The 59663-nt window shown below is 49.4% G+C and overlaps 4 protein-coding genes and 1 long non-coding RNA gene across 6 annotated transcripts in view; 2 read left to right on the plus strand and 3 right to left on the minus strand.

Moving 5' to 3' along the window:
* The window catches only part of LRRC25 (leucine rich repeat containing 25), a 13510-nt gene extending 11505 nt beyond the window's left edge, over window positions 1-2005 (plus strand). The window contains exon 3 of the mRNA XM_080989151.1: window positions 1648-2005. Within this exon, the coding sequence (XP_080845277.1) occupies window positions 1648-1792 (145 nt within the window). The 3' untranslated portion in view covers window positions 1793-2005. The remainder of the gene's footprint in view (window positions 1-1647) is intronic.
* Window positions 2006-2267: 262 nt separating this feature from the next.
* Window positions 2268-4402, minus strand: LOC308467559. Its single transcript, XR_013981215.1, has 2 exons — window positions 3478-4402; window positions 2268-3435 (listed from the first exon to the last, which is right to left on the minus strand). It is a non-coding gene; the product is annotated as an uncharacterized lncRNA (long non-coding RNA).
* A 13995-nt stretch (window positions 4403-18397) lies between these two features.
* GDF15 (growth differentiation factor 15) lies at window positions 18398-25914 on the minus strand. Its single transcript, XM_080989127.1, has 3 exons — window positions 25883-25914; window positions 21239-21655; window positions 18398-19949 (listed from the first exon to the last, which is right to left on the minus strand). Exons 2-3 carry the CDS (start codon window positions 21534-21536, stop codon window positions 19171-19173), a joined length of 1077 nt encoding a protein of 358 aa, XP_080845253.1. The 5' UTR covers window positions 21537-21655; window positions 25883-25914; the 3' UTR covers window positions 18398-19170.
* PCSK4 (proprotein convertase subtilisin/kexin type 4) lies at window positions 25393-48946 on the plus strand. Of its 2 annotated transcripts, XM_080988865.1 has the most exons (14): window positions 25403-25767; window positions 29388-29492; window positions 30254-30349; window positions 31708-31836; window positions 34016-34092; window positions 36049-36137; window positions 37052-37224; window positions 38218-38430; window positions 40160-40260; window positions 41995-42098; window positions 42765-42882; window positions 44189-44374; window positions 46411-46655; window positions 48338-48946. In XM_080988865.1, the coding sequence occupies exons 1-14, from the start codon at window positions 25591-25593 to the stop codon at window positions 48817-48819; spliced, it is 2295 nt and encodes a 764-aa protein (XP_080844991.1). In that variant the 5' UTR covers window positions 25403-25590; the 3' UTR covers window positions 48820-48946. The 2 variants fall into 2 exon arrangements, with proteins under 2 accessions (XP_080844992.1, XP_080844991.1); XM_080988866.1 differs by lacking the exon at window positions 44189-44374 and having other exon boundaries at window positions 25393-25767.
* Window positions 48947-49233: 287 nt separating this feature from the next.
* LOC308467385 (uncharacterized protein) lies at window positions 49234-59429 on the minus strand. Its single transcript, XM_080989091.1, has 4 exons — window positions 59393-59429; window positions 56916-57755; window positions 52395-52608; window positions 49234-50786 (listed from the first exon to the last, which is right to left on the minus strand). Exons 2-4 carry the CDS (start codon window positions 57718-57720, stop codon window positions 50585-50587), a joined length of 1221 nt encoding a protein of 406 aa, XP_080845217.1. The 5' UTR covers window positions 57721-57755; window positions 59393-59429; the 3' UTR covers window positions 49234-50584.
* Window positions 59430-59663: the final 234 nt, after the last annotated feature.

The raw sequence follows: 59663 nt of genomic DNA on the forward strand, positions 1-59663 counted from the left end.
ACCTTTGAAGGTGACCCGGAAACTGCAATTAATCCAGAATGCGGCAGCTAGACAGGTGACTGGGAGTGGCCGCCGAGACCACATAACACCGGTCCTGAAAGACCTACATTGGATCCCAGTATGTTTCCAAGCACAATTCAAAGTGTTGGTGCTGACCTTCAAAGCCCTAAACGGCCTCGGTCCAGAATACCTGAAGGAGCGTCTCCACCCCCATCATCCAGCCCAGACACTGAGATCCAGTGCTGAGGGCCTTCTGGCGGTTCCCTCGCTGTGAGAAGTGAGGTTACAGGGAACCAGGCAGAGGGCCTTTTCGGTAATGGCGCCCACCCTGTGGAATGCTCCCCTTTCAGATGTGAAGGAAATAAGTAGCTATCTTATCTTTAAAAGACATCTGAAGGCAGCCCTGTTTAGGGAAGTTTTTAATAAACCACAGAGCCTAGGACTTGCCAATCAGAAGGTCGGCAGTTCGAATCCCCGTGACGGGTTGAGCTCCCATTGCTCGGTCCCTGCTACTGCCCACCTAGCAGTTCAAAAGCACGTCAAAGTGCAAGTAGATAAATAGGTACCACTCCGGTGGGAAGGTAAACGGTGTTTCCGTGTGCTGCTCTGGTTCGCCAGAAGCGGCTTAGTCCTGCTGGCCACATGACCCGGAAGCTGTACGCTGGCTCCCTCGGCCAATAAAGCGAGATGAGCGCCGCAACGCCAGAGTCGGTCACGACTGGACCTAATGGTCAGGGGTTCCTTTACCTTTACCTTTAACCTCTTCCCAACAATGTCTGGGAAACTGAACTGGGGAAACTGAACCAGGTACCGGAGCGGTCCCTATTTATCCACTTGCACTTTGACGTGCTTTCGAACTGCTAGGTTGGCAGGAGCAGGGACCGAGCAATGGGAGCTGACCCCGTCGCGGGGATTCGAACCACCGACCTTCTGATCGGCAAGTCCTAGGCTCTGTGGTTTAACCCACAGCGCCACCCGCGTCCCGCTGGGAAGAGGTTGCCCAAAACCCCCAAAAACCTGGAGAGCTGCTGTCAGTCAGTGTGGACAGCTAGATAGGGCAAGGTGAGCCAGTCTTTCTGATTGTGGTTGTGTCGAGAAGCGACAGAGCACACCGCCTGGGCGTGAAGTCAAACTGCTGCATTGGCAGTGTCGGTGACCTTCTTGGGGTGCAAGCCTGGGCAGTGCGCATGGAGGTCCTGGGCTGCCCAGATGACAAGACCCCCCTCTCGGTCTCAAAGATGGGGTCCGGATGAAAGCAGAGCAAGACGTTTGGCACCCGCTTGGCTGCAGAAGTTGCCGGAAGGAGGCGTACAAGGCGCCATCCAACCGTCTTAGGGACTCCGCTCCAAATTTGTCTAGGACCACAGATATGGCCCCCCCAAGCACATTTTGGAGAAATGCCGTCCCAGAAATTGCGGCCAACTCCTTTGCAGAATTTCAGTTTCCCATGGACCCCCTTGTCTTTCTATGGCTCCTTTGCTTGCTTGGGAGCCAAGGGAAGTTGGAACTCGCTCTGCAGCAAAGGACCATGCAATTCATTTAAAAACAAACGCTTGAAGTAGAAGAAAGGAAGGTGGTGGCTTAGGGAGGGAGGCACAAAAACAAAAACAAAACCCCACTCCTTTAATTTCTTCCTTTTGTCCACAGGATGAGCCCCGGGGGCCCCGATCCGGACGTCCCCCACGACGACCAGCCCGTCTATGCCAACACTCAGGATCTGTATTACAACTACACCGGGGGACCCCCCTCGGGAAACGCTGAGGAAGACATTTATATTGTTCCTGATCAGTGACCCACATAAAACCCCACACCGGCTGGCTCCCCACCCCATTGCATCTGATGGTTTTATGGCAAGTGGTGTATTCAATGCTTCTCTGGTGGAACACGCCCCCCCTTCAATTCCTTCCTTCCTTCCTTCCTTCCTTCCTTCCTTCCTTCCTTCCTCTTCCCTCCCTCCCCCACCCCTCTCCTTCCTTCCTCCTCTCTCCCTCCCTCCCCCCTCCCTCCTTCCTTCCTTCCTTCCTTCCTTCCTTCCTTCCTTCCTTCCTTCTTCCCTTCCTTCCTTCCTTCCTTCCTTCCTTCCTTCCTTCCTTCCTTCCCTCCTTCCTTCCTTCCTCCCTTCCTTCCTTTCTTCCCTCCCTCCCTCCCTCTCCCCTCCCTCCCTCCCCCTTCCTTCCTCCTCCCTCCCTCCCTCCCACCCACCTTACTTCCTTCTCCCTCCCCCCTCTCCCCTCCCTTCCTTCATCCTCCTCCTCCTCCCTCCCTCCCTTTCTTTCTTTCTTTCTTCCCACCTTTAAACAGAACCTTGGAATGGCAGAGTTGTAAGGGGACCCCCAGAGTCCTCTAGCCCACCCCCCTGCAATGCAGGTCTCCCTGACGGTTGGCCATGCAACCTCTTTTTTTGAAAACCTCCAAGGAAAGAGCCCACAACCCCCAGGAAGTGCTTTCTAACGCTTAAATCGGGATTCCTTCTCAAATCCGTTGCTTTGCATCTTGTGTGCTCAGTTCCCCTCTTTGGCCCACAGGGGGCAGCCTTCCCACGCTATCATGGGACCATCTCCGACATTGGAGGTGTAGATCTCTGTAAGCGAAGTGTCACGGAATTCCTCGGATTGGGACCCCGAGGGCGATGTAGCGCAACCCTGTGCGGTGCTGCACGAAGCGCAACTCTGCACTCGCGCATTTCATGACGCATTTGTGCTAGCGCATGGGCATCATTATTGAGGGGAAATGCGTGGAACAGGTCTCGGTGTTTCGATTTCTGGGAATGGAGTTGAGAGACGACCTAACCTGGGGAGAAAACAGCAAAGACCCGATGAAGAGAGCACAGCACAGTTATATTTTCCGGAAAAATAATCTCTCAAAGGACCTGTTGATGGCATTTTACCATTGTACTGTGGAGAGTGTATTAACTTATGTTCTGTGTGTGTGGTTTGGGAGCTGCACGGCCAGGGAAAAGACAATGCTATCCAGGGTTGTAAAGACTGCGGAGAGAATAACTGGGTGCACTCTTCCCACCTTGGATCAAATCTATGCTTCCAGGTGCCATAAGAAAGCTGCAGAGATAGCGCTGGATAGTGCGCACCCCGGAAATGATCTCTTTCAGCTTCTGCCTTCTGGAAGAAGGTGCAGGGTTATAAAAACTAGGACTAGCCGTCTGAGAAACAGTTTCTATCCAAATGCAATTTTGGTTTTAAACGCAGGGTAAGGTAGTCTCTATGGGAGTATATTTAATTACGGGGTATCATAGCTTTTAGGGGGCTAACCAGGCTGGGATAGCTGGGATTAGCAGGCTTGTCGGTTTTTGAATGTCTGATGTAGATTTTTTCAATTCCGTTGTTCTGTATGGGACAATGACAATAAAGATTATCGTGTCATATTGTATCGATGCTCACGAGCTCTGCAATAGAAGCACACACAAACACACAAACACCACTGTTCACACACACACACACACACACACACACACACAAACACCACTGTTCCCCAATGATGTGTTTTTCTTGTTGTTGTTGTTTAGTTGTGTCCGACTCTTCCTGACCCCCTGGACCAGAGCACGCCAGGCACTCCTGTCTTCCACTGCCTCCCGCAGTTTGGTCAAACTCATGCTGGTAGCTTCAAGAACACTGTCCCACCATCTCGTCCTCTGTCGTCCCCTTCTCCTTGTGCCCTCCATCTTTCCCAACATCAGGGTCTTTTCCAGGGAGTCTTCTCTTCTCCTGAGGTGGCCAAAGTCTTGGAGCCTCAGCTTCAGGATCTGTCCTTCCAGTGAGCACTCAGGGCTGATTTCCTTCAGAATGGAGAGGTTTGATCTTCTTGCAGTCCATGGGACTCTCCAGAGTCTCCTCCAGCACCAGAATTCAAAAGCATTAATTCTTCAGCGATCAGCCTTCTTCATGGTCCAGTTTTTCTTACTAGGGACCTAAAAGACTTGAGGGACCTGTTTCTCATGCAAAAGGCTGTAAATTTAGGCCAATTTTGGGGGTGGGTTTGACTTCACCCCTGGAGGTGTACTCCATTGTCTCTCGAGACAAACAGAGGCCGATCAAAGCAGCTCTGTGTTGCTTGCCCAGCAAAATTCTCCTGCCCCACAACTCTGATGTCCCTGCAAAACTTGGGGAGCTTAAAGCAAAAAAAAAAAAAAAAAAAAAAAAAGACAGTATAAACAGTACAACGAGAATGATTGGAAGGCTCGTTTCGTCAGAAGTCTTTTTTATTTAAGTGTTTAATTAAGTATTAATTAGGAAGATTAAGTGTTTTTTTACGTACGTAAATTTGCTTTATTTTCATTCTTTTTTCTGTATTTTCTTCTTAATTCTTTTTTCTTTAGTTTTCTTTTTGCAGTATGAGATTGTGAATTCTTTGCATAAGTGTGTAATTTAAATGGATAAAGATTATTTTAAGAAAATAAATAAATAAAGCGAAAGATGAGAAATCCCACACTCCTGACAACAGCTCTGCAGGCTGGGTTACACTTTGCAAGAGATGAGCTGCTAAGCAGGAAGCCTTTGCAAGAGGTCAGCTGTTCCAGGATCTTTCTTTCTTTCTCACTCTCTTTTAGGGACGCGGGTGGCGCTGTGGGTTAAACCACAGAGCCTAGGACTTGCCGATCAGACGGTTGGCGGTTCGAATTCCCGCAACGGGGTGAGCTCCCGTTGCTCGGTCCCTGCTCCTGCCCACCTAGCAGTTCGAAACCACGTCCAAGTGCAAGTAGATAAATAGGTACCGCTCCGGCGGGAGGGTAAACGGCGTTTCCGTGCGCTGCTCTGGTTCGCCAGAAGTGGCTTAGTCATGCTGGCCACATGACCCGGAAGCTGTACGCCGGCTCCTTCGGCCAGTAAAGCGAGATGAGCGCTGCAACCCCAGAGTCGTCCACGACTGGACCTTCTGATCGGCAAGCCCTAGGCTCTGTGGTTTAACCCACAGTGCCACCCGCGTCCCTTAGACGGGCTCTTAGATACTCCATAAGGGAAAGGGAGCAGTGTTTTTCTTATAATAAAACAAAGCAGGAATGCTCTCTCAAATGCACATGGTCAAAACAAGACTCAGCGGAATGGCACCTGAGGAATAGGGTGTGTGCGGCGGGGCTCACACAACAGGTGTCTCTCACCTGGCCTGCCGGAGGCAACATTCCACCCCTTCCCCAAATATGAGAAGCAGTCAGACACGGCCCCTATTTATCTTCCCATCACAGGCTCAGTTCCTAGAAATCCAGGGTGCCTACAGGGTGTTTGTTTCTGCAGAAACACCCTCCAGCGATCTCTGCCCTGCTGAACCTTATAATTTCTTGCAGGTGGGGCAGAGGGCATTCTTCCCCGTCCCTTGAGCGGTTTGGAGAAAAACAAACCGGGGCGATGGGTTCGGAGTGTCCGTTTTTCCCCGAGACCCCTCGGAAAGGCAGGGCTGTGTGGCGCAGTGGTTAGAGCAACTGCTTTGCAGGCAGGCAGACCACCCCGAGATAGCAACTCTGGGTCAGGTCGCTGCTGCCAGTCCGTGCTAGGTAGGCCAGTCTCTTCCCACATTGCGATTTAAATCGGGTTCATGAGGACTAGGATTCTGATTTATCGTTTGGCGAAGAAGGGCCAACTAAATCCGTAGGAGAGGCCCGTTTCCCCACTGCTGGTCTGTCGGCGGAGGAGATCCCACTTCTGCCACCATCTCTCTTGGGATGATGCAGCTATAGGGTCTCACGTGCCCACCAGCTCTGACCACTAGGCATGCTGGCCGGGGCTGATGGTAGTTGTGGTCCACAACATCGAGAGAGCACCAGGTCACTGACGCTGCGAACTCTATGCAAGGGCTTTCTTAAAGACACCGGGTTGGTCTATGCCATTTGGAGGGGCCCAGATGCGAATCCTGCTGGCAGGGCAGCCCTCCCCAGGGCGGGGAAGAGTTCCCTTTGCCCCCAAATGACAACAGGATAACCTGCCATTTGGCCTCCTCCTCGTGGTTAAAAAGAGGCAGTGCCGTGCAGTGGTTAGAGCGCCGGACTAGAACCTGGGAGATTGGGTTCGGATATCATGACGCTCACTGGGCGACCTTGGGGGGGGCCGTCGATCACTCCCCACTTGACCTTCTTTGCAGGGTCGTCCTGAGGATACGTGGGGGTGAGGAGAACAGTGGACACCTCCCTTGAGCTCCATAAGAAAATAATATAAAAGCAATACAGTGGTACCTTAGTTCTCAAACGCCTTGGTACTCAAACGACTGGGAAGCCAAACACTGCAAACCCGGAAGTAAGTGTTCCGGTTTGCGAACTTTTTTTGGAATCCGAACGTGCTCGGTTTTGAGTGCAACGCTTCCGTTTTGAGTGTTACCCTGAGGTCTGTCTGTTTTTGCTGTTTATTTTGCGTTTTTGCTTTCGCGGCTCTTTTGTTTTTGTGACTGCGCGGAACCCGGTTCAGCTACTGATGGATCGATTGTGTGACTGCAGTACACTTGTTTATTGCTTTCGTTTTATGGTTCAATGGTCTCGTTTAGATAGTAAAATTCAAGTCAAGCTGCTGTTTTAGGGGCTGTTTTTAAAAGTCTGGAACGGATTAATCCGTTTTGCGTTACTTTCTACGGGACGGCGCGCCTTGGCTTTGGAACGCTTTGGTTTTGGAACGGACTTCCGGAACGGATTAAGTTTGAGAACCAAGGTACCGCTGCAATTACAGTGGTAGCTTGGGTTAAGAACTTCATTCGTTCTGGAGGTCCGTTCTGTTAACAGAGAAATCTGAGGGCTCCCTTGGACAAAAAACAAGGACACCAGCCAGGAATACCAGAGCGAAACAGCAGCCAGTAGGCTTGGTCTCTATTGAAGACTGTCGCGACAGGACTCCCACCTGTGGAACAAGATGGAAGCCCCAAACAAAAGAGCCCCCAAACTTTTATTAGCTGCTCATCCCCATGTTACCCCCCCAAACTACATCACTAATACATCACGGTTACATCATGAAAGGGGAGCTCTGGTGGCAGGAATCTGAGCATCCGGGACCCTGCCCCATGGTTCCCCTTGCCCTCCACCAAACACCCATCAAGTGAAACAAAAGAGATATTTACATTTCCCTGTTTCCCAGCCAAGTAAATCACACCCTTTTGTCTTCATCTGGGTTTGTTATTTCTGGAATGGCTACCTGTCTGGCACTTGGGTATCAGGATGCCAGGGATTATCACTCAGGCAGAGGGGCTGCTGAGGAGCTGAGCTCACATGTCTATATGAATTTCTGAAGTTTTCCCAGTTACAGATAGGTAGCCGTGTTGGTCTGCCATAGTCAAAAAAAAATAAAAAAAAAATCCTTTCCCAGTGAGCCAGTACATAGATACATTGATCAGTGAATTCTTACATTTGGTATTGTGCAGCAGAGGCCCTTTGAATAGATAGGAAGAAACTGTGATGAAGTGTTTTGTGGGGACAAATCGCAAAGGCCACAAAAGTGGTTGTGCTGGTTTTGGTAGTGGGTTGCATGTGCGTGATATCTGCCAGAGGGGCAACCCCCCCCAACCTATACATAAATTCCTGCAACAGTTCTTAACCTGAAACTGTTCTTAACCTGAGTTACCACTTTACCTAATGGGGCTTCCCACTGCCACCGGTGCACAATTTCTGTTCTCATCCTGAAGCAAAGTTCTTAACCCGAGGTACCATTTCTGGGTTAGCGGAGTCTGTAACCTGAAGCGTCTGTAACCTGAAGCACTTGTAACCTGAGGAAAAGGTAAAGGGACCTCTGACCATTAGGTCCAGTCGTGACCGACTCTGGGGTTGCGATGCTCATCTCGCTTTACTGGCCGAGGGAGCCGGTGTACAGCTTCCGGGTCATGTGGCCAGCAGGACTAAGCCGCTTCTGGCGAACCAGAGCAACGCATGGAAACGCCGTTTACCTTCCCGCCAGAGTGGTACCTATTTATCTACTTGCACTTTGAGGTGCTTTCGAACTGCTAGGTGGGCAGGAGCAGGGACCGAGCAATGGAAGCTCACCCTGTCACGGGGATTCGAACCGCCGACCTTCTGATCGGCAAGCCCTAGGCTCTGTGGTTTAACCCACAGCACCACCCGCGCCCCTGTAACCCGAGGTACCACTGTACATAAGGGAAATGGCCATTGAGAGTCGGCATTTTCCCACGGCTGATAAACTCCACCTTTCACCTTCTGTTTTCGGAACGTGCTCAGGCGTTCCTTGAAGAGGCCTTTTGAAACGACCGCCTCGCCCCTCCTGGAAATCTCCCGGGTGTCTTCCTTTTTCACAACTCTCTGACCCAAGTCTTGACCCCTGCTTTGTCCCTCCCCGCCCCACGGAGGCAGGAGATTGTTTGGGCCTCCATATGGGCTAGCAGCTTGTGTTGCCTAACCTGCAGCTGGTCAGCTGGAGTCAATTCGAAGCACGTGAGCCGGCCCATTTTTGGTGTCAACCTGCTGCTCAGGGTTTCGGAAATAATTCTCCTTAGAAGAACGGTTGAACTAAATAGATCCAGGCGAGCCATTTCCATGAATTAAAAAAACAAAAACCGTAGAGTTCGAAGGGACCCCAGGGTTCATCTAGCCAACCCCTGCCAAATCAGCTAAAGAGATTTAATTTTAATCCAGTTCCACATGTCTGCTCTAACATGGGATACAGACCTTGTTGTTCGGAAGTTTAATTTATCTTTTTTATATATATATAAGATATTTGTTAAGGTTTTCAAAATATTACAATATAGAAAAAGAAAAAAGAAAAATGCAAAAATAAAAATAGTTAAAAACACTTCATTCTTTCCATTACTTATCCTTCATTTGCTTATTTCCCGGACCTCCTCACGCCTCCCTTTTTTGTATTCCAGTTCAGTTTGTTAGTTCAGCAAATCCCTCCCCTCTTTGTATACCCTAGTCGTTAATCGTAAAGTATTATAATTTTAAATTTTTACCTATTAATAATCCATTTTTTCATATTCTCTTATAACATTTCAGCTAAAGACCACTTAGTTTCAATCCAACATCATTCTAACATTCATTAATTTTACAATATTTCTGTAAATAATCTTTAAACTTTTCCCAATCTTCTTCCATCGACTCTTCTCCCTGGTCTCGGATTCTGCCAGTCATTTCCGCCAATTCCATATAGTCCATCACCTTCATCTGCCATTCTTCCAAGGTGGGTAGATCTTGTGTCTTCCAATACTTTGCAATGAGTATTCTTGCTGCTGTTGTGGCCGGAAGTTTAATTTATCAATCGCTTGTCACATGTGGGCTTGAGTATTACGTTAGTCCAGCTCATAATATATTCCTGGCATCTGTTTGTCTTGAGAGACAATGGAGTGTGCTTCTGGGGGTGAACTCTGGCGGCAGTTGTTTGTTCTGGATCTTAGGAAGTAAACCCGAAAATTGCGTTTTTGGAGTGGTACTTTGTCCAAAAAGTTCAATGACTTTGGGGTTTTTCTATGAAAAGCTCAATAACTTTCAGGTCTTCTATAAGAAAGCTCAACAATTTCAGTGGTTTCCCCCCAAAAAAAGTTCAACAATTTTGGAATTTTAAAATTATTTTATTTATGATTTTCAGTTTTATACATTTCAGTAATTTCAATATCCTTTTCACATCTCAAAACCCGACTTCCTTCCCCCTCTTCCTGCAGTTCCTTAAATTTGATTTTTATATTTTCTGCACATTCCAAATCAACTTAATATACTCGTTTATTCATCTAATTTAAATATATACTCTTCTAAAACTGCAGGTCACTACAATAATCCTGCCAACGTTCTTATCTGCTTACAGTTTGTAAATATTCAATAAACCATTTCCATTCTTTTATATATATATAAAAATTGTTATCTTGATTTCTTATTTTCCCCAGTAAGATGTTGGGTCTTCCTAAAAAGAAAAAAAGCTTTTGGGGCGTCCTGGATTTTACTTTTTGAAATATGGCAGCCCTACTGGTTTCATCTCAGGATGCAGGTGGCGCTGTGGTCTAAACCACAGAGCCTAGGGCTTGCCGATCAGAAGGTCGGCGGTTCGAATCCCCAGGACGGGGTGAGATCCCGTTGCTCAGTCCCTGCTCCCTCCAACCTAGCAGTTCGAAAGCACATCAAAGTGCAAGTAGATATCGTATTTTTTGCTCTATAAGACTCACTCTTTCCCTCCTAAAAAGTAAGGGGAAATGTGTGTGTGTCTTATGGAGCGAATGCAGGCTGCGCAGCTATCCCAGAAGCCCGAAAGCAAGAGGGATTGCTGCTTTCACTGCGCAGCGATCCCTCTTGATGTTCTGGCTTCTGAGATTCAGAATATTTTTTGTCTTGTTTTCCTCCTCCAAAAACTAGGTGCGTCTTGTGGTCTGGTGCATCTTATAGAGCGAAAAATACGGTAAGTAGGTACAGCTCCGGTGGGAAGGAAGGTAAACGGCGTTTCCGTGCGCTGCTCTGGTTCGCCAGAAGTGGCTTAGTCCTGCTGGCCACATGACCCGGAAGCTGAACGCCGGCTCCCTCGGCCAATAAAGCGAGATGAGCCCCAGAGTTGGCCACGACTGGACCTAATGGTCAGGGGTCCCTTAACTTTACCTTATATAATAGAATAATGATACCATTCAAATTGTAGGAAGAAGCCAATCTCCCCTGGTTTCCTATCTCCCCCTACTGCAGCCCAATTGCTTGCCTGTTCACGCAAAACCATGGTTTGGCTAGCATTTTGTGTGTGCCACGGCTGCACTTTGCCTATAGCACGCAATGTAATTCAAACTCAACTTCTTTAAAGGAGGGAAGGTGTTTTTTCAGGTAATAAAGGCATCTTTTAAGTCAGGCTTTGTCAGCCGGTGAAATGGAAATTTTCAGTTGCTTAACCAGTTTTCTGGCTTCCTCAAAGTGCAACTGAGGAGGTTTCTGGTCTTCGAAGAACCTCTCCAAGGTTATCAGTTGCTTGACGTTGAAAGATTCCTCAGGTAAATATCTCTGCTTTGGCTGTTGAGGTACAAGCTACCACAGTTCCCTAACACAGAGGTTCAAGCCAGGTTCAAACACTTTATGTTGCAAAACTGCACTGTGGTCTTTGGACAAAAAGTGACGTGCCAATTTAATTCGCTCACAAACAAACAAATTCTGGCTCCGACGAGCGGCTCCTCTAGACCAGCACCTTGTTCTCTCAATAGCCAACTGGGTAGCCCCAAGGGGAAACTGCCTCCATATGGACTAGGAACTTGAGTGCACCAAAACACTGCCAGTCACCAGGGTTCGGCGTGGGATGATCTCCAGAGATGATCCCTGATCCCTTCCAACTAAACATCCCAGCTGGCTGTTTCACTGAGTCAGAGACCAAGGAGCGTCTTCAGAAATACCACCTTTGGCCTTCCCCTCCTGAGCCCCAGTCAGCTTCCGGGCACAATTTTCTCGCCTGCTGAGCTCAAGGGGTCAGGAAACCTGAGGTTAGGAGGAAGGTTCAGGGAAAGCAAAGGTGTTTTTGCAAGAGCGAACCTGGGGATTATAGCATCTAGATCAAGGGAAGTAATAGTGCCACTGTATTCTGCTCTGGTCAGACCTCACCTGGAGTACTGTGTCCAGTTCTGGGGACCACAGTTCAAGAAGGACACTGACAAACTGGAACGTGTCCAGAGGAGGGCAACCAAAATGGTCAAAGGCCTGGAAACGATGCCTTATGAGGAACGGCTAAGGGAGCTGGGCATGTTTAGCCTGGAGAAGAGGAGGTTAAGGGGTGATATGATAGCCATGTTCAAATATATAAAAGGATGTCACATAGAGGAGGGAGAAAGGTTGTTTTCTGCTGCTCCAGAGAAGCGGACACGGAGCAATGGATCCAAACTACAAGAAAGAAGATTCCACCTAAACATTAGGAAGAACTTCCTGACAGTAAGAGCTGTTCGACAGTGGAATTTGCTGCCAAGGAGTGTGGTGGAGTCTCCTTCTTTGGAGGTCTTTAAGCAGAGGCTTGACAACCATATGTCAGGAGTGCTCTGATGGTGTTTCCTGCTTGGCAGGGGGTTGGACTCGATGGCCCTTGTGGTCTCTTCCAACTCTATGATTCTATGATTGATGGAGAGGCATGGGAACTGTTTATGATAAGGTGACTAGCAAGGGCAGCGGTCAGCAAACTTACCGCGCCTCAGGCCGGTGTCTCCAGCGTCGATCGCGCGGTGGGCCAGAGGGCGGGAGAGCATGTGCCCATACGCGTGGGCACACGCTATTTCCGGCGCACTTCCGGGTCAGAGGAGCACCGGAAATAGCTTGTGCGCATGTGCACGGACCTCCTCCGACCCAGATGTGCACCGGAAATAACGCTTGCGCATGCGCTCAAGCTATTTCCGGTGCTTCTCCGGCCCGGAAGTGGGCATCCGCGCAGCGCAGCGCCAGTAAGAACGGGTGGCGGCAATGGGCGGTGGCGGTCGCCGCAGGCTGGATAAACGAGTCCCTCGGGCCTTATCCAGCCCGCAGACCTTAGTTTGGGGACCCCTGAGCAAGGGCATAGCGCAGGGGGACATGGAGGCAACGGCCCCACCCCTCAAGTAAATAAATAAAAATACTTAACTAAAATCAGAAATAATCAGCGTACCCGTCAATATTTCTCGGATGAAAACAGTAAAGGTAAAGGGACCCCTGACTGTTAGGTCCAGTCTACTATTATCTCTACTAACTATTAGCCTACGCGTTTTGTTTGTATAGTTGTGAGAGGGGAGATAGGGGATATTTTGGTCTTCCTCTGGTCACTGGTGTCATCGAAACCAGACATTTTCTCAACTGATTGGCAGTTTTTATTACATCCATGGGTAAAAATGAAAACGAGAGGAGGTCTCCCCTCACATTGTGAAACTTTCCGGCTCACTGTCTATCGACTTTATACAAATAGGAGTTCTGTTTTTTTGGCAAAGGTGTTTTGTTTTGTTTTTAAAATTCATTTTGCAGAGAGGAACCGTTGCGACAACAGATGGACATTAAAAGGTGGAAAACAAAACTATAAAACACTGTGGGAGTCTCCATTGCACCGGGGTTAAAATAACAAAGTCCAAGACTATCGGCGTTATCTGATTATCAAGTTCAATTCCAGATTCGCCAGGCGTAGGTGGCCTTGAGAATGATGCCTCTGCTGTGTTGTGTACGAAATAAAGCGCGTCTGAAGATTCTAGTCCTCAGCCAAATCTCAAATTATGTGTCATTTTCTTCATATTCCTGATACCAAGTGCCCAGCGTCGGATTCTGGGCTGTTTTCCGCTGAGCGGCAATTCCTACTTGAGTTGCCAAGGTCATATATAAGACCAAAACCTTGTGATATTCGGTTGCTAATTTGTTTGTACAGTCATACCTTGGGTTACAGACGCTTCAGGTTGTGTTTTTTCGGGTTAGGGACCACCGAAACCCGGAAGTACCAGAACAAGTTACTTCCGGGTTTCGGAGGCCGCGCATGCGCAGAAGGGCTAGATCGCACTTTGTGCATGTGCCGAAGCACCGATTCACAACCTGCATGTGTGCAGACGCGCCGCTGTGGTTTGCGAACACTGCGGGTTGCGAACGTGCATCCCCCATGGATCACGTTCGCAACCCGAGCGTCCACTGTATTGCCTAAATACTGGCTTTTGGGATAGGGTTGGATATTTCATGATTTATCTGTATGATGTTATATTAAAAACACACACAGAGCGAGCGAGAGAGAAAGAGAGAGAGAGAGAGAGAGAGAGAGAGAGGGAGCGTGAGAGCGCAAAGCCTTGCTGGCTCAGACCTGAGACCCCAGAAGCATTACCTGGAAAAACCCAGACATCATCGGACTGGGCGCCACTCCATCGCCGGGGCCACATTTGCCATCACAGGACTGGGGAGCTCTGTCGAGAAAGAAAGGATAGCGGGTGGGTCAGAGCGACAAGTCACAAAATGTGCCACGATCTGTCCTGTGAACCTGCAGGGTTGGACTAGATGACCCACCGGGTCCCTTTTAACCCTTGTGATTCTACTGTTCTGTTCTACGATTCCAATAATCCAGATTCGGAGAAAACAACATGGACCATAAATCCCGGGCCTGAGGGAGCCAGTTCTGGTATCTGAGGGGGTCTCAGAGATGAGGGTGGGCAACAGAGATGCTGATTTTATTTATTTCGCAAATGTATACACTGCTCAAGTGTGCAAAAACACACAAACACAACACCCTGAAAACAGTTAACAAAAAAAGAATATAAAATAAGAGAGAGAGAGAGAGAGAGGGATGAGAATGGGGAAGAACTACGTATGCCATCTCAAGCTCCTTGGGGAATAGATAGCCATGGGCTTAGAACAACAGACTTAGAACCATAGAATTGCAGAGTTGGAAGGGTCCCCCTGCAACACACAGATCTTTCACCCTGTTAACGGAGAAATCGGAGGGCTCCCTTGGACAAAAAACAAGGACACCAGCCAGGAATACCAGAGCAAAACAGTAGCTAGTAGGCATGGTCTTTATTGAAGACGGTCGCGACAGGACTCCCACCTGCCACAAGGTGGAACAAGATGGAAGCCCTGTACAAAAGAGAACCCAAACTTTTATTAGCTGCTAATCCCCATGTTACACCCCCCCAAACTACATCACTCATACATCACGGTTACATCATGAAAGGGGAGGTCTGGTGGCAGTAATCTGAGCATCCGGGACCCTGCCCCATGGTTCCCCTTGCCCTCCACCAAACACCCATCAAGTGAAACAAAAGAGATATTTACATTTCACTGTTTCCCAGCCAAGTTCATCACACCCTTTTGTCTTCATCTGGGTTTGTTATTTCTGGAATGGCTACCTGTCTGGCACTCAGGTATCAGGATGCCAGGGATTATCACTCAGGCAGAGGGGCTGCTGAGGAGCTGAGCTCACATGTCTATATGAATTTCTGAAGTTTTCCCAGTGAGCCAGTACATAGATACATTGATCAGTGAATTCTTACATTTGGTATCGTGCAGCAGAGACCCTTTGAATAGATAGGAAAAAACTGTGATGAAGTGTTTTTGTGGGGACAAATCGCAAAGGCCACAAAAGCGATTGTGCTGATTTTGGTAGTGGGTTGCATGTGCGCGATATCTGCTGGAGGGGCAACCCCCCCCCACCTTTACATAAATTCCTGCAACAACGCAACGTGGGGCTCGAACCCACAAACCTGAGATTAAGCTTCACTGCTTAGCTGCTCCAGGAGCAGTCAGATGGCATCCCTCCATCTCCGACACAGGGCACTGCTCATTTACTTTCCCTTTTTGTTTCGTCGGCCAACCTTGCAAGGACGTTGTGCCGGGTGGATTAAATGGGAAAGAACCATGTACAGCAAATTCAAGCTACTTCGGAGTGGGGGGGGAGTGGGGTGTATAACGCAACAAATAAGAGATAAACTAAAATGAGAATTTTTTTGTGTGCAGTTGCTAAGTGAGATGGGGAGAACGCGGGGAGAAACTGGTTCCTCGTAACAGCCTGGCAACTCAGCTCTGGAAAGGAAATCGGAGGGGGAAAGCTCCCGTTTGAAGGTGCAGGATGAGGCCTTTTGCCTTCTGGGCTGGCATTCCGGCAGACTGCAGCTTCTTTGCCGGGCTGGCTGGAAGCCCAGAGTTTATGCCCGTAGCTGATAGCCTCAAGGCCAGGGAAAGACACAGCGAGCTTATTCCAAGGCCGCCAACGAGGCAAAGGCTTCGGAGAACCCTCTGCAGAGGATGAGCAAATGAACTTGGAACCGTAGAAATGGAGAGCTGGAAGGGAACCCAGGGGTCATCTAGACCAACCCTTCCCCGCTGCAATGTTGACGCTGCTATTCCTCCCGGCCAGCAGAGGGAGGTTGGCCCAGGGGGAAAAGGCACCCAGATTTCCAGAAGTCAGGCCGGGAGAAGCGTTTGGGTGAGGATGAACTAGGGGCAGAGGGGTGTAGAGGGTCTCCGCTAGGGCCAGGGCCTTTTCAGTACTGGCCCCGACTTGGTGGAACACTCTTTCACAAGAGACCAGGGCCCTGAGGAACTTGACATCTTTCCACAGGGCCTGCAAGACAGAGCTGTTCCGCCTGGCCTTTGGTTTGGACTCAGTCTGACCCTTATGTTTCCCTCCCCTTATGGTTTTGATCTATGGGCTACTTTTAAAATGAGGCTGCATTTTAAATTGCATTTTAAAGTGTATTTTAAATTGTTCTTTATTCCTATTATGTTTTTACTGTAATTTTACTGGTGTTAGCTGCCCTGAACCCGGCTCTGGCTGGGGAGGGTGGGGTATAAAAATGATGATGATGATGATGATGATGATGATGATGATGAGAAAGGGCAAGGCATGGAAACCCAGCCAACACATTTCCCTTGGCAATACGCTCCCTTTATTCATCGCCTTGAGGACTAACACCTTATATTGCAGGGGAAGGTGAGCAGCTCAGCAGCAAGTTCAATCCATGGCATTGAAACCTCAGAGAGCCAATGCCTTAGCTCAGTATACCTGAAAGAGCGTCTCCACCCCCATCGTCCAGCCCGGACACCGAATTCCAGCTCCGAGGGCCTTCTGGCGGTTCCCTCCCTGTGAGAAGTGAGGTTGCAGGGAACCAGGCAGAGGGCCTTCTCGGTGGTGGCGCCCTCCCTGTGGAACGCCCTCCTGCCAGATGTCAAGGAAACAAACAACTATCTGACTTTTAGAAGACATCTGAAGGCAGCCCTGTTGAGGGAAGTTTTTAATGTTTGGTGTTTTGTTGTGTTTTTAATATCCTGTTGGAAGCTGCCCAGAGTGGCTGGGGATATTATTATTATTATTATTATTATTATTATTATTATTCCTAAGTGAGATGGACCAATGTGCTGAGTTGGTTTAAGGTGGCTCCCAAACCAGATCCAGTAATTACAATTATAAGGGACCCTTAAGGCAACAGGCTGTTGATCGGGGAATGCTTTGCAGGCAGAATGTCCCAGGATTCGAATTCGGGGCCTCCAGAACGAAAATATGTCTAGGAAAACAGAACCACTGCTATCCAGAGGAGCAAAAACACTGGCTGCATGGATCAATGGTCTTACTCGGGGTAAAAGGAAAGGACCCCTGGATGGTTAAGTCCAGTCCAAGGCGACTATGGGGTTGCGGCGCTCATCTCGCTTTCAGGTCAAGGGAACCGGTGTTGTCCGCAGACGGCTTTCCGGGTCGTGTGTACCAATCTGTCAACTCCAGTTTCTCTCTGCCTCCCTTCATAAGTGTATGCATATATTTATACAGTGGTACCTCGGGTTACGTACTTAATTCGTTCTGGAGGTCCGTTCTTAACCTGAAACTGTTCTTAACCTGAAGCACCACTTTAGCTAATGGGGCCTCCTGCTGCTGCCGTGCCACCGGAGCACGATTTCTATTCTCATCCTGAAGCAAAGTTCTTAACCTGAAGCACTATTTCTGGGTTAGAAGAGTCTGTAACCTGAAGCGTATGTAACCCGAGGTACCACTGTATATGGAATTGCTTTTACGTTAACACTAATCGTTTCGAACCGTTTCCTTATTCCAGATGTTTTCACTGCGAAAGTCCTTTGAGATATTCCAGTGGGGAGAGATTCGCAATAAATAAACCGTTCTGGTGTGGGCAGTCGTAATTCCTCCTGACTGAGATAGCTCAGTCGGCACACGGTGAGACTTTTAATCTCGGGTCGCGAGTTCGAGTCCCGCGTTGGGCAAAACGCTCCTACATTGCAGGGGGTGGGACCACAATTCTAGGATACTTCCAAGATTCCCCAGGATTTTATAGAAGGTATTCGGAACAGCTGGATGAAACATTAGAAATCTCCAATGGATTTGGGGACAGATTTGGGTTGGGTGTTCTCTGTGTTGGGTAAAAGATGGTGGAGAGGCTGTTTGCAGCCCTTAAACTTTACCTGTGGAATGAAGAACATAGACAAGACCTATTTGGAGAATTTTTTATTGCTCTTTTCATTACTCCCCACCCATCTCCAGATAAATCTTATATAAATAATACAAACCAACAGCACGTCCAAAACACTGGTGACACAAACGAGAATAAGTTAACAATAAATAAGAGGACTGGGTTTTAAAAAAACACACACATATTTAGAACCACAAAACAGGTTGGGGTTTTTTGACAGGTGTTCAGAGAACAGGGGGACATGATCAAACTCATCTCTCTCTCACACACACCGCCCGCAAGACCCTGCTTTTGACATATACGCCCTCAAAGAACCCCAGAATTACTAGTTATCCTCTACATTTAATACCACCCACTTATAAATAAAGCTCTTTGTTTCCTGCATTAAAGTGCTTGTAACCTGTAATGGTGTTTCGCTGAGACTGCAATGCCCCATTGGTTGGGTTTTTAGGGGACCAACCCTGATTGGTTGGGACGGACTTTTGAGATAAGAGGTACCGTATTTTTCGCTCTATAAGATGCACCAGACCACAAGACGCACCTAGTTTTGGAGAAGGAAAACAAGAAAAAAATTATTCTGAATCTCAGAAGCCAGAACAGCAAGAGGGATCGCTGGGCAGTGAAAGCAGCAATCCCTCTTGCTGTTCTGGCTTCTGGGATAGCTGCGCAGCCTGCATTCGCTCCATAAGACGCACACACATTTCCCCTTACTTTTTAGGAGGGAAAAAGTGAGTCTTATAGAGCAAAAAATACGGTATTTGGTTGGGACAGGGTTTTGTGAAAAGAGACCCCAGTTGGGATGGGCTTTTGATAAAAGTGGTCCCTGGTTTCCTAGGACAGACTTTCGAGAAAAGATGGCCTAGATAAGATAGGTCCTTGATCCCAGATTGGTTGGGAAGGGCTTTCGGGAAAATAGGTCCCTGACTGGTTGCGATGGTCTTTTAGGAAATGAGGTCCCTGGTGGGTTGGGACGGGCCTTTGATAAAAGAAGTCCCTGGTTGGCTGGGACAGACTTTCGAGAAAAGATGGCCTAGATAAGATAGGTCCTTGATCCCTGATTGGTTGGGAAGGGCTTTCGGGAAAATAGGTTCCTGATTGGTTGGAATGGTCTTTTAGGAAATGAAGCCCCTGATGGGTTGGGACGGGCTTTTGATAAAAGAAGTCCCTGATTGGTTAAGACAGACTTTTGAGAAAAAATGACCTAGTAGTAAAAAGGAGCTGCCAATTGGGCAATGCACTGGCAAGAAGAGGCGATGTTCAGCACACAAACATCCTCCCGAAAAGTGCTGTTTTGCACCAGAGATGGCACTGAGCGTGGGCTGTTCCTATTGTCCCCTTGCTCCGGACAGACAGGACGTCGCTTCCCGCAGAGCCCCTCGCTCCGCCCTTGCCGGGCTGCTACGCACAATGGCAACGTGTGACGATCATGTCGTCGAAGAGCTGCGTGACCACCTTCCCATCGCTGGCGTAGTGCATGAGGACCATGGGTTCGTAGGCGGCGGGGACGCAGCAGGGGGCTGGCGTCTCCCCGGACAGGCTATGGAGCCTGGCCTTGATCTGGGCGTGCATACTGGCCGGCTTGTAGTTGTGGGGGCACGAACCCTCGCAGAACCTCATGGAGTAGCTGCTGGGTGCCAGCACCCAGTCGGACCACCCGATGTCAGCAAAGGAAACCTTGAGCGAACGGAGGCAGCATTTGGTGTCGCCTTTGCCGCACTCCTCGTCCAGCTGCCTCCGCTTCCGGATACGCCTGAGCTCCTGCGTCTCGACCTCCAAGGGGAGCCACTCTCTCCCTTCCAGGACGGAGGCAGCCTCATCCGTGGGAAACTCCAGACCCAAATGGAGCCTCGGGTTGGGCCCAGCTAGCCACTGCCCCACGGCGTCTCTGAGGCTGAGGACGGGTGTGGTCCTCGAGACCACCTGGGAGGCCAGGAGCGTGGAGGTTTTTCCATCCCCACCGGCCAGTCTGTAGATGTTGACGTGAGCCAACCTGGTCGAGTTGAGCTGGGAGATGCTGGGGACGTGCGAGAACTTCTTGGACAGAGACAGCTCAGCCCGAAAGACGTGGAGGTCCCGGCGGAGTGCTGCTGTCCTGGAGACTTCCAGACCGTATAGGGGCCTGAGTGGGTCGCTGGTGACCCCTGGACCTGCAGCCAATCCATGGCCCAGAAGCTTAACTGTGGAGAGAATGAAGAGAGGAAGACGTCAGGAGCGAGCCAGCAATAAATCACACAGAGTAGGCGATGTTAACTCTTTATTAGCAAGAACACCATCTTTTTGTTATTATTAATTTCTGATACACACAATACAATAATACACAAAGATACAAAACACAAAGATATAAAAGAAACACTCTACAAAAGAAAACCACAAAAAATAATATACCGTATTTTTTGCTCTATAAGACTCACTTTTTCCTTTCTAAAAAGTAAGGGGAAATGTGTGTGCGTCTTATGGAGTGAATGCAGGCTGCGCAGCTATCCCAGAAGCCAGAACAGCAAGAGGGATCGTTGCTTTCGCTGCGCAGCGATCCCTCTTGCTGTTCTGGCTTCTGAGATTCAGAATATTTTTTCCTTGTTTTCCTCCTCCAAAAAATAGGTGCGTCTTGTGGTCTGGTGCATCTTATAGAGCGAAAAATACGGCAGATGAAATTACATTCCCACCACCCATGCTTCGCTCCCCTCCACCACACCCCAATTTCTGTTTTCTATTATGTTAAATCATTGCATTGCATTTCTTATTTGATTTTCTTTCATATTCCATTTGCACATCATTCTTCTTATACATTCTATAGTCTTAATCTATACATATCAACATATTATTTTGTGAACAGTGTTTATATAATCTTCAAAGCATTTCCATTGCAATCTTAACTTTTGATTTGACTAGCAAGAACACAGTCTGCACAGAAAATCTAACAGAAAATCTAATTTTTTTGAAGAACGGAAGTCCTTTTCAGATTATTTGAAGAAAAATTACATCAGGAAGAATCTGCGACCAGGTTTTGAGCTATGAGCAGCAGAAAGAATGAGAGGCTATTGTGTTACGATTATGATTTTTTAAAAGAGAGTGAAGATGCAGCAAAATTGGAGAGGGATAAGGAAAACGTCTCGGAAGCCGAAAATAGAAAAGAAATCTCTTTTTTAAATGCATTTGGAATTTTCTGTGTAAATTTTGCAAAATTTAATAAAAATATTATTAAAAAGAAAGAGAGAGAGAGAAAAAACGACAGTCAAATAAACCACAATCAGGATTCGAATAGCAGGCAATGGAAGGAGAATAAATAAATTACAGTAATATAAGTCATAATGCAGTATAAAATAAATGGCGGTTATGGCAGCTTGTAAAGTCATACAATAGGAGCATCACAGCTGGGAAATCGAAACGTAAGGAATTATGAGATTGAAAGTGAACTGAACGATGTCAAATTTTGTGTAAAAAGCTTTATGGATGCAATGAAGCTTACCTTTCGCTCTCAAGGTATGAACAGTTTTTGCTGCCGGTGGCAAGGTCTGGTTCGCTCTGATTTGTGCCAGCATCTCCCGGTAGACCAGGTGAGCCTCTTGCAGCCCACCTTGACCCAAAGCCCCTCGGACGCTGGGAGGTTTCTCCATCTCAAGCCGCTCCAGGATGCTTTGTTTGACAGCCTCCAGTTGCGGGTGGGTGTCTTGGGGGCCGTGGGGTCGCAGGTCAACCACGCTGGACAGGTGAGACTGCAGGAACAGCACCCAGAGGCTGGTGGCAAGGCAAGAGGCTCCGGGCATCGTGGTTGGAAGTCAGAGACTTCGGAGGTGGCAAATTTCTCCAGCAAGCTGTGCTTGGCTGGCCCAGACCTTTGGTTTTATACCCGAGGCGAAGTTAAGTCACCAATGACGTGGAGGTACTGTAAACAGAGAAAAGGAAAAAAAAAAAAAGATTTTCACAGTCGGCTGTGTGTGTTTTTCTTCCTTTTTTTTCTTCCTTGGAGCAGACAGGTTTATAATAACTCGAAGATGCTTGGGGTAGGTGTGGCCAAAGACCAGGTCCTCTGCGGCAGTGCCCAACAGGACAGTGATTTTTGGGAAGCCGCAAAGCGGCAACAGAGCACGGCAGCAGCAACGGTTGCATTTCCCTAGGGAGGTTGTGGACTCTTCTTCCTTGTGGGTTTTTCAGCAGAGGTCGGATGGTCATCTGCCGTGGGTGCTTGAGCCGAGATTCCTGCATTGCCGGGGTTGGGCTGGATGACCCTTGGGTGTCCCACGCAACTCTAGTTCTATGATTTCCATCTGTGGTTTCCAGGTACTGGGTCTCAGAGGCGTACTCTCGGCTCAAGCATCTAGGACAGATGACCGTCCAACCTCTGCTGGAAAACCTCCAAGGGAGACCGTTCCATTGTCAAACAGCTCCTACCACCAGAAAGTTCTTCTTCATATTTAGCTGGAACCTCCTTTCTTGTACCTTGAAGCCGTGGGTTCGAGTCCTACCCTCCAGAGCTCAGGCTTGCAAAGTGACGGGTTAATAATAATAATAATAATTTATTATTTATACCACCACCCATCTGGCTGGGCTTCCCCAGCCACTCTGGGTGGCTTCCAACAAAATATTAAAATACAGTAATGCATCAAACATTAAAAGCTTCCCTAAACAGGGCTGCCTTCAGATGTCTTCTAAAAGTCTGGTAGTTGTTGTTCTCTTTGACATCTGGTGGGAGGGCGTTCCACAGGGCGGGTGCCACCACCGAGAAGGCCCTCTGCCTGGTTCCCTGTAACTTGGCTTCTCGCAGGGAGGGACCCGCCAGAAGGCCCTTGGCGCTAGAGTTCAAATCGGGCTTTCAGCCTGATCCAAGAAGGTTCTCTTTGTGAGTTCACTCCTTCTCCAAACGAGCCTTTGGCTTTTGCTTTTCTGGCAACTGGTCTGAACGCAAAACATCAGCCAGAGGCGGGTTCCAATCAGCCTCCAAACATGGCCATTTTGTATGTCCAACTAAGACGAGGATGGGGGCAGGGGGGTCACCTGTGGTCCCCTCCATATGTGTTTGGCCTCCGAAATCCCACCAGACTCGGCTGAATCGGTCAAGAATGATCAGGAATGATAGGAGAGCCTACCAACATTACACTGCGGGGGGTTGGACTAGATGACCCCTGGGTCCCTTCCAACTCTGCAATCGCATGATTCTGATGCTCCCTTCCTTTGATGCGAGGCTTCCTTTCAGAACCCCCGGCCCAAACCGGATCGCACCCTCTCCAAAGGGGCTGGAACGTCAAGTGTTTTTTTGGGAATCTGGGCCTCCTTTTTCCATCCAAATATTTTTGCAGTGATTCGGTGCCTTCCATTATTGGGTAAGTCGGTGGTGAACTTTTGTGAAGCCGCAGAGTCTTCGTTCCGAAAATGCCGGCTGGGCGATTTACAAGGCAGCGGAAGCCATAAAACAGGCCCGGGTGATCAGTATGGAATGAACCCGTCCAAACATTGGAGACGCGAGGGATGTTGATTCACGAGGCGTCATTGCCGCTGCATCCCATACGCCTCCCCTTTGCCCATCACTAGGGGACCTGCAACCCGAAAACCCTTCCCTGGAGGGAAACAAGACTCTCACAATCATTTCACAACCTCCCCTCCGGAACTAGGAACAAATTCCTCACCATATTTGAGAAGCCGCGAGCCAATACTGTTGGGAGACCTTCACTGAAAGCATGGCTTTGGAGCTGTTTGCGAATGTTTTGCCTCTATGAGACCAGAGGGCTGTTCCTTATAGGATGGGGATTAGCTTTATGGGGGGCTGGTTTGGGGGGAGCGGTGCCTCGCAGGACGTGGCCCAGGTCCCCAAATCATGTTTGTTTGTTTTTTAATGACCTGTGCAGGCAATTGATTTAGAGGGGGGAATCTGAATTGGTTTCTCTTGACGTCCCTGGAGAATTGAAGCTTCTGTGACGTTTGTTGTGCAAAGCGGATGCTGTTCCCAAAGACTGCAGCCTTCTCACAAAGAAAGCATGTCATTTCAGCAGTTCGAAAGCACGTCAAAGTGCAAGTAGATAAATAGGTACCGCTCCAGTGGGAAGGTAAACGGCGTTTCCGTGCACTGCTCTGGTTTGCCAGAAGCGGCTTAGTCCTGCTGGCCACATGACCCGGAAGCTGTACGCCGGCTCCCTCGGTCAGTAAAGCGAGATGAGCGCCGCAACCCCAGAGTCGTCCACGACTGGACCTAATGGTCAGGGGTCCCTTTACCTTTACTAAAAGGGCAGTGAAAACAGCCCGGGAGGTGTCAGCGAGACGCTCAAAAAGCGTTGAGATTCCTGCCTGTGGAAAACCCTCCCACCAGATGTCAAAGAGAACAACAACTACCAGACTTTTAGAAGACATCTGAAGGCAGCCCTCTTTAGGGAAGCTTTTAATGTTTGATGTATCACAGTATTTTAATATTCTTTTGGAAGCCGCCCAGAGTGGCTGGGGAAGCCCAGCCAGATGGGCGGGGTATAAATAATAAATTATTATTATTATTATTATTATTATTATTACAGCAGAAGAATTCATCGAGGTTGCTTCCAAGCAAAAGTCAAACTCCAAGAGAAGTTCCATCCTGCTGCTGCAGCTCCATGGAGATTCTTTCCATTCCAGAAATCCATCGTCATAATTGTTGGAGGCGAGCGGAGGACCAAAAGGCCAGTTTTGACCTGGATCCCACCCAACCATGGAGGAGTTGATGAACCTACTTCTCTGCATGGCAATGCCAAAAACAGAACATTTATATATGGGAGTAGTTGTAGGTGGGAGGCGGGTGGTGCTGTGGTTAAACCACAGAGCCTAGGACTTGCCGATCAGAAGGTCGGCGGTTCGAATCCCCGCGACGGGGTGAGCACCCGTTGCTCGGTCCCTGCTCCTGCCAACCTAGCAGTTCGAAACCACGTCAAAGCGCAAGTAGATATATAGGTACCACTCCGGCGGGAAGGTAAGCGGCGTTTCCGTGCGCTGCTCTGGTTCGCCAGAAGTGGCTTAGTCATGCTGGCCACATACCCGGAAGCTGTACGCCGGCTCCCTTGGCCAGTAAAGTGAGATGAGCAACCCCAGAGTCGGTCATGACTGGACCTAATGGTCAGGGGTCCCTTTACCTTTACCAGATGGCCCCCTGTCATGGATGCTTTAGCCGAGATTCCTGCATTGCAGGGGGCTGGACTAGATGACCCTTGGCTCCCAACTCTTAAGATTCTATGATTCTATGGTTCTCTCCATTGATGAGTGCCCAGGTACTCTGCAGATGGGCAGAGGCACGCTTTCTCTCTCCTATTTATGACTGTAAACCACCTTTTGCATTAAAAAAAAAAGGAAGTGTGGTACTTTATAGCATTATTATCAATCTTTGGGCTGCATCTGATTCTGGTGCCAGTAAAAGCATCCATGTAAAAAAGCAATAAATACTGCACGTAGATAAAACCAAGTAGATTGTGGGTGTGCTGTTTTAAGCGCATCTGCACCATTTACAAACGCAAACAAGCAACTTATTCACAAGAGGGCGCGCCCTTCCTCCGACGAACCTTTTGCTTTAAGGAAATAAGAAAACTTCAACTCCCAGCAGAACTTGCGGCCACCCCACCCTTTCCTTTCGCTTTGCAAACGAACGCAAGGCACCACGGGACTCGTAGTTCCCGCGCCCTCTCGTTCCGGCTTCCCGTCGCCATGGCGACCGCGCGCCTCCGAACACGTGGAGCTTGACGAGCCCGCCCTTGGTCTCCTGGCGGCGGGCGTGGAGTGGAAATCGAGGCCCAGGCTTCGGCGGGGCGTGCTAGGCCGCACCCCGCTATAAAAGCCACCTGGGGGGGGCAGGTCTTCCTTTCCCTGGAAGCCATGAAGCGGGTGGTGGCTGCGGGGCTGGTGCTCTGCCTCTTGCTCCTCTGGGGCCGGTTCTCCCGAGGGGGCGCGGGGCCGCGCGTCTACCTGAGCAGCTGGGCGGTGCGCGTCCCCGCGGGAGCCCAGGTGGCGCAGCGCCTGGCGCGCAGGCATGGGATGCTGTACCTGGGACAGGTGAGGGTGGCTTGCATCTTCCTGGGCAAGGAGAGCAGCAGCCATCCTTCTCCCCAGAGAAATAGGCTGGGGATGATAATAATAATAATAATAATAATAATAATGTGTCCCCCACCCATCTGACTGCCCTTCCCCAGGGATGAGAAGGGATAGGAAAGATGGGGCCAATTTCTTTCCCTGGAAGGAGTCGGGTCGAGTGTGGCCTCTGAGCACGCACGGAGTGCCTTCTGCACTGGAAGATTTGGTGCCAGCGGCGGGTGGCTGCCCGGTTGTCCCAATATGGAGGTTTGATTGAGCCAGGTTGATGGGATCGGGGCGACCCACGGGCAGTCCCAAGGCTCTGCCCTCTTAGCTCGGGTCGAAGGGACCTCGGAGCGCGTGTGGAGTGCTTTTGCACCGAAAGACTTGGTGCACCCGGACCCAACGCCCACCCGGAGCAGCGTCCAGGTTTTGCGAGCGGCCCGATAGGCTGCTCTTGGACATGGAGGTTTGATTGAGCCGGGTTGACGTGATTGGGGCAACCCACAAGCTCTGCCATCCTAGATCGGGTTGAGCGTGGCCTCTGACCATATGTGGAGTGCCTTCTGCACCGAAAGACTTGGCGCACCCGGACCGAACAGTCTCAAAGCTCTGCACACCTAGGTCTGGTCCTTACAGATACACTGCTACTGAGTATGGGGTTTCCACTTAGTCTTGGCGGCTGATAGCGCCCGGGTGCGGCATCTCAATGCATTAGTTCAGGGAAGTTTTTAATGTGTGGCATCTTAGTGTATTTTTGGTCTTTGTGGAAGCCGCGCAGAGTGGCTGGGGAAACCCAGCCAGATCGGCGGGGTACAAATAATAAATTATTACTATTATTGTTGTTGCCGCTGTTGTGTCTTGCGGTAGTGTAGTTGCCTTTAAGCGGCAGAAAAAACTATGCATTCCTTTTTGTGTGTTTTGTTTTGTTTGTGGGCAAAGTGCCTCTGGACCTATGAGGAGTGCCGTAATTGTAACAGCTAATAACTCTTCTGTGATAACACACACACAAACACAGAATCAGAAGTGTAGCGTTGGAAGGGACCCCAGAGCTCATCTAGTCCAACCCGCTGCAATGCAGGAATTTTAGCTAAAGCACCCAGGGCCCATCAGTGTGTAGATATTGCTGGACTCAGCCATGCGAGCGAAACGAAATCGGTCCATGCCCAAGGGAGCTTCCAATTGAAAATTCAACACAGGGTGGCTATTGAGAATGGTAAGAAATATGGGCTGCATCTGCCAGAGTCGGCATGTTGTTGTTGTTGTTGTTTAGTCGTTTAGTCGTGTCCGACTCTTCGTGAACCCCTGGACCAGAGCACGCCAGGCACTCCCGTCTTCCACTGCCTCCCGCAGTTTGGTCAAACTCATGCTGGTAGCTTCCAGAACACTGTCCCACCATCTCGTCCTCTGTCGTCCCCTTCTCCTTGTGCCCTCCATCTTTCCCAACATCAGGGTCTTTTCCAGGGAGTCTTCTCTTCTCATCAGGTGGCCAAAGTCTTGGAGCCTCAGCTTCAGGATCTGTCCTTCCTGTGAGCACTCAGGGCTGATTTCCTTAAGAATGGAGAGGTTTGATCTTCTCGCAGTCCATGGGACTCTCAAGAGTCTCCTCCAGCACCATAATTCGAAAGCATCCATTCTTCGGCGATCAGCCTTCTTTATGGTCCAGCTCTCACTTCCATACATCACTACTGGGAAAACCATAGCTTGAACTATACGGCCCTTTGTTGGCAAGGTGATGTCTCTGCTTTTTAAGATGCTGTCTAGGTTTGTCATCGCTTTTCTCCCAAGAAGCAGGCGTCTTTTAATTTCATGGCTGCTGTCACCATCTGCAGTGATCATGGAGCCCAAGAAAGTAAAATCTCTCACTGCCTCCATTTCTTCCCCTTCTATTTGCCAGGAGGTGATCGGCCCAGTGGCCACGATCTTCGTTTTTTTTGATGTTGAGCTTCAGACCATATTTTGCGCTCTCCTCTTTCACCCTCATTAAAAGGTTCTTTAATTCCTCCTCACTTTCTGCCATCAAGGTTGTGTCATCTGCATATCTGAGGTTGTTGATATTTCTTCCGGCATACCGGAAGAGTTGTCATAGCCTTCCATTTTTGAGGTTTCCTTCTAAATGGTAGTCTTTCACCCCCCCAAAAAAATTGTGCCCCCAAACCAATCCACAGCACCGTTGCTGGCGTCCGTCTCGAGAGACAATGGAGTGCGCCTCCGGCGGTGAAGTCAAACCGCTGCGTTGGCAGCATTGAAGTAACTTTCCCAAAGTGCAAGTCTGGGCCGTGTGTCTGGAGGTCCCGGGCAGCCCAGACGACAAGACCCCCTCCTTGACCTCAAATATGGGGTCTGAAGGAAAGCAGAGCGAGATGTTTGGCACCAGCTTGGCTGCAGGAATTGCCAGAAGGAGGCGTACAGGGCGCCATTCAACCGTCTCTGGATCTGTGTCGGATTTCCTCCCGTGCTTTTTCTTTTCCCAAAGATATCCCCATAAAGCAGTCGAGGCTTAGGGTCAGAGCTCGTGGGGGAAAAAAATACCTTTTTGACTGTTGGACCCATCCTTGGTCACACCAACGCCATCTCCAGGAACTTGTCTTTGCATGCAAAAATAGGTTTTTTTATTCATTGCGTCTATATCGCAAATTTCCTCCCCACAGTATCTTCTCAACAACCCTAGGCCGAAAAGGAAGAACAGGCCACCCATTGAGTTTCATGACTGAGTGGGGACTTGCACCCCAGGTGCTAATCTGACACTCTTAACCCAGGGGTCAGCAAACTTTTTCAGCAGGGGGCCAGTTCACTGTCCCTCAGACCTTGTGGGGGGCCAGACTATATTTTTTTGGGGGAAATGAACGAATTCCTGTGCCCCACAAATAACCCAGAGATGCATTTTAAATAAAAGCGTACATTCTACTCATGTAAAAACACCAGGCAGGCCCCACAAATAACCCAGAGATGCATTTTAAATAAAAAGACACAATCTACTCATGTAGAAACACGCTGATCCCCGGACCGTCCGCGGGCTGGGTTGATAAGGCGATTGAGCCGGATCCGTCCCCTGGGCCTTAGTTTGCCTACCCATGGGATAAAAAGGGTAAAAAGACCCCTGACCATTAGGTCCAGTCATGACCGACTCTGGGGTTGCGGTGCTCATCTCGCTTTACTGGCCGAGGGAGCTGGCGTACAGCTTCCAGGTCATGTGGCCAGCAGGACTAAGCCGCTTCTGGCGAACCAGAGCAGCACACGGAAATGCCGTTTACCTTCCCGCCGGAGCAATACCTATTTATCTACTTGCACTTTGACGTGCTTTCGAACTGCTAGGTGGGCAGGAGCTGGACCGAGCAACGGGAGCTCACCCCGTCGCGGGGATTCGAACCGCCAACCTTCTGATCAGCAAGTCCTAGGCTCTGTGGTTTAACCCACAGCGCCACCTGCGTCCCTATCCCTGGGATAGGTCTTCCTTTTTGCCACTGCCCTCCTTCTGTGTCTTAAAAATGCTCCCTTTCCTCCGAGCTGAAGTTTCCCCCTTGCCTTTTTCAGTCTTGTTGGCCAAGGAGGAGGGGAAAGCTCACCCTAAGACTTCCTGATTCTTCCTTTTGTTCCGGCAGGTGATTGAGGGGGAGCCTTATTACCACCTGAAGCACAGAGGCATCGTACAGAGGTCACTGACTCGACACTGGGGCTGGCACATCCGTCTGAAGAGAGAGCCTCTGGTAAGCCGAGCGAATTGTGGAAGGGGGCTGCAGGAAGAGAGAGACTCAGCTCCTTTTACCTTGGTTCTATCCACTTTGTTTTTGTTTAGTCGTTTAGTCGTGTCGGCCTCTTTGTGACCCCCTGGACCAGAGCACGCCAGGCACTCCTGTCTTTCAGTTCCTCCCGCAGTTTGGTCAGACTCATGTTACTAGCTTCGAGAACACTGTCCCACCATCTCGTCCTCTGTCGTCCCCTTCTCCTTGTGCCCTCCATCTTTCCCAACACCAGGGTCTTTTCCAGGGAGTCTTCTCTTCTCATGAGGTGGCCAAAGTCTTGGAGCCTCAGCTTCAGGATCTGTCCTTCCAGTGAGGACTCAGGGCTGATTTCCTTCAGAATGGAGAGGTTTGATCTTCTTGCAGTCCATGAGACTCTCAAGAGTCTCCTCCAGCACCAGAATTCAAAAGCATCCATTCTTCAGCCATCAGCCTTCTTTATGGTCCAGCTCTCACTTCCATACATCACTACTGGGAAAACCATAGCTTGAACTAGATGGACCTTTGTTGGCAAGGTGATGTCTCTGCTTTTTAAGATGCTGTCTAGGTTTGTCATTGCTTTTCTCCCAAGAAGCAGGCGTCTTTTAATGCATAGCCAGCAGTAAATTTCGTATCAACTCTACACTGCATGCAATCTTGACAGGCAGCCCATAAGATCATACTGGCATCACTGGGGTGGCGAGCGAGGAGGGAAACGCTTTTTAAAACGCCTGTCATTTTGCCTGTAGGTCCCTTGGTTTGAACAGCAGACGGTGAAGAGGCGAGCGAAGAGAGCCATCACAGTCGTCCCCACTGATCCGTGGTTTTACAAGCAGTGGTACATAGTGAGTGTCATCAGAAACGGCCTGGGGCACTGGCAAAGATTCAGAGGAGGGTACGCAAGGAGCTCAGAGACACTCAGGCAGGGGTAGGCAACCTAAGGCCCGTGGGCCGGATCCGGCCCAATCGCCTTCTCTATCTGGCCCATGGACGGTCTGGGAATCAGTGTGTTTTTACATGAGTAGAATGTGTGCTTTGATTTTAAATGCATCTCTGGGTTATTTGTGGGGCCTGCCTGGTGTTTTTAGATGAGTAGAATGTGTCCTTTTATTTAAAATGCATCTCTGGGTTATTTGTGGGGCATAGGAATTCATTCATTCCCACCCCCAAAATATAGTCTGGCCCCCCACATGGTCTGAGGGACGGCGGACCGGCCCACGGCTGAAAAAGGTTGCTGACCCCTGGGCTCAGGGGTTGGCCCGAGAGGTTGCTGGGAGAAATGGGGCAAATGTTTTTATTATTGTTTCGATTTTGATTTTATATATTGTGATCTTTTCTGGGAACCGCCCCAAGACCTCCGGGTATAGGGCAGAATATAAAATCAATAAATAAAATAAGAAATAAATAAGTAAAGGACTTGATTTAAATCATTTTATTTTTACAGACAGACTCTTTCTTTGCAACCAGATGAAGGTTTCATTTTTGGAATAATAAATTTTCAGAGTGGTTTTTACTGTTATATCAGAAATGACTGGTTTGGTTATACTGTTAGAAACACATAGACAGATAATTATGAAATTATTGTGAGGTTTAATAAGTTAACTGTTTGGACAACTTTTCTGCTGTACTTTATTGGAAGGAGAAAAGCAACCATTTCCTTAATAACAATTTGAACAATTTATTTAACGAAAACAATAACGTTATAGCCTATGTATCCATGTTGTTTAACCACATCAGTTAACAAACATGGATACATAGGCTATAACGTTATTGTTTTCGTTAAATAAATTGTTATTAAGGAAATGGTTTTTTCAATTGTTTAAACTGAAAAAAGAAACTTAGACTGAGTTTTAGCACACACGGAGAAACTTTCTGATGAACTTTGGACTACAATGTAACTTAATGTAATGTAACTTATATAATGTAACTTATAGCCTTTGGACTATAATGTAACTTAAATAGAAAACTATCATTGGAAAGATTCCCCCCCCCCACCAAAGCATTTTATTTTAAAGATCTGATTTAAATTTAAAAAATCTGATTTAAATAAAGAAAATTCGATTTTTTAAAAAAATCAGATATTTTTTTAAAAATCATTGATTTTTATCCACCTTGCTCCTTTGAAAAGATGGGTTGAGAGAGCAAAACAGAACAGCAAAGCCGACCTCATTTTCCTGCCGTCTTTTGTGCTCTTCTGTTTCAGAACAGCGATGTGTTTCCGGACCTCAACGTCCTCTCAGCCTGGAGCCAGGGCTATACGGGCTCTGGGGTGGTGGTGAGCATCTTGGATGACGGTATTGAGAAGGACCACCCTGACCTCGTAGCAAACTATGTAGGTAGAATCGGGGTCCCTTGTCTAGGGAGGGGGAGAAACACAGTTCAGCTCACAGTGATCCATGCGACAGTCACCTCCAGGCTTGACTACTGTAATTCGCTCTACGCGGGGCTGCCCTTGAAGCTGTCCCAGAAACTCCAGCGGGTGCAGAATGCTGCAGCGAGGCTCCTCACAGGGTCTCTGCCATGGGAGCATATTCACCCAGTGCTTTTCCAGCTGCACTGGCTCCCAGTGGAGTACAGGGTCAGATTTAAGGTGCTGCTTTTGACCTTTAAAGCCCTTCACGGCCTAGGACCCTCGTACCTACGGGACCGCCTCTCCCGGTATGCCCCTTGGAGGACCTTAACGTCCATCAGTAGCAACACCCTAGAGGTCCCGGGCCCTAAGGAAGTTAGATTAGCTTCAACCAGAGCCAGGGCCTTTTCAACACTGGCCCCGGCCTGGTGGAGTGCTCTGTCTCATGAGACCAGGGCCCTGCAGGATCTGATTTCTTTCCGCAGAGCCTGTAAGTCAGAGTTGTTCCGCCTGGCCTTTGGCTTGGAGCCAATTTGATTCTATCCCCCTCTTTCTTTTTCCTTTCTCCTCCTGTGATGAGGCTGCATTTTAATATTTTAATGTTTCAATATTTTAATTGTTGTATTGGGGAGGGCAGGGTATAAATAAAAATTATTGTTATTATTATTATTATTATTATTATTATTATTATTTAATTCACGTTTTCAGAAACGATAAACAAACTGAAACAAACAGCCTTTCTTCTTCATGTGCCTCCTTCACAAGAGGGTGGCAACACAAGAACAGGGCCTTTTCTGCGGTGGCTCCCTGTTTGCCTCCCAGTACACTGTACGTTTCCAGGCACAATTCAAAGTGTTGCTGCGGCCCTTTAAAGCCGTAAACGGCCTTGGTCCAGTATATCTGAAGGAGCGTCTCCACCCCCATCGTTCTACCCGGACACTGAGGTCCAGCGGTTCCCTCGCTGCGAGAAGCCAAGTTACAGGGAACCAGACAGAGGGCCTTCTCGGTGGTGGCACCCGCCCTGTGGAACGCCCTGCCACCAGATGTCAAAGAGGAAAACAACAACCAGACTTTTAGAAGACATCTGAAGGCAGCCCCGTTTAGGGAAGCTTTTAATGTTTAATAGACTATTGTATTTTAATATTCTGTCGGAAGCCGCCCAGAGTGGCTGGGGAAACCCAGCCAGATGGGCGGGGTATAAATTATTATTATTATTATTATTATTATTATTATTATGCTCTCCCCAGGGAGACTCGCCTGGCGCCTTCATTATACACCTTTATACACCGTATGCGCCAAGCGAAAGCATTGTTTTGCAACCAGGTTTGGGGCTGATTAACACCCTTTTGAATGTGTTTGTGGGTTTGGGTTACTGGTCTGTGGGGTTTTTTTGTTCTTGTTTTTATTGTGCGCTTTCTGTTTTTATATTGCATTTTTACGTTGTGAACCTCCCCGAGAACTGCGGACGAAGGGTAGGATACGAATGTAACAAAATCCTTTGACATTTACACTTGCTGCTGTAGTAACATTCATAAATACCGTATTCTTTGCTCTATAAGACTCACTTTTTCCCTCCTAAAAGGGGAAATGTGTGTGTGCCTTATGGAGCGAATGCAGGCTGCGAGGCTATCCCAGAAGCCAGAGCAGCAAGAGGGATTGCTGCTTTTGCTGCACAGCGATCCCTCTTGCTGTTCTGGCTTCTGAGATTCAGAATATTTTTTTTCTTGTTTTCCTCCTCCAAAAACTAGGTGCGTCTTATGGTCTGATGCGTCTTATAGAGCGAAAAATACGGTGAATTTATACCCCTATCTGTCCCTATAATTCCCAAAAGAAAAGCTTCTGACTTTTTTTGAACATCCTTTTCCATTCATTGCATATCATTTCCTAGTAAGCTTTAACCTTACTACAAGACCATATCTGATAAACAGAACCTTCTTCCTCTTTACATTTCCAACATTTGTTCGATTTAGATTCATACATTTTTGCCAATTTACTCGGTGTTAGATACCAACGATATATCATTTTCATATAATTTTCTCTTAAACCATAACATGCTGTAAATTTTATATCCATATTCGACTCTCACTGGACTGCTATTAACTGGTTTTGTTTCTTGTTTCTTGGGAACTGGAGCTTCATTGATCTTGGCTTTTTCTTTTAGGACCCCGAGGCCAGTTACGACTTCAATGACGATGACCCTGACCCGCAGCCGCGATATAATGCTTGGGACGAGAATCGGTGAGTTTATCCTTCTGCCAGAGTCTTGTGGCATGGAGTCAGATCCATAGTAGTCAACCGTCCCTTATTTGGCGGGAAAGTCCCTTATCCCAGCGCTGTGTCCTGCTGCTGCCCCTTATTGATGATGTCCCTTAAATTTCCTGGGTTTCAAAGGAAGCAGCTCCTCTCCCTCCCTCCCTGCCGGCCAGGGAGGAGGGAGGCTCCAACTGTGTTGCTTGGCTGCGTTGCTCACCCAATAAGGAGTCTAAGAACAATTGGGGGGTGGAGCTTACATGCCTTGTGCCGATCAAATCGGCCGCGTTGCCTGGGGACTCACCTTTGCTCAGCGCTTCCCAGCGGAGAGGTGACGGTGGTTTTCCTTGCTGCATCCCCTTTGCCGGGTTGCTGCGCTGTGGGAACCACCGCTTGAGGCTTGCTTTGGCTGCTGGCTGGGCTTTCTGCCTTTGGCTCGGAGGGGCTCAGAAGTTGAACATACCTGTGCCTGGAAAATCCCTTATTTTGGCTGCTGATCCCTTATTTTCGAGGCTGCTGGTCCCTTATTTTCAAAACTGTAAGTTGACAGCTATGGTCAGATCTGTTTTGGCAAGCGCGATCCATCTTGGACTGGCCGCAACCAGACTGAGGAACATGGAGGAATTATTTTACAAACATTCTTCCAATCCTAAATTCAGTACAGTGGTACCTTGGTTCTCAAACTTCATCCGTTCCGGAAGTCCGTTCCAAAACCAAAGCGTTTCAAAACCAAGGCGCTCTTTCCCATAGAAAGTCATGCAAAATGGATTAATCCGTTGCAGATTTTTAAAAACAACCTCCAAAATATCAGTTTAACATGAATTTTACTATCTAACGAGGCCATTGATCCATAAAATGAAAGCAGTAATTAATGTACTGTAAAATAAATAAGACAGTATTGTAGATGATAAAAATTAAAATTATTTTTTTTCCTTACCTGCACGCATGATAGTAATTGTTTGGATGGGGTTTTTTATCCATGTCCGCAGTCACACAATCAATCCATCAGTAGCTGAACTGGGTTCCATACAGTCGCAAAAACAAATGAACCAAAAAAAGCCTCAAAAACAAAAAATGCAAAATAAATATCGAAAACAAAAGCGCCAAACTTCTGGAAGTCTGTTTGACTTCTGAAATGTTCGAAAACCAAGGTGCAGCTTCTGATTGGTGCAGGCGCCCCGGAAACAATAGCCGACAGCTGCATCGGACGTTTGGCTTCCCAAAAATGTTCGAAAACCGGAACACTTCCGGGTTTGCGGCGTTTGGGAACCAAGGCATTTGAGAGCCAAGGTACCACTGTACTCTACATTTCCTCATCAATTTGCAATTTATTTACCGTATTTTTCACTCTATAAGACACACCCGACCACAAGACGCACCTAGTTTTTGGAGGAGGAAAACAAGAAAAAGATATATTCTGAATCTCAGAAGCCAGAACAGCAAGAGGGATCGCTGCGCAGTGAAAGCAGCAATCCCTCTTGCTGTTCTGGCTTCTGGGATAGCTGCGCAGCCTGCATTCGCTCCATAAGACGCACACACATTTCCCCTTACTTTTTAGGAGGGAAAAAGTGAGTCTTATAGAGCAAAAAATACGGTTATTTTTTTAAAAAAAGTCACCATGAATATTCACCTGTGTTTTAGCGTGAATTTCCCTTAATGTCCATGTTTGCACGCTGTTTCGCCTCCTGCCTGTGAGTTTTCCACGGCTATTTCCCATAATATTATGCACAATATTTCCAGGCACAGCTCCTAATAGGTGCATATCTCTGATCCATCCTTTGGCTGGAGAAACGCACTGCAGAACTCAAAGAAGCGCGAATTTCAAAAGGCAGCAGCGTTTCGGTTCGCGAGTTGCTTTGTTTTTTGGTAGGTCCGCCTTTAAACGCGGAGCAGAACTGGACTGCTCCCTTGTCCTTAACTCCTGTTTGCGTCTTTTAATCGCAGGCACGGGACTCGCTGCGCTGGGGAGGTGGCCGCCACTGCCGACAACGACGTTTGCGGAGCCGGCATCGCTTACCGGGCAAAGATCGGGGGCGAGTGAGCCCTTGTTTTTGGGATGACTTGGGGAAAAGGAGGGGGTTTGGGGTGAATTGCAAGAGGATGTCTGCGGAGGAAACAGCCCAGGAAGATGTTACAAGGAAGGGGCCAAAAGATTCCAGATTATATGACTGGGGTTTTTTTGGCTGCATGCACTCCATACCTTTAAAGTACACCCAAAGCCCACACACCTCCAAGAATCCTCTCTGAGCTACAAGTCTCACCAGCATCCTTAAACTACAGGTTTAGAGGTCACCGGGCGATAAGGAAGTCAGACTATCCTCCACCAGGGCCAGGGCCTTTTCAGTGATGGCTCCGACCTGGTGGAATGCTCTGTCCCAGGACCCTTCAGGATTTAACCTCCTTCGGTCAGGCCTGTAAGACAGAGCTATTCCACCTGGCCTTTAATTTGAATTCAGCCCGATCTTTTATTTCCCTTCTCTTCCCTCCCCCTCCCCTTTTATGAAGATCACCCGCTCTGAGACCCCACAGCTAATTCTCCCCTGGTCTCCTCGCTGGCCCAAGTAGGACCAATTCAACCAGCTAGCCCTGGGGATTATCTAATTGATTTTTGAATTTTATGGTTGTTCGTGTTTTTATACTGTATTTTATGCTGCTTTTATAATTAAGTGTTTTAAATTAGTTGTTAGCTGCCCTGAATAGATAATTGATTTATAGATATCAGCAACTTGGTATTAATGTACCTCCTTGTATACACAGCCGTGATTTTTTTTTTTTTTGGAAATATTTCTGTTTAATTTGTCTGTTGTGGCTTCAGGTTTAAGATATATTTTGTAAGATATTAAGCTGTATGGAAAATAACTAAACATATAGGTATAAATAAAATTATGGAGACTGCGGCCTGGGAAAACCGACAGAGCATCTCACCCTTTTTTTTTCTTCCTCTCAGGGGTGAGGATGCTTGATGGCACCGTGACGGATATTGTCGAAGCTCAGTCCTTGAGTTTCCACCCACAGCACATTGATATCTACAGTGCTAGCTGGGGCCCGGAAGATGATGGGAAAACAGTGGACGGTCCCGGCATTCTGGCCATGGAAGCCTTCCGCAAGGGCATAATTAATGTAAGATTTCGCACCCACCAAAACGGTCCCTGGCAAATTGTTTCCAGCCTTCGGAATGCTGGGCTGATGTATAGTTTCTTGGGCTTGCTGATCAGAAGGTTGGCGGTTCGAATCCCCACGACGGGGTGAGCTCCTGTTGCTCGGTCCCAGCTCCTGCCAATGTAGCAATTCAAAAGCACGCCAGCGCAAGTAGATAAATAGGTGCCGCTCCGGCAGGAAGGTAAACGGCGTTTCCATGCGCTCTGGTTTCAGTCACGGTGTCCCGTTGTGCCAGAAGTGGTTTAGTCTTGCTGGCCACATGACCCAGAAAGCTGTCTGTGGACAAATACCAGCTCTCTCGGCCTGAAAGCGTGATGAGCACCACAACCCCATAGTTGCTTTTGACTGGACTTAACCGTCCGGGGTCCTTTATCTTTTAAAGGTAAAGGGACCCCTGACCATTAGGTCCAGTCGTGGCCGACTCTGGGGTTGCGGTGCTCATCTCGCTTTATTAGCCAAGGGAGCCGGCGTACAGCTTCCGGGTCATGTGGCCAGCATGACTAAGCTGCTTCTGGCGAACCAGAGCAGCGCACAGAAACGCCGTTTACCTTCCCGCCGGAGCGGTACCTATTTATCTACTTGCACTTTGACGTGCTTTCGAACTGCTAGGTTGGCAGGAGCAGGGACCGAGCGACGGGAGGTCATTCCGTCACGGGGATTCGAACCGCTGACCTTCTGATCAGCAAGTCCTAGGCTCTGTGGTTTAACCCACCCACAAATGCATCTTTCTTGGTGGTTAAATTTCCTTACCGCCCACCAGTGCTCGATTGAAGGAGGATTCAGCTTGTGCCCCTACCGCCCCCCTAGAATCCTGAAACACCCACTAGTGGGCAATAGGGACCAGGGTGACAACCCTTGATCTATGCATATCTACATACAGGAAATGGAACCATCAGAATGATGCATCTTTATGGAATTATATCCCCCCAACAGATTTTCCCCTTCTGTTTTCAGGGCCGCCAGGGGCTGGGCTCCCTCTTCGTCTGGGCCTCGGGGAACGGCGGCCTCCGCAGCGACAACTGCAACTGCGACGGCTACACCAACAGCATCTACACCTTGTCGGTGGGCAGCACGACCGAGAGGGGCAGGGTGCCCTGGTACAACGAGGCCTGCGCTTCGACCCTCACCACCACTTACAGCAGTGGGGCGAAAGGCGAAAAACAGATTGTGAGATGCCTTTTTGCTCGCAGTTCTCTTGACAAAGACGGGGGGCAGTTGGAGGGCAGGCAGGGCATTCAGCCAATCTCACACACGCGCCGTTTGGTAAAAAGGCTGTTTTTAGAATACATACATCTTCTTCTTTGTCTTCCATAAACACGGTTTTAACAGTGAGTCCGTAAGCGACTGTGGAGGCCAATTCTGGATCCACACGTCCTTCCGCGGTGGGGACATTGGTTTCCGGGCAGGAGTTGATCCTGGGGAGGGTTTGCCAAGCGTACCTTCATCTTAGCGCGTTTCTCCCTTGCGTCCTGAGTTTGAGCATCTTCGAAGCCCACAACACCTTTGGTAAAGGCTGTTCTCCAATTGGATGAACTCATGAGCAGGATGCGAGCTATGAGTAGCAGAGAGAGTTAGAGATTGCTGTATTAAAGTTCGGATAGGTAAGGAGGAAGATAAGGTCTACAGCAAAGAGTGGAAAGGAAAAATATCACAGAAAATGCGGGGAGGGAAGTCAATAATATAAAAGAAAAACTTACGTCTTGGAATTTTATGTGCAATTTGTGGATATTTAATTTGATATACACATACTCACACACAGTATATTAAACAACAAGAACAACAAAACAACAACAACAATAAAGACTTGAGAAATGGCCCAACCCCAAAGACCACTGTTAGAGGATTTATATATATGAGACCTTTGTTGTTGTTGTTGAGTCGTTTAGTTGTGTCCGCCTCTTCGTGACCCCCTGGACCAGAGCACGCCAGGCACTCCTGTCTTCCACTGCCTCCCACAGTTTGGTCAAACTCATGCTGGTAGCTTCGAGAACACTGTCCCACCATCTCGCCCTCTGTCGTCCCCTTCTCCTTGTGCTCAGCATCTTTCCCAGCGTCAGGGTCTTTTCCAGGGAGTCTTCTCTTCTCATGAGGTGGCCAAAGTCTTGGAGCCTCAGCTTCAGGATCTGTCCTTCCAGTGAGCACTCAGGGCTGATTTCCTTCAGAATGGAGAGGTTTGATCTTCTTGCAGTCCATGGGACTCTCAAGAGTCTCCTCCAGCACCATAATTCAAAAGCATCAATTCTTTGGCGATCAGCCTTCTTTATGGTCCAGCTCTCACTTCCATACATCACTAACGGGAAAACCATAGCTTTAACTATACGGACCTTTGTAGGCGAGGTGATGTCTCTGCTTTTTAAGATGCTGTCTATGAGACCTTAGAATTCCTATAACACCACCCGAAAGCTTCATGCAAGCGTCACAGAAAAAGGCGTTCTGCAACAGAAATGTGAGAGAGTGTGGCTTTTGTCTCCTGTTTTGTCGAGATACCTGATAATGTTTGCCGATTGCCTTAACCTGGCCAGTCTGGGCCGTTATATTGAGGTGGCAAATACCTTAGTTCTCAAACCCAGTTCTCTGGCCTCCCCTATTCACACACAAAACATGCCCTTTTGATTGGATTTGAAGCCTTTGGGAATGAAAAGAACGATTGGGAGAGGTTTCCCCCAAGATATTTCCTTCTGCAGAGGAAATATGGGGGGGGGGTCATTAAGAATGATAGAATTGCAGGATACCTCCCCTGTACTATTTCGGACGTGTGGTCTATGTACCTTGCCCATGAACATTCGTTTTATTGACGGCACCTTTGAACTCTTATAATAATGGGAGAATGCAGGAGGCTGGCTGAGGAATCTGTGCAACCTTATTTTATTTTTGGTGACTCTCTTTCCCCTCGCAGGTGACCACAGACCTGCGCCACACCTGCACCAGCGGCCACACGGGAACGTCTGCTTCCGCCCCTCTCGCAGCCGGCATGATTTCGCTCGCTTTGGAAGCCAAGTAAGAAGGGAAGAGTTTCGGCTAACCTCTTTGAGGTCCAAGGGCCCCACTGCAAGTCTTCCGGAGGGGCTGGGACACAGATCTGACTTCTCAGCTCGGGAAGTAATAGTGCCACTGTATTCTGCTCTGGTCAGACCTCACCTGGAGTACTGTGTCCAGTTCTGGGCACCACAGTTCAAGAAGGACACTGACAAACTGGAACGTGTCCAGAGGAGGGCAACCAAAATGGTCAAAGGCCTGGAAACGATGCCTTATGAGGAACGGCTAAGGGAGCTGGGCATGTTTAGCCTGGAGAAGAGGAGGTTAAGGGGTGATATGATAGCCATGTTCAAATATATAAAAGGATGTCACATAGAGGAGGGAGAAAGGTTGTTTTCTGCTGCTCCAGAGAAGCGGACACGGAGCAATGGATCCAAACTACAAGAAAGAAGATTCCACCTAAACATTAGGAAGAACTTCCTGACAGTAAGAGCTGTTTGACAGTGGAATTTGCTGCCAAGGAGTGTGGTGGAGTCTCCTTCTTTGGAGGTCTTTAAGCAGAGGCTTGACAACCATATGTCAGGAGTGCTCTGATGGTGTTTCCTGCTTGGCAGGGGGTTGGACTCGATGGCCCTTGTGGTCTCTTCCAACTCTATGATTCTATGATTCTATGATTCTATGATTTGATCTCTTTCAAATCGGAACCAGTGAAGGCGGTGAAGGTCCTGTGTGAGTGTCTGGAGACGGTTGGAGGATGGATGGCGGCTAATGGATTGAGGTTGAATCCTGACAAGACAGAAGGACTGTTTTGGGGGGACAGGAGGCAGGCAGGTGTGGAGGACTCCCTGGTCCTGAATGGGGTAACTGTGCCCCTGAAGAACCAGGTGCGCAGCCTGGGGGTCATTCTGGACTCACAGCTGTCCATGGAGGCGCAGGTCAGTTCTGTGTCCAGGGCAGCTGTCTACCAACTCCATCTGGTACGCAGGATGAGACCCTCCCTGCCCGCAGACTGTCTCGCCAGAGTGGTGCATGCTCTGGTTATCTCTCGCTTGGACTACTGCCATGCGCTCTACATGGGGCTACCTTTGAAGGTGACCCGGAAACTACAACTAATCCAGAATGCGGCAGCTAGACTGGTGACTGGGAGCGGCCGCCAAGACCACATAACACCGGTCTTGAAAGACCTACATTGGCTCCCAGTATGTTTCCAAGCACAATTCAAAGTGTTGGTGCTGACCTTGAAAGCCCTAAACGGCCTCGATCCAGTATACCTGAAGGAGTGTCTCTACCTCCATTGTTCTGCCCGGACACTGAGGTCCAGCGCCAAGGGGCTTCTGGTGGTTTCCTCGCTGCGAGAAGCCAAGTTACAGGGAACCAGGCAGAGGGCCTTCTCGGTGGTGGCGCCCGCCCTGTGGAACGCCCTCCCACCAGATGTCAAAGAGAAAAGTAACCACCAGACTTTTAGAAGACATCTGAAGGCAGCCCTGTTTGGGGAAGCTTTTAATGTTGAATAGGTTATTGTATTTTAGTGTTTTGTTGGAAGCTACCCAGAGTGGCGGGGGAAACCCAGCCAGATGAGCGGGGTATAAATAAATTATTATTATTATTATTATTATTATTATTATTATTATTATTATTGATTAGAGCCGGGTGCTGATAACCTGGCAAAGTCAGGGGCTTGATCGCCATACAAGCTACCTGCATATTCCTGCATTGCAACTCTTATGATTCTCACTCCCTTCTCCATCTTTGTAGCCCAGCCCTGACATGGCGTGACATGCAACACATCGTTGTGAGGGCTTCCAGTCCAGCCCACCTCCAGGCAGACGACTGGGCTGTGAATGGCGTAGGGCGCAAAGGTGAGGCTGGGGAGAGCTGGGATCAAGGCAACATCTGGAAGGCTGCCACATCTGGAGTGCTGCAGGTTCCCTCCCCTCTGTCTTTGTTGTTGTTTAGTCGTTTAGTCGCCTCTTTGTGACCCCCTGGACCAGAGCACGCCAGGCACTCCTGTCTTCCACTGCCTCCCGCAGTTTGGTCAAACTCATGCTGGTAGCTTCGAGAATACCATCCAACCATCTCGTCCTCTGTCGTCCCCTTCTCCTTGTGCCCTCCATCTTTCCCAACATCAGGGTCTTTTCCAGGGAGTCTTCTCTTCTCATGAGGTGGCCAAAGTCTTGGAGCCTCAGCTTCAGGATCTGTCCTTCCAGTGAGCACTCAGGGCTGATTTCCTTCCGAATGGAGAGGTTTGATCTTCTTGCAGTCCATGGGGCTCTCAAGAGTCTCCTCCAGCACCAGAATTCAAAAGCATCCATTCTTCGGCGATCAGCCTTCTTTATGGTCCAGCAGCATTTCCCAAACTTAGGTCTCCAGCTGTTGGGGGACCACAACTCCCATCCTCCCTAGCTATCAGGACCAGTGGTTAGGGACGATAGGATTTGTAGTCCAAGTTTGGGGAAACGCTGCTCTAATTCCTCCAAGGGAGCAGGATCTCATCATTGTTTCTCTTGTTTCTCTCCCCCTTTCAGTGAGTCACTATTACGGATACGGGCTCTTAGACGCCGGACGCCTGGTGGATCTGGCCAGGAGGTGGAATACAACGGGGCCCCAGAGGAAATGCTCCATCAGAATCGTCTACAAGCCATTGTAAGGGACAGACTCTCAACAGGCAGAGGGCCTTCTCGGTGGTGGCGCCCGCCCTGTGGAATGCCCTCCCATTAGAGGAAATAAACAGCTATCTGACTTTTAGAAGGCATCTGAAGGCAGCCCTGCTTAGGGAAGTTTTTAATGTTTGATGTTCTTTTGTGTTTTTAATATTCTGTTGGGAGCCGCCCAGAGTGGCTGGGGAGACCCAGCCAGATGGGCGGGGTATAAATAATAAATTATTATTATTATTATTATTATTATTATTACAGTCATACATCGGGTTACAAACGCTTCAGGTTGTGCGTTTTCGGGTGGCGCACCACGCTGAACCCAGAAGTACTGGAATGGGTTACTTCCGGGTTTCAGTGCTCACACATGCACAGAAGCGCTAAATTGCGCTTTGCGCATGCGTGCCGAACTGTGACCCGCGTGTGCGCAGACACGGAGCTGCAGGTTGGAATGCTGCGGGTTACGAACATGCCTCCTGCACGGATCACGTTTGCAACCTGAGCATCCACTATAATATTATTATTATTATTATTATTATTATTATTATTATTATTATATACCCTCCAAGCAGCTTGGCAACTAATGTGCTAGCTAAAAAAGGCACTTTCTGGGTCATGTGGCCAGCAGGACTAAGCCACTTCTGGCGAACCAGAGCAGTGCACGGAAACGCCGTTTACCTTCCTGCTGGAGCGGTACCTATTTATCTACTTGCACTTTGACGTGCTTTCGAACTGCTAGGTTGGCAGGAGCAGGGACCGAGCAACGGGAGCTCACCCCGTCGTCACAGGGATTCGAACCGCCGACCTTCTGATCGGCAAGCCCTAGGCTCTGTGGTTTAGACCACAGCGCCACCCGCGTCCCTTCGATATCTTTTAGACATTGACAAATTAGACTGTTTGCTTTGGAAAGGCCGAAATCCAAAGGTAAAAGGTAAAGGGACCCCTGACTGTTAGGTCCAGTCGTGGATGACTCTGGGGTTGCGGCGCTCATCTCGCTTTATTGGCTGAGGGAACCAGCGTACAGCTTCCGGGTCATGCGGCCAGCAGGACTAAGCCGCTTCTGGCGAACCAGAGCAGCGCATGGAAATGCTGTTTACCTTCCCGCCGGAGCGGTACCTATTTATCTACTTGCACTTTGACGTGCTTTCGAACTGCTAGGTTGGCAGGAGCAGGGACCGAGCAACGGGAGCTCAACCTGTCGCAGGATAGCTCCTCTTGAAAGGGGCTGAGCATGTTCGAACCCCGCTGCAGATAACTCCACCTCTTCTTCCTCTCCCGCCCCTTTGGCTTTCTCACAGGCTCATTGGTTCAAGGCTGTCCATCGCTAAAAACGTCACCTCCTCCTCCTGCCAGAGGAAGGACCAGAGCATCCGTTCCCTGGAGCACGTCCAGGTCCAGCTCTCCCTTCGCTACAGCCGCCGAGGAGATTTAGCCATCTCTCTGACCAGCCCCATGGGGACCAAATCCACTCTGGTGGCTGTCAGGTAAGGCCGGGCGATATATTGATACATCGTCCCAACCCGAAGTCCATATTGTGATGTCGGCTTCACTGTTTCTGACCGGCCCTAATTTCGCGAATCATGATAGGCTGTACAGTGGTACCTCGGGTTAAGTACTTAATTCGTTCCGGAGGTCCGTTCTTAACCTGAAACTGTTCTTAACCTTAAGCACCACTTTAGCTAATGGGGCCTCCTGCTGCTGCTGCACCGCCGGAGCACTATTTCTGTTCTTAACCTGAAGCACTATTTCTGGGTTAGCGGAGTGTGTAACCTGAAGTTTATGTAACCCGAGGTACCACTGTATTTTGCCCCAAAACCGGTTTCAAGCCTGTGTTATGATATTAATCATTATAAATTTTCCCCAAATAAAAGACAGTTAGTCAAGCATTTCCCAGTACAGTGGTACCTTGGTTTAAGAACAGCTTAGTTTATGAACAACTTGGATTAATAATAATAATAATAATAATAATAATAATACCTTTATTGTCATTGTACAACCTGTGTAACGGCGTTTCCGTGTGCTGCTCTGGTTCGCCAGAAGCGGCTCAGTCATGCTGGCCACATGACCCGGAAGCTGTACGCCGGCTCCCTCGGCCAATAAAGCGAGATGAGCGCCGCAACCCCAGAGTCGGCCACGACTGGACCTAACGGTCAGGGGTCCCTTTATCTTTAAGCCTGCTAATTCAGCATATTTCAGCTGCCGCTCCTCTTTCGTAAGTACTGCATCCTCCCATTTTTTGACCCGGCAATATATTGCAAATCATGACACGTGTGTGTGTGTGCTTTGCAAAAATCACGGTGTGAGTGGAAACCGTGAAGCCAGCTCATGCCTCTACAATGGCCCCAGTCTTATTTCAGACATCCGGATATATCAGCAATGTTTAGCTGGTGATAGATCATGATGTTGAAAACCGGATTATCGCCACGTGCTTCTACAGGCTGAACATCCCCAAGTCCTTCAACCATTCCTCATAAGGCTTGGGTTCCAGAGCTTCGATCCTATGGATACAATGGTGGTTGGTTTAATCACGGCTGGAGAGGGTGAGGCGGCCTACAGGAAGGAAGTTGAGTAGTTGGCGGAGTGGTGCAGGAAAAACAACTTACTCCTTAAAGAAAACAAAAGAGATCATTGTGGACTTTAGGAAATGTAAATTGAATATTCAGCCACTTATTATTGGGGGGAAGCGCGTGGAACAGGTCTCGCTGTTTCGATTTCTGGGAATGGAGTTGAGAGACGACCTAACCTGGGGAGAAAACAGCAAAGACCTGGTGAAGAGAGCACAGCAGAGGTTATATTTTCTGAGAATCCTCCGGAAAAACAATCTCTCAAAGGACCTGTTGATGGCATTTTACCATTGCACTGTGGAGACTGTATTAACTTAAGGTCTGTGTGTGTGGTTTGGGAGCTGCCCGGCCAGGGAAAAAACAATGCTATCCAGGGTTGTAAAGACTGCGGAGAGAATAATTGGGCGCACTCTTCCCACCTTGGATCAAATCTACGCTTCCAGGTGCCACAAGAAAGCTGCAGAGATAGCGCTGGATAGTGCGCACCCCGGAAATGATCTCTTTCAGCTTCTGCCTTCTGGAAGAAGGTACAGGGTTATAAAGGCCAGGACTAGCCGCCTGAGAAAGTTTCTACGCAAATGCAATTCTGGTTCTAAACGCAGCATAAGGGGTCTCTATAGTATAGTGTATTTTAAAATGGGGTTTCAGAGTTTTTAGGGGTTTTTGAATGTTTTATGTCGTTTTTCAATTTCATTGCTCTGCATGGGACAATGACAATAAAGATATCGTATATGGGTCACTTTCCAGCTTGTTGACATCCTTCTTAAACTGGGGTGCCCAGAACCACACACAAGAATGCAGGCGGGGCCAGATCAAAGCAGAATATTATCACCCTTGTTTTGGATACTATGCAATTCTATGGATGCAGCCCAGAAGAGTGTTAGCTTTTTTTGCTGCCGCATCACACCGTCGGCTCATGTTAAGCTCGTGCACGATTTCTCTCTCTTGCCCGCCAGGCCTCACGACACCAGCCGCGAGGGGTACAGGGACTGGTCTTTCATGTCCACTCACTATTGGGACGAAAATCCGCGGGGCGTCTGGTCCCTTCTGCTGGAGAACAAAGGCGACGCGTACAACACGGGGTCCCTCGACAGCTTTTTGTTAAAACTGTACGGCACAGAGGAAGATATGAGGGCGAGACCGGCCGCAGCCTCGATGGTGGGCAGCTGCGCTATGCGAAGCGCTGATGGAGAATGCCTGGGTAAGTTGCGTCCATCCCTCCTTACCCCAGCTGGCGGGCCGTGGAGCCTGCGGAACTCCTTGCCACTGGATTCCAGTAACAAAAGAAATAGATTGTTGGAAAATGGGGGGTGGGGCTCTTTTGGTTTGGTGGGAGGGACCATTAAACTCCCCCACCCCAGGCCGACTTTGGTAGGTGATTGACAGGTGGAGGAGTCTGAACCGTCTGGTCACGGCGGATCCGTGCAGGTTGATGTTTTTCTTGCTGGGAAATGCAGCGCTCAGCAGGTGCAGGCAGCGATTAGACTTTGGAAAGCTGGCGCCGCCAGATCAAGTACCGTATTTTTCACTCTACAAGATGCACCAGACCATAAGACGCACCTAGTTTTGGAGGAGGAAAACAAGAAAATATATATTCTGAATCCCAGAAGCCAGAACATCAAGAGGGATCTGGCTTCTGGGATAGCCGCACGAAGCCTCTTCAGGGCAGCAGGAGGAAGGCTCCCCCAAGAGCCGCGCTCCCCTCCTCTTGGGGGGTTTTCCCCGAGGAGGGAGAAGGGCAGCTCTTTAAAGGGAGCGCTGAGCAGAGCCTCCCGCCTGCATTCGCTCCATAAGACACACGCACATTTCCCCTTACTTTTTAGGAGGGGAAAAGTACGTCTCACAGAGCGAAAAATATGGTACATCAAATTTGCCGCGAGAGTCCTGGGTTTGGAACAAATGCGCGATGAATAATACAGTAAAATCCAAGCCGCGAAACCCCCGCTGCTTTTCACGCCGTTGTCTCTCGAGACAGGCGGATGCCAACAATTCTGAATACGGCCGTGCTTTGGAATAATAATAATAATAATAATAATAATAATAATAATAATAATAATTTATTATTTATACCCTGCCCACTCTGGGCGGCTTCCAACAAAACACTAAAATACAATAACCTATTAAACATTAAAAGCTTCCCTAAACAGAGCTGCCTTCAGGTATCTTCTAAAAGTTTGGTAGTTACTTTTCTCTTTGACATCTGGTGGGAGGGCGTTCCTCAGGGCAGGCGCCACCACCGAGAAGGCCCTCTGCCTGGTTCCCTGTAACTTGGCTTCTCGCAGCGAGGGAACCACCAGAAGGCCCTCGGAGCTGGACCTCAGTGTCCGGGCAGAACGATGGGGGTGGAGACACGCCTTCAGGACTACTGGGCCGAGGCCGTTTAGGGCTTTAAAGGTCAGCGCCAACACTTTGAATTGTGCTCAGAAACGTACTGGGAGCCACTGTAGGTCTTTCAAGACCGGTGTTATATGGTCTCGGCGGCCGCTCCCAGTCACCAGTCTAGCTGGCGCATTCTGGATTAATTGCAGTTTCCGGGTCACCTTCAAAGGTAGCCCCACGTAGAGCGCATTGCAGTAGTCCGACTTCCAAAACATTCGGAAACCAAGGTGCGGCTTCCGATTGGCTGCAGGAAGCCAATCGGAACCCGCGTCAGAACATTTGGGTTCCAAAGAACGTTTGCAAACCAGAACGCTCACTTCCAGGTTTGTGGCGTTTGGCTTTCGAGGTACGACTGCAATGCTGTTTTTACAGGGTAGGGGGGGCCGTTCCTGGGACTGAGTTCATGGAACCCGGCGGCCGTTCCAACAAAATTTGGGAACTGTTGTTCTCCGCCTCCCCTCCGGCGTCTCTCCTGTGTCGCTCACCCTCTCTTTCTCTTCTCAGAATGCCACGGCCCCTTCTACGTCCTCCAGCGCCGATGCGTCTCCTACTGCCCCCCCAGATATTACGCCCTCTCCCGGCCCTCGCTGGCTCCCGACGGGACGCCCCACAACGCCCGGTCCTGCGCCGCTTGCCACCCGTCCTGCTACACCTGTCTCGGAGGCGCGGAAAACAACTGCACTGCTTGCCCGCCTTTCAGTAGCTTCCAAGAAGCCGACCACCGCTGTCTCCAGCACCCGTACTACACGTCCCGGGGAGGGGAGGTCGCCAGGGGGCACGGGCACCTTCCGCTCCTGCTTGCGGTGGCCCTGATGTTTGTGGGGCCCGTCGTCTTCTCCCTCCTCTATGGGGCTTACCGCCTGGCCTCCCGCAGGGGCCAGGGGCGGAAGGGGGCAGGGGCCCGGGCCGAATCCGGATCGGAACCACTGTGCCTGAACCAGACGGAGGAATGTTTAAAGGAGCCGCTGCGGAAGCCTTTCCCGTGAAAACGAAAGCTGGAGGACTCGAACCCGGCTCTGCATTGATGCCTTGTTTTGTTTTTTTACTCTCCCTCTCACCCCAAAAAACACCAAACCCTGTTTTTTCTTGAATGCAATACAATCTCAGCCTGTGTATTGTCTGTTTGTGATTGAGGGGTGCGGTTTGCGTCTTTAAGTTTCGCGGGTTGTTTATTATTGCTTTTATCTCGGGCGTTCGTGCCGGAGCACACCTGGTAGCGCTTACCAAAGGGAACTGCACTCTGCACATGCTCGGTGACATTTCTTTTACTGCTATCCCTGCCCGCTGCAGGCCAAGGCTTCTGGTATTCCTCGAGTCCTTGCTTTGATGGTCCATTTCTGAAAATGGAAAAAGCCTCTGGGTTCATCCTTGACTTAGGAGCTTCCCTTGGGCTTCCAGTTTTTGATACGGGGGGGGGGGGGGAGGGAACAGCAATACTTTGCATATGCTCAAAAGCACTATGAACAATCACATCGCTGGAAGGGGACTTTATACGTCATCGATTTCCAACCCGTTACCAATATAGGACATTTGAGTGCGGAAAATTAAATACCGTATTTTTCGCTCTATAAGATTCACCAAACCACAAAACCTAGTTTTTGGAGGAGGAAAACAAGGAAAAAAATATTCTGAATCTCAGAAGCCAGAACAGCAAGAGGGATCGCTGCGCAGTGAAAGCAGCAATCCCTCTTGCTGTTCTGGCTTCTGGGATAGCTGCGCAGCCTGCATTCGCTCCATAAGACGCACGCACATTTCCCCTTACTTTTTAGGAGGGAAAAAGGGAGTCTTATAGAGCAAAAAATACGGTACTTCTCTCTGCACGTTCCCCAGAGGCTCGATTTAAATCCATTCTTATTTATGGAAGACATTTTCCCCTTATGACCTTCAGATGTTCCATAGGGTCGCAGAAGTGTAGAGTTAAAAGTGCCCCCCAAAGTTCATCTGATCCAACCCCTTGGCAACGCAGGAACCTTTTTGCAAAGAGAAATTTCACAGAATAGTAGAGTTGGAAGGGACCCTGAAGAAAATCTAGTCCAACCCCTTTGCAATGCAGGAATACGCAGCTGCCCCACCCGGGAATCGAACCTGTGACCTTGGCGTTATCACCACCACGCTCTCACCAACTGAGCTTTCCACGCTCAGTTGGCAGACACCCCTGTGCCTTGTGTATAGAGTGGTACCTCTGGTTGCGAACGGGATCCATTCCGGAGGCCCGTTTGCAACATGAAAAGAGCACAACCTGCAGCGGCGCGTCTGCACATGCGCGGGGTGCGATTCGCCGCTTCTGCGCATGTGTGGTGTGTCATTTTGTGCTTCTGCGCATGCATAAGCGGCGAAACCCGGAAGTAACCCTTTCTGGTCGCCGCAGGACGTAACCTGAAAGAACGTATCATGAAGCGGACGCAACATGAGGTATGACTGTACCAGGAAGCGTCGAAAAATCCCCTGCATGCGGAAATTCAGTATTTCAGGGGGGGAAAGCTCCAGCCTAGCTTCCTTCCGAAATGCTAACATTTGCCTTTTTAAGGGAGGAGCATTTGACCCTGCCTGCAAATTTAGTCCTTTCTTGCAAAGCCACTGGGGTTTTGCAAACAAACCCCGTGTTTCGAAGCAGATGGCTGGTCTCTTTTAAGTCCTCCTGGAGTTGACCCAGAAATTTACAGGGGTGTTGCAGAGTTGCTGTTTTTTTGTGGGGATGGGGAGCTTGAGAAGGGGGCGGGGGCGGAGACAGTTTTGTAGGTGCCTCGTCCCTCATCTCTTGGGCATAGTCAGTTCGAGAGTCGGAGCGGGTGTGTTGCGGACGTCGGGCAAGGCGGCAAACAGGAACCCCAAGCCCAGGTGGTAGAGGCAGAAGAGGTTGTAGATACTCATGGCGACTGTCGGGAAGAAGGAGAGGCCGAACCCGAACCCACGGTATGTGCTGCTGAGGTGCAGGCAGGCCCAGTAGCAGCACCTGTGAAGCGAAGCAGAGCAAAGAAGACCTTCTCGATCAGCGTTTCCCAAATTTGGTTCTCCAGTTGTTTGGGGACTACGATTCCCATCATCCATGGCAGCCGGTCTTGCTAGCTAGGGATGATGGACATTGTAGTCCCCAAAGAGCTGGAGACCCAAGTTTGGGAAACTTTGCTCCAAAGGGACAGAAAGAGAACGAACTTGAACATAACTAGAAGTCATTAAGGTTCCTAACCCCAAACAAACGTTGTTCACGTTCAATTCACCTAGAACCTTTCAGGAGAAGTTCGGAGATTTCTGAACCAGATCGGCGAACTTCGATAAACTGAACCGGTTTGTTCCTATTCAGGGCTCCCCCCCAGCTAGAACTCTATTCTAAGAGAACAACAGAGGCGTTCGTGGTGAGTTCCAGCACCTCTTTTTCTAGAAAAATAGCACTGAATTAGTGGCATTCGTTAGGGACGCAGGTGGCGCTGTGGGTTAAACCACAGAGCCTAGGACTTGCTGATTAGAAGGTTGGCGGTTCGAATCCCTGCGACGGGGTGAGCTCCTGTTCCTCGGTCCCTGCTCCTGCCAACCTAGCAGTTCGAAAGCACAAAGTGCAAGTAGATAAATAGGTACCGCTCCAGCGGGAAGGTAAACGGCGTTTCCGTGCGCTGCTCTGGTTCGCCAGAAGCGGGTTTGTCCTGCTGGCTACATGACCCGGAAGCTGTACGCCGGCTCCCTTGGCCACTAAAGCGAGATGAGCCCCGCAACCCCAGAGTCGGCCACGACTGGACCTAATGGTCAGGGGTCCCTTTACCTTTACCTTTAGTGGCATTCGTTAAATGCAGCACGTCGCCATTAGCAAAATCAAACAAAGCTGCTTACAGTGGAACCTTGGAAGCCGAACGCCTCTGAACTCGAACGTTTCAACTCCAGAACGATCGAAAATCGGAAGTGATTGTTCCGGTTTTCAAATGATTTTCGGAAGCCGAACATCCAGCACGGCTTCCAGTTGTTAATAATAATAAGAAGAAGAAGAAGAAGAAGAAGAAGAAGAAGAAGAAGAATTATTTATTATTTATAACCCGCCCATCTGGCTGGGTCCCCCCAGCCACTCTGGGCGGCTTCCAACAAAACACTAAAATACAATAAGCTATTAAACATTAAAAGCTGCTCTAAACAGGGCTGCCTTCAGATGTCTTCTAAAAGTTTGGTAGTTATTTTTCTCTTTGACATCTGGTGGGAGGGCGTTCCACAGGGTGGGCGCCACCACCAAGAAGTGTTCTGTTGGAAGCCGCCCAGAGTGGCTGGGGAAACCCAGCCAGATGGGCGGGGTATAAATAACAAATTACTATTATTATCATTATTATTATTCCTGTGTTGCTCTTAAAGGCAGGACTGCTTCCAGAACAATGAGGTCTGGGAACTTGGGTTTTGTTTTTAGAGGGCAGGCTGCAATCTCTTTGAGAGGTACGTTCCTGTCGGGCAAAACCCCTCGACGAAAAGTGTAGAGCAGGATTTTCGGAGGTTGCCTAGCCTGGAGATTGAGGGTTTGGCCCGAGAAAGGTCCCAAGGGCCAGGCAGAGATGGCTAGGGGGCCACAGTCCCCGACCCTGCACCTCACCTTCCAACAGCAAAGAGCCCCACGAGGATCGGGATGAGACCCAAGTGCTCCTGGGGGAGGAAAGTCGCCATCACCACCACGTTGAGGGCAAAGACGGAGAGCTGGTCCACGGAGCCCACGACAAAAAGCTGGTGGAGGAGGACGGGTCGAGAGCGAGTGCCCAGCGGGCCGACGTTGTCCAGGCACAAGGCAGAAAAAGCCCTCAGAACAATGCCTGCAGCCAGGAGAGAAAGGAGGGCAGTTTTTTTCGGAGACCGTTTCCAGTTCAGCAGCATCGGAGTGAAATGGGAATACAGTGGTACCTCGGGTTAAGTACTTAATTCGTTCTGGAGGTCCGTTCTTAACCTAAAACTGTTCTTAACCTGAAGCACCATTTTAGCTAATGGGGCCTCCTGCTGCTGCAGCACGATTTCTGTTCTCATCCTGAAGCAAAGTTCTTAACCTGAAGCACTATTTCTGGGTTAGCGGAGTCTGTAACCTGAAGCGTATGTACCCTGAAGCGTCTGTAACCCGAGGTACCACTGTACAGTGGTGCCCCGCAAGACGAATGCCTCGCAAGACGGAAAACCCGTTTTCCATTTTGGAGGTGCTTCGCAAAACGAATTTCCTATGGGCTTGCTTCGCAAGACGAAAATGTCTTGCCAGTTCCTGCGGTCCCCCCCCTTTTTCCCCCCTTTTCCCCAAGCCGCTAAGCCGCTTATCAGCTGATCCTAAGCCGCTAAGCTGCTTAACAGCTGATCCGCTAAGCCGCTTATCAGCTGATCCGCTAAGCCACTTAACAGCTGATCCGCTAAGCCGCTTATCAGCTGATCCGCTAAGCTGCTAAACCGCTTATCAGCTGATCCGCTAAGCCGCCAATAGCGCTAATCCGCTAAGCCGCTAATGGGCTTGCTTCGCAAGACGAAAAAACCGCAAGACGAAGAGACTCGCGGAACGGATTCTTTTCGTCTTGCGAGGCACCACTGTATATCAATAATGATACTATAATGATACACTGGGTGAGAGACTTTGGGTACAATATACAACTTACAGCTTGGGAGAAGTTATGAAAATGGGATTTAAAGTTCACGGCGTGTTATACAGTGGTACCTCGGGTTACATACACTTTGACGTGTTTTCGAACTGCTAGGTTGGCAGGAGCAGGGACTGAGCAATGGGAGCTCACCCCGTCGCGGGGATTCGAACCGCCGACCTTCTGATCGGCAAGTCCTAGGCTCTGTGGTTTAACCCACAGCGCCACCCGCGTCCCAAATACAGGTGGTAAAGGTAAAGGGACCCCTGATCACTAGGTCCAGTTGTGGCCGACTCTGGGTTTGTGGTGCTCATCTCGCGTTAATGGCTGAGGGAGCCGGCGTTTGTCCGCAGACAGTTTTTCCAGGTCATGTGGCCAGTAGGACTAAGCCGCTTCTGGCGAAACCAGAGCAGTGCACAGAAACACCTCGAGATCTTGGGAAGCTGAAGATGGCATATAGGTGTAAGAAATGAAAAAGTTTTGTCTTTTTATATTGTGATTTTATGTTGCATCCGCCTTGAGACCTACAAGTATAGGCGGTATATCAATTTACTATACTATACTAGTATTATTATTATTATTATTACTACTACTGCTACTACTACAGTGGTGCCTCGCAAGACGAAATCAATTCGTTCCACGAGTTTTGTCGTCTTGTGGTTTTTTCCGTCTTGCGAAGCACGGTGTCGGGAAAGTTTTGGAAAAGCTTCAAAAATCACCAAAGTCTTTAAAAACCTCAAAAAAGGCTACCACACCGCGTTCTATGAGTTGCTCCTCGAAGTCAAGTCGCAACTGTATTAACGGTGTTAAGAAAAAGGAAACAAACTTGCAAGACGTTTCCGTCTTGTGAAGCAAGCCCATAGCGAAAATCGTCTTGCGAAGCAGCTCAAAAAACAAAAAACCCTTTCGTCTAGCGAGTTTTCTGTCTTGCGAGGCATTCGTCTTGCGAGGTACCACTGTACTAATTTAATAGAAGATTTGGTGACAGTGCTGAGAATTTCCAGGACCCCTCTATTCCCCCTACAGAGCTCTAATGCCCAAATTTGCCTGGGGAAAGAGAGGGTCCGATTGTTAAACCACTCTGGGAATTACCGGTACATCTCCATAGCAGAGGGGACAGCTCCCAGCAGCCTTGACAAACCAGCCTCGCCCATTCATTTCAGTGGGTCTACTCTGAGTAGGGCCAGAGCTGCCTGCAACCTGGGACTTTCAGCCTCCAAGATAAATAGCCCACGTTGCTTTTTGCAACGTTCGGAGGAATCGCGGCTTGAAAGCTGCCCACTTTGCAAATTGTTCTGTCCGCTCCTCCAAACGTCCCATTAAGACAGGAATGCTCAGCTTGGGGAAAAAAATCTCTGCATTTGGACCCCCGCAAATAACACCCCGTCCTCTGTTTGCAGAAATAACAGCAGGTGGCTGGAACTGGTTTTCTCTTTCTGCCTTAATGGAAACAAAGATGGGAAAGGTGATGGGGCAGACAAGAATCTCAGCCGCCCCAAAAGCATTGATGAAGAGTTTGGATTTGATATCCTGCTTTATCACTACCCTAAGGAGTCTCAAAGCGGCTAACATTCTCCTTTCCCTTCCTTCCCCACAACAAACACTCTGTGAGGTGAGTGGGGCTGAAAGGCTTCAGAGAAGTGTGACTGGTCCAAGGTCACCCAGCAGCTGCATGTGGAGGAGCAGAGATGCGAACCCGGTTCACCAGATTACGAGTCACCTCTCTTAACCACTACACCACACTGGCTCCACACTGGGACCCATTGGGTTAGAGAATTACTGGTGTACATTTCTGGGCACAATTCAAAGTGTTGGTGCTGGCCTTGAAAACCCTAAACGGCCCTGTATCCCTGAAGGAGCGTCTCCACCCCCAACGTCCAGCCCGGACACTGAGGTCCAGCTCTGAGGGCCTTCTGGCGGTTCCCTCCCTGCGAGAAGCGAGGTTACAGGGAACCAGGCAGAGGGCCTTCTCGGTGGTGGTGGAACGCCCTCCCATTAGATGGCAAGGAAATAAACAGCTATCTGACTTTTAGAAGACACCTGAAGGCAGCCCTGTTTAGGGAAGCTTTTAATGTTTGACGTTTTATGGTGTTTTTTAATATTCTGTTGGGAGCCGCCCAGAGTGGCTGGGGAGACCCAGCCAGATGGGTGGGGTATAAATAATAAATTACAGTGGTACCTCGGTTTTACATACGCTTCAGGTTACAGACTCCGCTAACCCAGAAATAGTACCTCGGGTTAAGAACTTTGCTTCAGGATGAGGACAGAAACCGCGTGGTGGCAGTGGGAGGCTCCAGTAGCTAAAGTGGTGCTTCAGGTTAAGAACGGACCTCTGGAACGAATTAAGTACTTAACCCGAGGTACCACTGTATTATTGTTATCAAAAGGCAAGTGAGAACGGGGGTGGGGGGTGACGGAAGGAGAGAGAAATGGGGGTGATCAAAAGCAAGGGGTCCGAAAGAGGGAGCTAAAGCTGGCGCAGCAATAAAACCGCCCGCACACCTGCAAAGCTAAGCAGGGTCAAATTCGATGTACGGTGTGTGTGTGTGTGTGTGTGTGTGTGTGTGTGTGTGTGTGCCGTGTGTTGAGATTCTTGCATTGCAGGGGGTTGGACTAGATGACTCCTGGAGGTCCCTTCCAACTCTGCCGTGCTGTGATCCTGCAAAAAGAGAAGGGAGGGGAATGTAACGCGAGAGAAAGGGTGGCAAAAGGAGAGGAGGAGATGAAAGGGAGAGGTGGAAAGAAAGGTTGCGCTACCCAGCTCTGGCAAATGAACCCAGAGGGAGTTTGGCCCTTGAGAGAGAAACGTGTTGTGGAGCCTGAGATGGGAGCTTATGTCTCTAGGGCACACCTGTGGACTTGGAACAGGTCTCCGCAAAAAGTACCACCTTGTCCTCATTATGGTGTCAAGGAGATAAACAGCTATCTGACTTTTAGAAGATATCTGAAGGCAGCCTTGTTTCCCCTCCAACATTTCCCCGATGAAAATAGGGACGTCCCTGGGATCAAATCAGAAACCGTGGTGGCTTCTGTAAATTTGGGACTGTCCCTGCAAAATAGGGAAACTAGGAGATAATAATAATAATAATAATAATAATAATAATAATAATTTATTATTTATACCCCACCCATCTGGCTGGGCTTCCCCAGCCACTCTGGGCGGCTTCCAAAAAAATATTAAAATACTGGAATACATCAAACATTAAAAGCTTCCCTGAACAGGGCTGCCTTCAGATGTCTTCTGAATGTCAGGTAGTTGTTTATCTCCTTGACATCTGGTGGGAGGGCGTTCCACAGGGCGGGTGCCACCACCGAGAAGGCCCTCTGCCTGGTTCCCTGTAACTTGGCTTCTCTCAATGAGGGAACCGCCAGAAGGCCCTCAGTGCTGGACCTCAGTGTCCGGGCAGAACGATGGGGGTGGAGACGCTCCTTCAGGTATACTGGACCGAGGCCGGAGAGTCTGCACCTTCTGTTTGCTGCTCCCCAAACCCCAAACACACATCTTTTACCGAGGAGAATAGGCAGCCCAGCGACCGGCAGGCAACGAAGAGCCAAAGCGACTCGGCTGGCAAGATCCGGGCAGTCAGGGGCCGGCAGCGGAAGGAAGTAGTAGCCTCCATAGAGGAACCACGGAGCCAGGAGGAGGGCGACGAAGGCCGAGGCCACGGCTTTCATGCACTCGCCGGAGCAGGCCTGGCGACCCCCGCTGCCCCCCAGGCGGGCGGTCAGCTCCCCCGAGGAGCCGTGGGGCAAAACCGGGCAGGTGCCGTCTCCTGTGTCCAGCCAGGGCTGGCGTTCGCTGGGAAGCTGAAGCATGAGGGTCCCGGTTTGGTCGCCTTCTGACCTTTGCTCGGGATCAGGAAGGGGGCAGCGTGGCATGACATGGACAGAGTCCAAAAAGGACGTCTCCTTGGGAAAGCGAGGGGCCGCAGTGTCGGGCACAGGCATGGGGGGCTGCCCCACGTCGCTCTCTTCTGGGGCCTGTGGAGGAGGGAGCCTGGGTTGACCCAGAGGATCTGGGAAGGCTTGGCCAGGGAGAGGTCTGGGAGAGGTCATTCCTTCTTCCTCTTCTTCCTCCTCTCCTTCTTCTCCTTCCTCCTCTGTTTCAGTAGATTGCAGCTCCTCAAGAGACGATTCAGGGCTGTCCGAGACAGGCGCCATTGAAATCTGCGTGTCAAGGTCCAGGAACGGTGAGAAGGAAAGGTGGCTTGGGTCAATGTCTCGGAGCTGGCCGATGATGTTGGCGAGGGAGTCTCGGACACTGTCAAACTCCTTCAGCTGACAGGGGCTGGCAGGACTCCTTGTGGTCGCCATGGTAGGGAGAGCGGGCGAGCAACGGGTGAGGGTGTCTGGAAAGAAGATGGCAGAGGCATGACCTGGCGCCCTTGGGCACAGTATTTTTCGCTCTATAAGACGCACCAGACCACAAGACGCACCTAGTTTTTGGAGGAGGAAAACAAGAAAAAAAATATTCTGAATCTCAGAAGCCAGAACAGCAAGAGGGATCGCTGGGCAGCGAAAGCAGCAATCCCTCTTGCTGTTCTGGCTTCTGGGACAGCTGCGCAGCCTGCATTCGCTCCATAAGACGCACACACATTTCCCCTTACTTTTTAGGAGGGAAAAGGTGAGTCTCATAGAGCAAAAAATACGGTAATTGCCTGGCCCCTTCCCCAATGCTACTGCTTCCTGACATTTCAACCCCCCGCCCCCAGAATCTATTTATTTATTTATTTTTACTTATTGAATTCATATGAGGGGCGCGGGTGGCGCTGTGGGTTAAACCACAGAGCCTAGGACTTGTTGATCAGAAGGTTGGTGGTCTGAATCCCCGCGACGGGGTGAGCTCACATTGCTCGGTCCCTGCTCCTGCCAACCTAGCAGTTCGAAAGCACGTCAAAGTGCAAGTAGATAAATAGGTACCGCTCCGGCTGGAAGGTAAACGGCGTTTCCGTGAGCTGCTCTGGTTCGCCAGAAGCGTCTTAGTCCTGCTGGCCACATGACCTGGAAGCTGTACGCCGGCTCCCTCGGCCAATAAAGCGAGATGAGCGCCGCAACCCCAGAGTCGGCCATGACTGGACCTAACGCTCAGGGGTCCCTTTACCTTTACCTGTTGAATTCATATACAGTCATACTTCATGTTACATCCGCTTCATGTTACGTTCTTCCAGGTTACGTCCCGAGGCAACCCGGAAGTACTGGAAAGGGTTACTTCCGGGTTTCGCCGCTCGCACATGCGCAGAAGCACAAAATGACGCCACGCGCATGCGCAGAAGCGGCGAATCACAACCCGTGCATGCGCAGACGCGCTGCTGAGGGTTGCGCTCTTTTCATGTTGCGAACGGGCCTCCGGAACGGATCCCGTTTGCAACCAGAGGTACCACTGTACCGCCCTATATATACCCAGAGGCCTCAGGGCGGTTCGCGGAAAAGATCACAATATATAAAATCAAAATAAGAACAATAACCCAATAACACCCCCCCCCCAAAAAAAGTGAGCCACATTTTAAAAGGGTATAGGATGGCCTGGTGAAAAAGGAATGTGTGGTGCCCCCCCCAAAAAAATTCTCCACCCCCCCATCATCCTATCTCCATCATACTGGCCCCTCAAATCTTGGTCTCTTAGCTCCTAAGAAAACAAATTTAATTCCTTCTCCAACTTTCGCCCCCCCCCCCACTCCAGAACAATGTTACCCCCACCCCGGTTTTTACTTCCACAAACAGCCCTCCCCAAATTCGCCCTACCAAACACCACCCTCTTTATTGAGCTTCACCTCCCCCCATGCAACCCCCCCCAAAAATCCTTCCCCGCAGCTCCCTCCGTCTCCATCCTGAATTCCTTTCCAGCACCGCTTCTCCTGGCACCCCAGATCTCACCCCCCCCCAGATTACCCCTTATTATTTGAGATCTCTTCCCTCACCATGCTGCCCCCCCAAATAAATCGCTACCTCCTATTTTACGGGCGCCCCCCACCCCAATTTTCTTTACCCGTCTGCGCGCGCTTCTCCGGGTTCCGCTGGAAAAAATTGTATTAAAAAAACCTGCTACAAACTTTCACTGATTCGTACTCTCTCCCGCCTTCCCCCCCCCGCACATCTGTTCCTAGAAGCTCCGCCCCCGCCCCCTCCCACCAGCCAATCGCTGCTCGCAAACACCAAGGGGCGGCGGGGGGGCCCCCCTTTATCAACGCATTCCAAAGCCCCTTCCCCCTCCGGCTGGGAGCCCGGAGGGGGCTGGGGCCGTGGGGGGGGGCTAACTT

The sequence above is a fragment of the Podarcis pityusensis genome (genome assembly GCF_964106645.2).
Source record: "Podarcis pityusensis genome assembly, chromosome: 18".
Taxonomy (NCBI): Eukaryota; Metazoa; Chordata; class Lepidosauria; order Squamata; family Lacertidae; genus Podarcis; species Podarcis pityusensis.

Coding starts and splice junctions, on each gene's coding strand:
- GDF15 (XM_080989127.1), bottom strand. CDS start 21,536: ATGCCCGGAGCCTCTTGCCTTGCCACCAGCCTCTGGGTGCTGTTCCTG. Junction 19,950..21,238: donor TCATACCTTGAGAGCGAAAG/GTAAGCTTCATT, acceptor TTCTCTCCACAG/TTAAGCTTCTGGGCCATGGA.
- PCSK4 (XM_080988865.1), top strand. CDS start 25,591: ATGAAGCGGGTGGTGGCTGCGGGGCTGGTGCTCTGCCTCTTGCTCCTC. Junction 42,099..42,764: donor GAATGGCGTAGGGCGCAAAG/GTGAGGCTGGGG, acceptor TCCCCCTTTCAG/TGAGTCACTATTACGGATAC. Junction 44,375..46,410: donor TCCACTCTGGTGGCTGTCAG/GTAAGGCCGGGC, acceptor CTTGCCCGCCAG/GCCTCACGACACCAGCCGCG.
- LOC308467385 (XM_080989091.1), bottom strand. CDS start 57,720: ATGGCGACCACAAGGAGTCCTGCCAGCCCCTGTCAGCTGAAGGAGTTT. Junction 52,609..56,915: donor TGGGCTGCCTATTCTCCTCG/GTAAAAGATGTG, acceptor TCCTGGCTGCAG/GCATTGTTCTGAGGGCTTTT. Junction 50,787..52,394: donor GGGCTCTTTGCTGTTGGAAG/GTGAGGTGCAGG, acceptor TTCGCTTCACAG/GTGCTGCTACTGGGCCTGCC.